Source organism: Pinus tabuliformis, chromosome 8, assembly GCF_031772625.1.
Source record: "Pinus tabuliformis cultivar Carrire ecotype Pingquan chromosome 8, CPIR1, whole genome shotgun sequence".
NCBI lineage: Eukaryota > Viridiplantae > Streptophyta > Pinopsida > Pinales > Pinaceae > Pinus > Pinus tabuliformis.
This window is the reverse complement of record NC_142294.1, coordinates 1,610,873,050-1,610,945,138: the sequence shown is the minus strand read 5'-3', so window position 1 is coordinate 1,610,945,138 and position 72,089 is coordinate 1,610,873,050. Positions and strand designations below refer to the sequence as shown.

Here is a 72,089-nt window from a genome sequence, read left to right as displayed (position 1 = left end):
ATGTTTCACAGAGGATGGACTGGGAGTATCCGTGGCCGTGCTTCATGTCTCACCACCCCAATAAACCCTGCACTGCGGGAGGGAGTTAAAATCTTAGGTCTGTGCTGGGATAAATCAATTGTATTACCATTTGATATCTATTTATAAACAGTTTGGCAACTGATATGTACGTACCTCAAGAGGCAAAAACTGCGGTTAGAACGCTGGATGACAAAAGGATTTGAAAGGTAGCAGCCTCACTTCCAGTGCTTCTGTCTTCCAGTCTCTACTTCTCGGTAAACTCTGTGTATTTTATTTCCTTGCCTGTGATTATTCCCCTGCTAATCATTCCCCTTATCTATATTTTGTACTGTGCATGCGCCATATATTGATATATAATGAATTTGTCGCATCTCTTGACTCTGTTTTTATACTAGCCCAAACACCTGTTCGAGAAGGGTTTTTCCATAGAGAAAGGGGCACGATAGCCCAAACTCCAGAAAAATGACGAAGGGGCTTCCCTGGTTTCATTGCTACCGATTGCCAAGAGTCATAGCCTGGAGGACTTGCGTGGTTATTTAAAAGGAGGTCATTGCCGAGAGCTGGTGGCCATTGCTAGTTTTCTCTGCCAATTTCCAAGAGATCCAGATCCAGATCTGGCAAAGATCTAGATCCAAAGCCAGAACTCTTTTCATTAATATTTGTGACTATAAAAGCTAATCAAAACACGGTGCAACAATATTTTCGGATAATTTTGAACATTGTCACTATCAATACCAATCAAATGTAAATAAGGAAATAGTTTCGAGGTATTCAACAACAAGATAGAAAGAAAACATAGCCAAGTATACCAATTGAATAAATAACAAAGCAGCAACAACATGCTCTATCATCATCAAACTCCTCCCGCCTCTCCCGTAAACGTAAATGAGGGAGCAACAACAATCAACACCAAAGAAGAGGAACATTTTATGACTACACAATCAATGATATGAAGCAAACAAATAGGTTTATTTAATGATTCCATGACCATCAATCAATCAACCTACAACTGATGTTAATGGTTGGTAATGATCCATCGTTCAGCCTTTTACGTCATTTTTTGAATGAGTTGAATGCATAACTAGCATGTTTCTAAGAAGTTTGATTCCTAGGTAAATTCCTATCTTTTGTATGAGGATGTTGGTGTGGCTCAAATTTTTGTTTTTAGATCCAAATCTATGTACATTAGTAAGAAAGTAACTATGTACCTTAGCAACACTATAATCGGCCATCTCATTAGTCTTTGCAACATAATCGGGTTGCTCTTCTAAGAATGCTTCTAAACTCCACTTGCAACAAATGACAACTTCCTAGATTCAATAAGATCAAATGTAAGTAGTGAGTTAGTGGAGGAAATGTATATAAGGCCTTCTTTAGATGTTTACACTTTAGGGGAAAAGGGAATAGTATTTCCTTATCAGCTAACAACTCATAAAAGCTTCAAAAGCTTATCAATATGAGTTGGGAATATAAGAGTGCATATGTGCACTTCCAACTCACAAAATCTTAAAAAGATAGTTTTTTTAGTAATTTTAACACCCCCCATAAGTGAAACATAGGGAGAAAACAAAAAGTTAGTATTGGGTCCTAGCAACAAGTTCTGTTAAGGTACCCAAGTACAATAATAACCTCACATGAGCTAAGGAAAGGAGAAAACTTCATAGGAAAATATTCTCCCCAAAAGAAAGAAATATATATTTAAATGTGATGAAGGAAATCCAAAGCTACCGACTATGCAAATCTTAAAAGCTTGGGGCACCATTGGTGCCAATGGTCTTATGGACATCCACGACTTTCTTGAAATACCCGTAGGTCAAGTTTCCTATTGAGGATTCATAGAAGTAGTTGATGTCAGTGTGGTGGAACCATGAGTTACATATCACAAAAATGATATCATATATTACCAACGTCAAGGAACTATGAGAATCATCCCAATCCCCACTGAGGGCAAGATTTGAACATGCTTCATTACCATCTTAGTGAGATTTGTTCTAAAATTGAGAGCTACGAGGATTGCATGCATATATATCTAAGCAAGAGGAAATGGAAAAGCATGAGCTAGAGCAACATCTACATGGGCTTCTTCAATTTCCATTTTGTTTTCTTCTTCACAGGAGTGGAGCTGGGAATGTTGTGGCAAAGCCTTGGGATTTGAATACTTCAATGCCTTGTAGCGGGAGCCACAACTTGATAACTTGTTTCTTTGCACAAAGGGTCTTAGATGTGAGAGATATCATTTCTTAATAGCTCAATTATTTTATATTTCTCTACGCATACACAAAAATCCAAAGGCTTGGTTCATGATTTTCAAATCAATAGAGTTCTGAACGTTTAACAATTCCACAAATGCAACAATACCCTCTTTCGTGTGTAAAAATTTCAACAATAATCAATAAATGATGAGGACATGGGAAAAACTAGTAAATAACCACTTTGCAATGTATTAATGAAGGTGTAGCAACGATTTTAGGCCCTCCCTTGAGGGAGTTAATCCCATACCTACTCTAATACCATGTAGAAATAATTTGTTCTTATATTATTACAATGAAGTAATGTATTTATACAACTAATGAAGTTGGCTAGATCAGAGCATCACTTCAAAAGAGTTACGTGGATAAGAGCTAACAACCTTGTAACAACCTTGGTTAAAAATTCATGTAAAAATATATAAGGACACGTGATGAGACGCGTACTCCAAGATTAATGGTGGGCAAAACATCCTAGTAGGTGTTTATTTGGTTCTTATGGCTAAGGAAATTTACGAAGGCAATGGTAAAGGCTTTCAAAAAGCATGAGGCATTTATTGGCATTTTATTTATGAAAATAATGGAAATTAGGAGAAAATGAAGGCGAAAGGTCATAGGTTGCATGTGAGGAGTAAATTGAAGGAAAACAATGGAAAATGAAGAAAATAGAGGTCTCATTCATGGAAAATTTTAGGGGCTAATATTTGCAAGTGGGCTAATTTTCCATGATTTCTCAACAAAAAACATTTGCCAATTTCCATTTTTTATAAAAATGATTCGCCCAAATTTTACAATATAAAATTATTTTACCTTAAAAATTTCCAATATTATATAGAGAATATATATAAAATCATTATAAACTTGAATAATTTTAAGAATATATCAATAAACATTTTATAGTTTGCATATTAGGGACTAGTGTGATTCGCCAATGTTTTTAAACCTCAAGTTAGCTTTTTGTCCTTAAAATTTTCCCTGGCCTCATTCATAGAAGGGGTTCTGAGGATTAGCTGGTAATCTTTTGATAGGTTTTGGTGGAGCTCTTTTCTATTATATTCTCTCTCTCATACACTTGGACACTTAGAGTTTTACTTGGAGCACTCTTGGAGAGTGTGGCATACTTGGATTTTTGGAGCAAGAAGAAAGGAAGAGTAGGAAAGCACAAGAAGACATCGAGATCAACAACAACAATAGGTTTGTCTTGCAAGTACAGACATGTTTTCCTCACTAGTTTTCACATGCATGTGGTTTATTCGTCACGATCTGTCATTGGCATGGAGGATGGTCTAGATTGAAAGTGGATTTACCTAGCCTTGCCATTTCCTAGATAGCCATGGATATTGTGGGTTTATTTCCTTGTTTTGTTTTGATTGGTTCTCATGTTTCCTTAGCTTGGTTTGAGTTATTAGTCCTAGATTCTTGGTTGGACAAATAATCTGGAGCCCTGGAACAACTTAGGTTGAATTACTAGTCCCATAGGCTTGGTTCGAAAAATGCTCTAGATCCCTTGATGTGCTGAGTTACTAATCCTGTAACCTTCATTGGACAAACGCTATGGATCCCAGTAAAAGCTATGAGTTGAGTTACTAGTCCTAGAGCCTTGGTTGGAAAAATGTGTTGGAGCCCTAGAAATCTTGGATAAAGACTGATCTGATGATGGTTTTGTGATGTATAGCCATGAGGTGGAGTCATTGTTTTGTGGGTTGAGGTGGATGGCATTTAGAAGCCTTGGATGATTTTTGATTGATGTGTTTTATGAGATCCCGCATTCATGCTTGGAATATGGCATGGGGTGAATGACTGAAGAGAAATTTGGCTCAACCATTCAATGGTCGGGTGGAAACTAGAAGTCCCATCCTAGGTTTGGATTTTTCATCATCAATATGAGGTTACTTCTCCTCATATTTCTATCAGTGTTATTCTAGATTATATGTGGTTTATATGTTTGTGATTTCATTGGTATTTATGCCCCTATTATTCTGGTTATGTATATGTTTTATGACAACAACTATGTATCGCTTTCATCATTATTTTACTTGTATGTGAATGAACAATGTATATATGACCTAATGGATGAAATGGAAGCTAATTTGATAAGGAAACAATGCTTTGTGGCGAATCTCATATAAGTATGAGACCCCTAGGCTTAGATTTATTATTTACACATGTAGATTACATATTCATGATATGTTTGACAAAATGCTTGTCAGGGCTAGTAGGGGTCTAGTCAAGGTCTTATTCGAGTAATTTCATTACTACTATTATTTTCATGTTATATTATTGATCTGAAGGTGTCATTCAATTCTGGGTAGTCACCTAGGCTCTGGGCCTGAAAGAGTGGCTCAAATCCCAGGGACACTGGCACAAAACTGAGAAAAAGTGTCTCTGGACGTTGGCATGCAGGATTGTGAGAGTGTCTAGAGGTCCCTGGACACTGGCATGCAGGCCTGTGAGAGCATCTAGAGGTCCCTAGATGCTGGAATGCAGGCCTGTGTGAGTGTCTAGAGGTCCCTGGATGTTGGCATGTGCATAGCATGAGAGCGTCCAAAAGTTCAGTGGGACCCAAGGGCAAGTTGTTTGAAGTGTTGGATTGGTTTCTAAGGGCCCTGAGGCTGAGGTTGAATGTTTGTTTGGTGTTTTTCCATTGGTTCCACTACCTTACCATGACTTATGATGTCAAATCATATCATTGTGGCCTCTCGTCACATGTTTACCCCGGCAGGCCAGTTGCTTAGGTATATGTAGGAGGAGGGTATTACAGAGTGGTACCAGAGAATGGTTCGCCCCTCAGACTGGATGGGTGGTGTATGTTGGTCATGCATTCATGTCAGTTTCATGTGTGTTGATCATCCTTGTGGTCTATATGCTTGTTGTATATGCATGGGATCGGTCATGGTTGTAGTAATGTTTCCATGTGAAAGAGGATGTTGTTGTTGTGAAGTGTGTCACCGTGAGTGTATGATTGATTATGCATTCATTATGCATGTTAGTATTCACATGTTACAAGGTGTACTTGATTTGGTTGTTGTTTTCATGTGTGAGGTCATGGTTTGTTGATATGGTCATGCATTGGTGATTGGACTCTAGCTAGAATGATGTGTATATGGTTATGTACTCATGTATTATATGTCTATATGAAGTTGTTATGCATGCACGGTCTTGGTTATAGTTATGCATGTATAGTAGGACAAACATTCCTTGTGAAGTCATTGTATGAAATTTAGGCCATTATGATACTAATCTGTTGGTTAAGATAGAGAAAAATTAGATCATTAAAGTGAAGTTGCATCATTGGACCTTGACGCAAGAGCATGTCGTCATACATGAGTTGTAAATTGAACATGCAGGTATATAGGTTAATAGTTGTTATATGCATTATGGTTATGTTTATGCCTTTCACTCTATTGATGTTATGGTTACATACATGATAGATGCTAGTTGATTAGTGCAGTCATAGGCATAGGTGTCAAATAGTCATGAGTGGTAGCAACTTGTGGTTATATGCATTTCTTTGGCTACTTTATGTTAGATAACTTGATTATTACATTATAAGTTTTTTATGAGTATGTTATAGGTTAACTTGTTGTTTTTATACAGTTAGCTTGATTATTAGGGCTATTACATTAAGATCTTGATGTTATATGTATCGTACTAAGTTGGATTGCCCTATGTAGATGGCTATGGTTACGATATTCACGTATGAGCTGACATATTTGTAATATGGTGTTGTACTAATATAGATTCACTTTTCATATGTGTGAATGATAATTGTGCACGAGTTGTGATGAGAACATGTTAGTGAGTGACTATTTTGGATATCATGATCTTATGTATGTTTGAGTTGATATCTTGTGAAGTATATCATGCTAACTAGACTGATTATGTAGAAACAATAGCCTCCCTTGAGATACATTAAGGTATGAGCTTGCTTATGCCATCACCTGTGTGCTTGAATGTTTGATTATGTCGTTTATTTGGTGTTTGAGTGTTTGGTGCCTATTGTGCCCTCTAGTTGATTTATTTAACATGGTATGTTTGCAATTTGGTTGAATGTTTAATGAATTGCAAATGGTCTTGTTTAAGATGGTTGTTTAGGCAACAACCTTGGGATTTCTTCTAAAGACACATCTCTAAATTCCCTAAGATGAAAAATTCTTCAAGACTAGGTTTTCCATTTTATGTTGTTGTATCAATCAGCTATACAACATAAATTATGGAATATTTCATAGTGCACTTCTTCATATATATGGAAGAAATTTGTTTTAAATATGGGCCTGGGTGTTGCTTTGATTATTCTTGCATTCCCTTTGTCATCCATGCAATCAAAGGTCTTATCTAAATAATTCAGAATTACCATACGTTTCTCTAGACAATACATGTGCATCAACACATTTTATGATCCCAATGGTAGGACATTCAAAATCACAATAGTATGTAATCCATTCATTTCTAAGGCATAATCTATGACTAATTCTATGACCTTCCCTTTTGTCTTGGTGGCCAATTGCACTAACCATACTTTTTTATGTTTTGTTTTGCTTAATTGACAACTTTCTACTACCTTAAGTCACACATAACACTAAGTAGAACTTGGGTCTATAAGGACTCTAACAGGTTTAGTATTCATATTTCTCCCTATTTCAACCATTGAGGATTGATGTGCTTCCTAACACTCATCTAAGCTCACATTGATTGTTGTAATGTCTCAGGCAACATCATTGACCGTGTATGCATCTTGGATAGGTGAATCGTTGATCCATCATCCAATTTTGTGAGGCTAGTTTTGGGCCAAATGGGGTTCTCCACACTCTAGACATTTTAGGGGTTCCCTAATAAAATTTACCTTCCCATTTTTGAATCCTTTTGATCGTGTGGAATTTCAAACATGTTTGTATGGGGTACCAAAATTTCTACCGTAATTATTACCTTGAAAAAACTTGGTCCTGGTGTAAAATTTTAGGGATTTGAAGCACTTTACCCTAAAGTTTTATCCCTCATTTTTCTTGGTAGACCATGGTTTGTATTTTTCTTCCTTCTGACTAAATTATTTATGGCACCGTTTTTCTTTTCTTTTGACTTCGTCCATTTTTCTTGGGTTGTTGAATTCAATTCAATTCTAATATGATGAGGGCAAGCAACTCAGGTATCTATGTATTTTTCCTTTTCTCCCTGATGGTAGCATATGTATCTCAGTAGCCTTAAGAACTTTATGGTGAATTCATTGATGTTCATACTTCCCAATTTCAAATCATGAAACTCCTTGGCTCAGTCATTGAAGTATATTTCAGGTAAATATTGATTCTTAAACATTTCCTTAAATTGTTTCCATGTCATCTTCTCTTCCTTGATTCGATTAGAAATTTTGGTATTCTCCCACCAAATATTGGATTCACCATTTAATTGGTATGTAGTAAACCTAGCTTTTGGGTTGTTAGAATACTAATAAACTTGGAAATATTTCCTCATATTCATCAACTATGCTTTTTATTTTTCTTCATAATCTCCTTTAAAAACTTGGGGCCGTAGTTTCTTAAATTCTCCTTATAGGTCATCCACCTTGCTCCCTTTTTTCCGAAATTGTTTGTTCATTTTGTTCACTATTGTCTAATGATTTAGTGCCAATATTAATTCTACCAGTTTCATTTGATGATTCATTTCCTAGATCAAGTGGTTCGTTTCATTTTAAATCTTCTTTGTGTTGATATGGACTTCTTCTATTAATATTATAGTTCTACCCACTCTTTTTCAAATATGTTTTTATCATTAAATATTTTTAACAATGTTGAATTTATCCTTTATTATTATTCCTGCATTTTTTGTTGCTCTACTTGCATCCTCAGTAGGAGCTCATTACTAGTTCTGTATTTTTCAATTTCGATTTGCATCCTTTTCATAGTCGCTAACAAGACTGACTACATATCTGGGATATCTTGATTCCTAGAATTTGGTATTTCAACATATATCCCTTCCCCTGATTATTTACCCTAATGATTTTCACTCCCTTTGTGGCTTCCCCATGGAGTCTCTCTTTCTCCCACCTCAACCATTTAGCCTATAAGAGAGTTAGTCAAAATTAATATTTATTCTCATTTCTATTTTCTTTCCTCAGTTTATGACCATGTAGGTCTAAGCATTGTAAGGTTGGATCTAATACCATTTTGTAACACCTATCTAATAACTTTATAACACTCATCTATAAATACCCCTTCACTTTTGTTGTTTTAAATATAAATATCCTTTCTCTTTATACTGTTTCATCCATTACTATCTAAGTATGACATATATCCACAATCATGGACTCATGCGCCATTCAAGTATTCAAGTCAAAGTCTCGAAACCACCATAAGAATGTTCTTTTTGTTTTGATTATAAGTTATACTTAGTGTGTGTTCTTATCTAAGTCATTAATAACTGTGGTTGACTCTCATCCCTTTGTGGCAATGGACAAACCATGTAGTCATTCGAGTCAACGGGTGACTCATCGAGCCACATCGAGGAAGGGTTGTGTATTTACCTCACTACAAATGGGTTTTCCTTGTCTCGCATGATTCAGTTTTTATATCATGGCATTTGGGTTTCAAACACTCCTTACCTCATGCCCAATCACATTCTTAGGTGTCCATGGATCATTGGATGTGAAAATCAACAGTGATCTCCCTTTCTCCGAACCCGACATTTGTTGTGGGTGTAATGGCAACCTTTCGTCAAGCTTACCTAAGTTGAGCCAAGGCTTGGGCAAGGATAATAGATAGTGGATGGTGGATTTTTTTGCTTGGAGATGCATCCAGATTTAGTGTTTGGACATATCCCTTTTAGAGTTATGGTTTATTGTTACCATCTTAGTTTTCTTTTGGATATGTGTATTTCGCTCTTGGACCGACTTTCTGAAATCTTTTCCTTTGTTTCTTATTTTTTTTCCTCTCCCTCCTCTTACTACAATTTGTATCTCTAAGTGTCATCATCATAGGTTACCCATATTACTTTGTTTTAACTATGTGAAATGTATTTTTTCTTAACAATAATTAACCTACGTTACGTAAAGAGTTCGAGGGATATTGGTAATAATATAGGTAATCTCTACTACCATTTTTTTTATCTATTGAGTTGCTTTTCATTTTATTTCTTCTTTTCGAGGTCACTAACTTCCACCTAGTGTGGTTGGACAATAGGGGTACCCTTCATAGGTATTAGAAATAATGGAGAATATCTTAGAATAGTGAGTTGGTTCACGAGACCTTAGGATATGAATTAGTTTCTATTTCTTAGGTTATGGTTCTAACTTCCCTAAATCTACGATTACTATATAATGTGTGATGTACACGAATAATGTATAGAATTTTGCAAAGCCAGACTCTCCTGGTTCAAACTCTCTTTCGTTGAGTTGACCAGTGGGTTCCTTTTTATTAATTCCAACATCACTTTTTAACATGGTATCAGAGCTGCAGGGCAGAGGAACCTATACACTGAGTGGAGGATTTAGAAGGCATGCCTAAGGCGAAACTGTCACATCGTTTGGAGGTCTAATGGCGTTGATCCCACTGTAACACTTACGCATGTTTTTATTTTGTCAATTGTCGCAGATATGGAGTGTACAGTAACGAAGACCTTTGCGAGTCCATGGTGCTAACTCGCGCCAACTGTGCAAACAAGAGAGGGGATACGTGGAGGCCAAGGGAAGGCTGCATCTTGGTGGTGGTTGCCGAGATAAGGTTGCATGGAAGCCGAGGAGGCCGTGGTAGAGGCCATGAAGGAAGCCATGCTAGTTTCCGTACGCGCTGTGGAATCAAACAGTATTGGAGATCAGTAATTTATGTCGTTGACACAGATCTATGGTAAATCTAACATATTTTTTTCCCTGTCAGATTTATTCTAATCACCAAGATGAATAATGAAATGTTTGAAGCATGCTTGAATGAGCATAACAAGCTCGATGGCTCCAATTATGTGAATTGGAAATTCAAGATGTGGACTCTGTTAGAAGTGGAGAGTGTTTGGATGATTGCAAATGGGGATGAGCAGAAGCCAACATCTGGATCAACTTTAGTCCTAAACTGGGAGAAGTGAGAAGGTATAGCAACGACGCTGCTAAAGATGTCAGTGAAAGACTGCATCATACCACGTATCAGAGAATGTAAATCAATAAGTGAAATTTGGGGAATATTGAAGGATTTGTATGAGATTAGGAATACAGATCATCTTTTGTTTCTGAAGAGCAAGATCTTATCCTTGAAGATGGAGGAAAATGAAATAGTTGTTGCCTTCATAGCAAGGATCAAAGATCTAAAGAACAAATTGGCAGACATTGGTGATACAGTTGCAGATACAGATCTAGTAACCATTACCATGAATGGTGTGACCGATGACTACCAAATGTTTACCACTGGGATAACTCCGAGGGAGAAGATACCAAAGTTTGAAGAGCTGATAGGAATATTAATGCAAGAAGAAGAAGGAAGATTGACTTTGAAGCCCCAGAGTGTCGATCTTTCATTGATGGCAAAAAAGAACTTCTTCAAAGGAAAAGGAAATCCGCAACAGCAAAACAAAGGAAACTCACAGAAAAGACCAAATCAGACTCAAGGTATGCATCCGAATAGAAGCAAATCTGAAATTAAATGTTTTTATTTTGGAAAACTTGGTCATATAGCTAGGGAGTGCAAGAAGAAGAAATATCATGAGGAACAACAGAAGCAGAAAAGACATGCAGGTCATCTCGCAAATGATAATCATGAGCAGAACTTTAGATTGCTCATGGCAGACTTTGATGAGAATGTTGATGCAGACATCTCGTATGTAGATTCGGGAGCATCGACACATATGACAGGGAACAGGCAATGGTTCAAAGATTTTGAAGAAATCAATGACAAAGCACAAATCTACCTAGGTGATGATAGAAGTCATCAAATCAAAGGATGTGGAAAAATTTCTGTCACTTTACCTAATGGTACTGTAAGATAAATTCATAATGTCATGTATGTGCCCGGTGTAACAAAGAGCTTGATTTATGTATCCATGATTACAGATCAAGATCTTAAAGTTGAATTTTTTAAATCTAACTGTTATATTAAATATCTATTAGATGGCATGAAGACTATTTCTACAGGAATACGTACAGGAGGTCTGTATAAATTGGATGTAAGATGTTATGCTCTTAACCCGCACAACGATACCCAAATATAGAATATGCGAAGAGAAGATACCCAGAACACAGAACAGTAATGATTTTATTATTCATAGAGTAATGTTCACTTGCCTCTTCGAGGGGGCAACCTCTGATAGATCAGAGCTCAATTACAAAATAAGACACGATGCTCCTCGCAGGGAGACTCTATCATTTATATATGACTCATACATGCAATACCACGGATCAATACTGTGGGTTTTACTAATACCATCTATCTAATACTACGGCCCATTTGAAACTAACTGTGGTCCCGTCATTAATTGCGGGTTAACCACTTAAAATTATTAATATGGGCTTTATTGACTCTTGACTATGACGTGATCCCATTACATAAATAAGGGGGTTAGGGTGGGACCATAACATGCCCTCCCCCTTAAGACTAGCCTTGTCCTCAAGGCTCAAGCTACGGAAACTGCTGAAGAATAGTGGCTGGTTCCCAAGTTGCATCTTCCGGAGAGGTGTCTTTCCATTTGACGAGGACTTCCTTAATCATGAGGCCGCGCAGTTGCTTGTCTCGTGTGTCTAGGACCTATTCAGGTTGAAGCCAGATGGACCCTTCTTCGTCCAATTCAGGTAGACTGGTCTGAATTCTGCAATTGTTCCCAATCACTTTCTTGAGGCATGAGACATGGAAAACTGGATGGATTTTTGTAGTACGTGGCAAGGCCAACTTGTAAGCCACTTCTCCAATGCGCTGAAGTACTTGATATGGTCCGTAGAATTTGGGATATAGTTTCTGACACCCCTTGTCTTTGAGTGATGTTTGCTTATATGGTTGTAGCCGTAAAAAGACCTGATCACCTTCTTGAAATTGGTGCTCTGAGTGATGCTGGTCTACCTGTTACTTCATGCGGTTCTGAGCTTGATGAAGATTCTCTCTAAGATGGGCGAGCAAGGTTGCGCGGTGTTGTAGGAGTTGATCCACTGCTTGTACTTTTGAGCACCCCTTGAGATACGAAGTAAGTGAAGGCGGAAGTTGACCATATACTGCTTCATAGGGAGTCATTTTGGTGGTGGCATGATAGTTGGATTATACCACCATTTAGCCAGAGGTAACCACTGTACCCAAAGGTGTTGCTTTTCTGAAGTGAAACACCTAAGGTAGGTTTCTAGACATTTGTTGACAACTTCAGTTTGACCATCCATTTGCGGATGATAGGAAGTACTGAGTTTTAGTTGAGTGCCTTGTATTCTGAAGAGTTCCTGCCAAAAATTACTGGTGAAGATTGGGTCACGGTCGGACACAATAGAAGTGGGCATGCCATGCAATTTGAAGATCTGATCCATGAAAGATTGAGTGACCAAAGTTGGTGTAAACGGGTGGGGTAGGGTGTAGAAATGAGCATACTTCGACAATCAGTCCACAACCACCATGATGACTGACTTGTTCCCTGACTTTGGAAGACCAGTAATGAAATCCATAGAAACCTCCATCCAAATTGATGTTGGAATGGGAAATGGTTGTAATGTCCCTGGTGTGTTGACGGTTTCCCCTTTGTGGCGTTGACAGACATCGCATTCTGATACGAAAGTAAGGATGTCCTTTCTCATGCCTGTCCAAACAAATGATCTTCTGGTGAGAGCATACGTCTTCTGAAAGCCCGAATGTCCTGCAATGGGAGATGAGTGCAATTCTGCCAAAATGCGACTTTTGAGGGTGGATGTTGGTGATATTATGACTTTGTCCCTGTAGCGAAGAATATCATCCTGCCACGAGTAGCCCTTGGTGGAATTTGGATCTACCTGCAATTGAGAAATGAGTTGGGAGAGCCCCAGGTGTGAAAACCATTCCCTGCGAGCCTCTTCAATCCATTCTGGAATGGGGAGGGAAATTGCTAGCAGAGTACTTTCCTCCTCAAATTGGCGAGATAATGCATCTGCTACACTATTGTCTTTCCCTTTCTTGTAAATGATCTCATAATCATATCCCAGCATTTTGGCGAGCCATTTATTTTGTTGTGGGGAGGATAGGCGTTGCTCCAAAAAATATTTAAGACTGTGATGATCTGTGCGGATTTGGAAATGTCGCCCCAATAAGTAAGGTCGCCAGGTCTCGAATGCATGTAAGATGGCCATCATTTCCTTCTCGTAGGTAGATTGGCCCAGATTCCTCCCACTTGGTTGCTGGCTTGTGAAGGCCAAAGGTCGCCCTTCCTGCATTAAGACCGCCCCAATACCTGTACCCGAAGCATCACATTCAATGACAAAAGATTTGGTGAAGTCACGTAGCGCTAAGACTGGAGTGGAACACATGGCAAATTGTTTAGAGCTATAAAGGCCTGTTGTGCTTCCTCATTCCAGAAGAATGAATTTTTCTTTAGGAGTTGGGTGAGGGGCTTCTCTATGCAACCATAGTTGTGGAAAAATTGACGATAATAGCCTGTGAGACCTAAAAATCCTCTCAAGCTCTTCAAGGTCTTAGGTTGAGGCCATTCCTGCATTGCCTAGATCTTTTTGGGGTCCACCTTGACACCTTCATGCCCCACAATGTGGCCCAAATACTCAACTTTTTCCATGCCAAACGAACACTTGGACATCTTGACAAATAATTTATGCTTGCAAATCAGTTGCAAGAGTAGATCTACATGCTGAAGATGTGCGGCCCAAGTGCAACTATAGATGAGGATGTCATCGAAGAAGACAAGGACAAATTTCCTCAGATATGGTTTGAGAATGTGGTTCATAAGTCTCTGAAAGGTAGAGGGGGCATTACAAAGACCAAATGGCATGACCAGGAACTCATAATGGCCTTCATGAGTTCTGAAAGTAGTCTTGGGAATGTCGACTTCCTTCATGCGAATTTGGTGGTAGCCTGAGCGAAGATCCAGCTTAGTGAAGAATTGAGCCCCATTTAGTTCATCCAGCAAATCGTCAACCACCGGGATGGGAAATTTATCTTTGACTGTCAACTTATTGAGGGCCCTGAAGTCGGGACACATCCGCCACTCCCCATCTTTCTTGAGCACCATGACCACTGGGGATGAATAAGGACTAATGCTGGGACGAATGACACTTGCTTCCAAAAGTTCCTTGATTATTTTTTCTATTTCATTCTTTTGGGTGAACGGATATCTGTATGGGCGCACATTTGGGGGTTGGGCCCCTGGAACCAAGATGATGCTATGATCATGTTCCCCTCACGAGGGTGGAAGCTCATGAGGCTTGTCAAAGACAGGCAGATAGTTATTTAAAATCTGTTGCATCTCAGGATGAATTGGCAGAGGCTTGGTCTCGACTGCTTGGATGGCATTAAATTGAGCTACAACTCCATGATTGCCCTTTTTTAACAAATTTTCCATCCTATGCGAGCTGATGATAGAGGGGGCTCCCGCTTGGAGTTCACGGAGGGTATGTGTGTAGTTGTTCTGCTTAAAACTCATATATAACTCCTGGAAATCCATTGTGATTAGCCCAAGAGTGCGGAGCCATTCAGCGCTGAAGACAATGTCGCAACCCCCCATGTGTATGGAAAACATGTGGGTTTTCAACTGATAATCCCCCATTTGAAGTTTGACATTTTCACAGCGGTCTTCACATTTCATTGTGCCTCCATCCGCAATTTGGACTTGGAAGTTAGAAACTGCTCGTACGAAACAATGCACTGCTTCTGCGACTTTTTGATGGATGAAATTATGTGTACTTCCACTATCAATCAAGACTACTACTGGGCGATGTTTAATAAAACCTATGATTTTGAGAGTTTGAGGGGAAGAAATCCCTACCAAAGCATGCAACGAAATAACCGGTTCGTCAGAGACATTGTCCTTTTGGTTGTCTTCTTCTAGCAGCTCATGTTCCTCAAGTGGTGGAACTTCCTCTGTTGAGCTGTAGTCAGTGGCATCAATTTGAAAAAAATTGGACTCCTTGCATTTATGACCTGGGGAGTATTTTTCATCACAGTAGTAACATAGGCCTTGCTTTCTTCTTTCGGCCATTTCCATAGGTGACACCTTTTGGACCTTAAGTGTTTGAGTCGTGTTATGAGCCTGTGGGGGGTGACCTTTAGCGGAGAAATTTGGGTGACTGTATTGGGTTGCTAATGCATGTTCCACGTTACGAGCTACCTTGCAAGCCTCCATCCATGTGGGAGGGTGGTGCAGTAGGACTTGGGCTTTAATAGATTCTTTAAGGCCGTTGATAAAACATTCCGTGTAGAACACATCTGAAAGACCCCAAGTGTGGAAGGCTAAGGCTTCAAAAGCTGTAATATATTCATCCACTGTACCAGTCTGTTGGAGCTTAGTAAGACGACCCAAAAAAGAAAATTCCTGGTCAAAGCAGTCTTGAAGAGCTTTTGTGAATTTGGTCCAAGTCCTAAAAGGTCCATTGCAACGTTGATGCCATTCCCACCATTGCCACCTTTCATTGTCCAAGTACATGTTCCCCACCATAAGCTGAGTCTCATCATCTAAGATGTGATTCAGATTGAAATACTGCTCCATTTGGGCTATCCATGCCGACAGGTGAGAACCGTCAAATTTATGCATATCCAACTTGGGAGGTCGCTGACGGGGTTGTTGGTGGGTGTGCCAGAAGTGAGGAGAGTGGCTAGACTCACCCTCATTGTGTCCATTGCCATTATACACCTCCTCGTTGGCTTGCTCCTTGCCCTTCTCGATCATGCCCTCGACCAGGCTACTTAGTCGGTTAAGCTGAACGTGGACGGTTTGCATGGATTCTTCAATTTTGTCCATCCTTTCATTGGCCATTGCTTGAGCTCTAGTTTCTACCATACACCAACCTAATTTTCTTTTAATGTTGGGACGACCTAAAAAATTTTCACTAAGAATTGAATGGTACCACTGTGCTCAGCTCGTCGTCCTGATTCTAATGAGCTAGATCACCAATAAGCACCCCGGAAGATCTCAGACTTTTTTTTTTGTTTGAAAACTCCTAATGGAGTTTTACTCCTTCCTTATAAATACTGCAGTTGCCAATTCCTCAAAATGTCAATGCGGCCAAAAGTCCTGCGGAAATTATACCCCTGTATAGGAACCCTTCACAACGATTCCGATCTGGTGGATCTGAGATATCTGAATGGCTAATCTGTGAACTCGAGACTATGGGACTGATGTCTGCTGCTGCTGCACCCCTTTGCACAAGTGGATCTGGAAGAGATGATGTGTGATCCCCTGATAGAAAAGGGAACTATGGTCTTGAGGAGTGTCAGGTGCTACAAATTGCAATATACATAAGGGTCTGGCAGTAGTACTCGGCCCAATGTTTTAGGGCTCTAACTAAGGAGGATCGACCGTACCCTTAGCCGTACAACCCGACAGGGGTTACAAGGGAGTCCAACAGTTGTGACCACCTCTTGTATTCCCTGCGTGCATGCCTCCCCAAATCCGCAGGTTTATGCACTCAACGACAGATCTCGTGGTTTAAAGACGCTGGAACACATCTCTAGCCAAAAAAAAATTTGCTAAGAAATGGAGATCCCACCGGCCCTGGAAAGTGCTCTGATACCACTTGTTATGCTCTTAACCTACAAAACGATACCCAAATATAGAATATGCGAAGAGAAGATACCAAGAACATAGAACAACAATGATTTTATTATTCAGAGAGTAATGTTCACTTGCCTCTTTGAGGGGGAAACCTCCGATAGAGCAGAGCTCGATTACAAAATAAGACACGATGCTCCTCACAGGGAGTCTCTATCCTTTATATATGACTCATATATGTAATACCATGGATCAATACCGTGGGTTTTACTAATACCATCTATCTAATACTACGTCCCATTTGGAACTAATTGTGGTCCCGTCATTAATTGCGGGTTAACCACTTACAATTATTAATATGGGCTTTATTGACTCTTGACTATGATGTGATCCCATTACATAAATAAGGGGGTTAGGGTGGGACCCTAACATAAGACCAGCACTAGTTAGAGCTTTGACAACAGCGAGTTTGACTATAGAAGAGTTGTGGCATCAGATATTTGGTCATATCAACTACAATGATTTGATGTTACTTCAGAAAAAAGAAATGATAAGAGATCTTACTATGTTAAAACAAGTGCATAATGATTGTGATGCTTGTACATTAGGAAAGGTTCATAGAGAAGAATTCTCCGTTCCAATAGAGAAGAAACAAAGAGACGTACTTGAATTAGTGCACACAGATCTTTGTGGACCCATGCAAACAAAGTCATTAAGAGTTGCACAGTATTTTTTTACTGTTGATTGATGCCTTCACAAAGTTCTCTTGGGTATATCTTTTGAGTAAGAAGAGTCACACATTTGAATACTTTAAGTAATTTAGAAACATGATTGAAAAGAAAATATTGAAGCATATAAAAATTCTCCGCTCCGATCAAGGGAGAGAATACAAGAAGGATGAAATTATTAAGTATTGTAAAGACCATGGGATATTACAGCAATGCAAAGTACCCTATACTCCTCAGCAGAATGTTGTAACAGAAAGAAAGAACAAAACATTGGTGGAATGTGCTAGGAGCATGTTGAAAGGTAAGGATCTTTCAAATGGTTTTTGGGCTGAAGCATTGAATATTGTAGTTTATTTGAAAAATGGGAGTTCTGCAAAGAGTCTTGAGTTTAAAACTCCTTATGAAGCATTATATGGATTTAAGGATGCAGTAAAACATTTAAGGGTGTTTGGGTCTAAAGAATTTTCCTATATTCCAAAGGAAGACAGATGAAAACCAGATTCAAAATCCATCCAATGTACCTTTATAGGGTATTGTTCACAATATCAAGCTTATATATCATTTAATCCCTCTACTCACAAGATTTTTGTTAGTAGAGATGTCATATTCCATGAGCAGGATCATGAAGAATCTAACAAGAATAATGAGGAATGGGATATTTCATTCTTGGTGGAAGAAGAAAGCAAAGAAATAGGAAACAATTAGGATCAACAGACAATGGTAGAAGATGAGCAACAACAGCAACAACAACAACAACAACGACAACAATAGCAAAAGAAGTAGGAAGGAAAAGAAGATGATGTAGCTATCAAGCGAAGTCCAGAAAATAATGATCAGACAACGTTTGAAGTTACCGCACAACTCAGGAGATTAGGTAGGAAAGCTCAATTTCCTGCAAGGTTCAGTAAAAATGATTTATAACTAGTATGATGAATGTTTTTGAACCTTCTAGTTATGAGGAAGCAAATGAATGTAGTGAATGGAAAACATCTATGGAACAAGAATATGAATCTATAATCAAGAACAACACTTGGGAACTGGTTGAACTTCCTAGAGGGAAACAGACCATAGGTTGTAAATGGTTGTATAAACCAAAGATTAATGCAGATGGAACCATAGATAAATTAAAAGATAGATTGGTAGCAAAGGGGTATTCACGAAAAGAAGGCATTGACTGTGAAGAAACCTTTGCCCCTGTAGCTAAACAAAATACCATCGGAATGTTGATTGCTTTAGCTACTAAGAAACATTCGATGATTCACCAACTAGATGTAAAGCCTGCATTTTTACATGCAGAATTGAAAGAGGAGGTTTATTTAGAGCAACTTGAAGGGTTTGTCCAGAAAGGGAAATAACTTAAATTTAACAATAGGCAGGAGTTTGAGGATGCTACACTATAGGCTAAGAGGAGGCAAGCCGTATTATGGACCCACTTCTTGATTTATTTTGGGCACAATGATGAGAGGACATCTACTCCCTTCCCGTGCTAGTTTACGCATGCATATCCTTGCATGATTTTAGCTCACATTTGTTGCATACAGTTTCATTTTTTTTTCACTCATTTATATTTGTCAATATTTCATTGTTATAATATTTTGGAGAGGATTAACACCTTAGGACCTTGTTCATGGTATTTGTAAATTTAATTGACGATTCCCCTTTGGGTTAATGGAGATACAATATTTATTTAGCTCTTTTCCCTGGTTATTTACCAATGGATTCTTCTCTTTGCCAATCCTTTCAATCAAATAGGGTAAGGGAATTATCCCATAACCTTCTGATTTCGTTGTGATGTATTATTGACACTAGTTACTATGCTCTAAATGTATGGAACTCCTAATATGAAATGTATGTAATATTTATTGGTATTCGTGCTTTTAAATTTTGATTTTCTGATAAGGTATTCGGTTTTTTCCTCCCACCAGAGATTGATAACAACAAAATGCATAGGTTGGTATTAAAAGACTCTTCACTGTATTTTTTCTCTCCATAATTTTTTTTTTTGTCATCGCTAGAATACTTGGTGTACACCTTACATATTTTTTGTTTATTTGGGGAAATTAGTTACATTCCAAATTTACCCTCCCCACCTTTTCTTCTTGATAATTAGTGCAACATACCTCCAGCCAATTTGCCTTACCAGGAAAGTTCTAGTTTCGTGGTTGTGACCTGTGCATTACTAAGTTCACTCAAAGATTATTAGTGTCTTGGATCCTGTAAGTGATCAAATTTTCTTTATCTATGATTATTTCCCTTGTTTCTGGTATTCAAGTTATAATGGTAAGTCTACATTGTCCTATGTTTTTGACATATACTCCCATCCATACTTGTTTATTGATTTGTTACCTCACATATGTGTTGGGTTTACTTATATCTCCTTTAGTCAGAGTGATTTATTTATTCGTGGTAGGTAGGAGTATCCCCTTTGTATTTCTTATTATTTTAGAGGAGAATTTGGAAAAAAGGGGCTTTGTTAGGATATCGAAGCCCCTTTGTTCCAGTAGAGAAGAAACAAAGAGACATACTTGAATTAGGATATCCTCGAACCCTTATTGTTCCCTCAAGCCGAAGGCTTCCACTAAAATTATTACCAGTCTACGAATCCTTTCATGAAGTGTTGGAAAAGAGCACTATAAAGCATTCTCTTATCTTTTCCCCTAACAGAATGTTCTAAGCCTAGGATATTATTTCATGACAAGTAGAGAAGGGAAAAGTTTTAGGGATAAAAAGTTCGTATAGACCCTTCCCATTTACCAATTCAATAAAATTTCTCTAATGAATAGTGATTTAGCAGTTTGACATTATATTAGTGAACTTTTAACACTTATTATTACTATCAACCATGGGGACCATAATAGTAATATTGATATGAAATTCTTATATAATCCCTATCTATAATAATTATGCTAATGAAGCCTGCAAGTTGTTAAGTTTTATCGTAAGAAAATAATATTCTCAACAATATATTCTATCTATCTTAAATGAAACATCGATGATAATGAATGAACACTACTCATAAGTACATAATTCTACATATTTTTACATGAAGCATTAAGAATAACAAATTAACACCACTGCTAAACAATTTCATTAAGGATTCAATGAATCTGGGACCAAATGGGTGATACAGGTTGATGAGGGATGTTCCACCCATCTGTAATCGATTGATATGCCAAACCTCTTTATTAAAACACCCCCAAGCTTGGGTTGTGATTTTATAGAAGCAATACTTCTTTCTTGTTTGTTATTAGTTTTGTCGATTACACCTTCAAGTAATAGATGGTAGAAATAAAAAGTACAACCTCTACCTAACACATCTACTTATGCTTTTGTAGCTTTTGAGTCCTTCCTTTTCTCAGGTCTTTTTGCACTCAACCTTGACCCCTCCCAACCTCATTGCATGCAAAAAACCTCCTACTAACAATTATTTATTGCTTAGGATTTGTTCCACCAAGGGATCGTATCTCCTCTACGCTAGGTGGCCCTTAAAATATGTTGTTTGTCCCCATCCAACTTGCCTTTTAGGGAATCCAAGTTCGTGTACTTTGGCATTTGTCTTTCACATCTTGTCATCATTCAAGTGAAATCCCTTCTATAAAATCGCAATCCATACTAATTAATGTCACTCCTCAACTTGCATTTTTTATTTAATAGTGCTGAAGTTAATTTTTCTGTGCTATTTATTACAATGTCTTCCACTTGATTAGGTGCCTTAATTTAAAATCATAGTTCACAATAATTTTAAAAATAAAAGTTTTAAGACATTACAATTTCTAATAATAAGTAATGATAATAGGGAATCATACCTACAATGAATAAATTTTGATCCTAGTTCTTATTATCGTGTGTTCATAAAATGAGCTTAAAAACATGCAAATAATGTTCATAGAAGAAGACAAGTTGAGTAAGTAGTAAATGCAAAGAAGTTGAGTAGGAAGTAAATACAAGCAAGTGGAGTAGCAACTAAGACGATCTTTGGGTGAAGCCATGGAGGATTGGTATAAGTAACATTTGTAATCCAAGGAGAAAGATGATTGGGCACTATTTCAAATTGGAATTGATTCCCCTCTATGAGTAGTAGTAAAATGATTTACTACAACTAAAACATTTTATTTCAATGCCCACTACTAAGATGTAATTTCAATAAGTAATACACACGTATGAACTGCACAGCAATAATATTTTATTATACAAAAATGATAGCATTTTTTTTATATATAAAAAATTCCCTAACCTTTCAATTAAAAAATAAAAAACAATTTTCATTTCAAATTTGACCCAAAAAATCATTTTAATATCTATATATATATATATATATATATATATATATATATATATATATATATATATATATAATAATTAGTTAAAATGTTCTTAAAGCACAATAACCGCTCAATTCAAACTCTCGTAGGTGAGAGTTCAAAATTATTTTTATTAAAAATTTTAAATTGAAAAAAAATATTAACCACTTTTGAGATTAATATTAAATTTCCATGTATGAATAAATATCTGCCATTTACTTAATTTAATTAAATAATTAAATTAAAATCCTATAAAATCTATTGTAAAATAATCACATCAACCAATTTTAATCATAAAATTCATTTCTTAAAACATTTTTAAACCAAAAAAAAAAACATTTAATCTACGAGTAACAAATCTTACCATTCGCAGCTTTAATAGGAACATGGTTAGGGTTTATCTCTTTCCAAAGAACATCAACCAAATATAACTATAAAATTTATTTTTAAAACATTTTTAAACCGGAAACATTGAATGTATGAGTAACAAATCTTAAATTTATAGCTTTAATAGGAACATGGCTAGGGTTTATGTAAGAAGGAAATATAAAAAATCTTTGCATTTATTTTCAGCATAGAACTTGAAAGCTATTATACACATGGAATGAACACAACGAACATAAGAGCCACTAAACTCATGGATATCTATTTTTTATTATTAAAAGTTGTAAACGTAATACATAACCGACGTTCCCCGGATCGATGTTGAAGTCCAAAAGAAAAGCCATGGCCCACTGGAGACTATGCAGCAAAGATATGAAAGACAATCTCTTGTACATTATCCAAAACACATATTGGACTGAAACCCTACAATCATATTTGAAGACTGTTGACCTATATTTCTATCGGTGGAGGCGGCAGAACTGGCCTCACGTAGGGTTTATTAGTGCCTCCCACCGGAGATCTCGGTACAATTGGTGGCCGCCGCGTGGCTGTTATGGCTCTCTTTTCTTGGCAAGAGCTAACCAGCCATACATTGGGTATTAAATGCCCCTATGTAGGCTAGCAAGAGCTAACCAGCCATACATTGGGTATTAAATGCTCCTACGTAGGCTGGCCAGCTATGTATGCAATGGGCGGGCATCATGTAACTCCGGCAAGTACGTTTCCCTTTCCGGCAGCCGATGCGGGACCCACCAAAACCAAAACGCAGCTGACTCCAAAACCAAAATGAGAGCGCGCCAAAACGCATTCGTTTCCCGTTCGAAACTCTGCAAAGCGCCTTCAGGAAGCTCTGCAACCCGCCTGGAGGAAGCTCTGCAACCCGTCTGGACAGTTTTCCCAGATCATTCCTCGGCCCTATCTTCGTCACAATATTTTCGTCAATAGCCGCCAGGTACAGGTCGCTCTCGGCAGCTGTAATATTGCAATTGCTGTTAGCATTTATGTTATTTCTCTTGCGTATGGCGGTCAGGTTTTTAATTTTATCCTTCAAATTCCCGTCCACGAAATGATCATAAAACTGCATGTATGCCTTTACATGTTGCTTTTATCTTCTAATGCTCCATGGAATTATTTGAATCTCCTGGGTGTTAATTGGCACAAACTGTTCTAATGTCATGTGTTCACTGTTTTTTATCTCTTGCCTGCAGACTACCTTCACATCTAAGAAAGACTATGGTAAAGAGGAGCGTGAAGCACAATGGGCTCATGCTCAGCGTACATTACACGGTCTTCATCCACCTGAAACACATTTATTCAATGAGAAGAGCAGCTACCGAGAGTTGTCAGAAATTGCTGAACAAGCAAAGAGGTGTGCTGAAGTTGCCAAGTCAATATTTTCATATTTTGTTTAGATGAATTTCCTCAGTTGCATTTTTTTTCACATTGGTTCTCATGATTTGCCTTTTCTGGTGACAGGCTTAGGGAGTTGAATACATTGAAGGGGCATGTGGAGTCTGTGGTCAAGCTGAAGGGTCTTGATATGAATAATATCCAACAGTCATACACTGTGTGATTTTAATGTAAAGTTTTAGATATATTATTTCACTTGGTCAAATGTAAAGCGATATTCATTTTAAACTTTGAAGTTTTAAGAGAGCTTCGAACTCATTGTAACGTTTCTTTGTAAAAGACTCTGCTTTACTTACTAGTTTGGATGTGAAAGATGCATGTACATGAGGGTAACGGAATGCTGTAAAGGTTACCTAAATTGCCATTGAGCAGGTAGTGGTGTACAAGTACTTGAGCTCTGAACAGTTTAGGGTTGTTGCTAGTTTTGGGTTGTTACAAGTGGGAACATTGTTTAGTTTTGGCATGCTATTGAAGGGTTCTTGCCATATTGTGTGGATATTGAATGGAGCATTGTTCTAAATGTTTGATAACCTACTTTGTTCCATCAGGATTCTTGTAGTTGCTGTGTATATGTTAATAAGCATGGTATTTTGTTACATCTTTCTTCGTTACAGTTTGATGAATAACTATGGTGATGATGTACTTCCCTGTTATGGTTTATGGCATGCTTTTTATGGTCGCACATCACCGTTGATTCTGGTGTAAAGTCAATAGTGAGTGTTTTATACCATAACAATAATAGTTTTCTGATTTGTAGGAAAGCAAGTAACCATTAATGGTCAAATCACATGTTGGTCATATTCAAATCCATAGTAGAGGCATATGGAACAGTTGGAACAATTCCAGGGCCTTTAGGCTGAAGCTAACAACAATAAGTGATTGCATAGTTACTTGCTACATCTAGTTATGTGAAATAAAGCTGATATTATCTCAGTGCAAATCAATTGTTTTGGATCATATAATTTGTCCAACATCACAAACAAACTGAGAAAACTACTGGTAAGAAATACAAACAAAAAGAAATAAGAAACATAACAGATGTACTGGGTCAAAATAACGGTCAGTTGTTTTGAACCAGTACATAAGGGAGTAAACAAAATTTTTATTGTTAAATCATGTATGTGAGATTTGCATCTTCACAATTTGGAATGATAGTCTGAGGTGAGACCATTGTTGAGAGGAATTTCATTTGGGAAATAGGACGAATCATAGTCTGAGCTGGGAGTTGAATGGAAGTTTATAATAAAAGGAAAGGAATTGCATTATAAATATAGATTGATTTTTATTTCTATTCCACTTAATGTATTGTAAGGTGCATTTTGTTGGTCTGTGTATAATGAGTAATGTCAAACAATAAGGACAATTAACCATAAGAAACCTGGCATTCCTATAGGGATAAGAAGGAACCATAATCTGAGTAAAAGCATTGCTAAAACAAGTTTCCTTTCGGAGGAGGTGGAAGAGTCTATATAATATGGCATAACTTTTCTTTTTTATATAGCAAATATAAAATCTAATATAAATAATATATAAAGAACATATAAGAAATGAAAGAAAAAAGAGGGACAAATTTCTTTAATGATTTTATTTTTACATTGACATTTGAAAAAAATCTACCTATCACAAACGGTACAATCATCTCATTTTTCTTCTTATATATACTAATACATAACCATGAGTTAAGAAATGTATTAGTTTTAGAAGAAATGCATTCATAGACTCATCAAATTATAACAGAAATTATCCCTATACTTTTAAGGTTATGATACTGTAATGGAAGTAATTCCTACCATGGTAAAAACCTTCTCACTGAATAGTAAAAATGTGTTTTATTAAGTAAATTTATATAAGTAGCATTATATGCATCTTTCTTTCCATCTATGGGTTGGTTAAACTACTTTAAACAGAAGCTAGCAATTGACTAATTAAATACTGATTGGGTTTTAATTCAAAAGAAAAGCATTTTTTAATTTAATTTGGCAGTCTTGAACTTAAATTGAACTTAAATTGATTGCTAATTCCTGAAATATTCTGGAAATCCTCAATCAAATTAAAGATACCATCTGGCAATTGGGCTAGGGAATTTGTAAGATTTGGTTCTATTTTAAACAAAACCTCTTAAAAACACAATTTAGCAATTGGCTAAGGAAATCAAATACTAATCATTGGGTTCTATTCTATTTCTTAAAAAAGCCACTTATGAACCCAATCTCACAATTGGCTAGGGCTAGGGAATTTGTACATGTACCTGCTACCTGGCATCCATAGAAACCGAAATGACTGCATCATTAATTCTTCCAACTTGATCAGATCTTCAAACAGTTCTTTTCCCAGTTTGCCATCACTCATTCCAAACTCGGCCCTCAAAATAACGTTGGCAATCAGTTTGTCCATATATTTAGTGATCTCAATTTCACAAGGGCCCCCTCTTGCACTTGTTGTAATGTCACCCCATTCATCTACCAATTCTTTTGTACATTTAGCCATGATCTCAACAGATGCCTGTAGAGGTTTAAAATATAAAAACATTCACTGAAATTATTAAGTAGTATTTTGTTATAAGGGCATCCATGTTTATGGTAGTGCTAGGATTCATCTAATAAAATAAGGGGAAACTAAAAAATGTGAATATAAGATCATTCTCGTGAGTCTGCGATATACAAAAGCAGGATTATATATTGAGATTATACAAAGGGTAACATAGAAAAGCAATGCTCAGACCATTACATTTCTTAAATACTTTTTGAAATACTGGTTGTTAAATGCTCAGAGTGTTTGGCTAGTTAAATACTTGTTGTTTCTTCTATAATAACATAAATCTGTTAAAGCGAGAGGTTATGTTTCTTATTTCTTTTTGTTTGTATTTCTTACCAGTAGTTTTCTCAGTTTGTTTGTGATGTTGGACAAATTATATGATCCAAAACAATTGATTTGCACTGAGATAATATCAGCTTTATTTCACATAACTAGATGTAGCAAGTAACTATGCAATCACTTATTGTTGTTAGCTTCAGCCTAAAGGCCCTGGAATTGTTCCAACTGCTCCATATGCCTCTACTATGGATTTGAATATGACCAACATGTGATTTGACCATTAATGGTTACTTGCTTTCCTACACATCAGAAAACTATTATTGTTATGGTATAAAACACTCACTATTGACTTTACACCAGAATCAACGGTGATGTGCGACCATAAAAGGCATGCCATAAACCATAACAGGGAAGTACATCATCACCATAGTTATTCATCAAAGTGTACCGAAGAAAGATGTAACAAAATACCATGCTTATTAACATATACACAGCAACTACAAGAATCCTGATGGAACAGAGTAGGTTATCAAACATTTAGAACAATGCTCCATTCAATATCCACACAATATGGCGAGAACCCTTCAATAGCATGCCAAAACTAAACAATGTTCCCACTTGTAACAACCCAAAACTAGCAACAACCCTAAACTGTTCAGAGCTCAAGTACTTGTACACCACTACCTGCTCAATGGCAATTTAGGTAACCTTTACAGCATTCCGTTACCCTCATGTACATGCATCTTTCACATCCAAACTAGTAAGTAAAGCAGAGTCTTTTACAAAGAAACGTTACAATGAGTTCGAAGCTCTCTTAAAACTTCAAAGTTTAAAATGAATATCGCTTTACATTTGACCAAGTGAAATAATATATCTAAAACTTTACATTAAAATCACACAGTGTATGACTGTTGGATAGTATTTATATCAAGACCCTTCAGCTTGACCACAGACTCCACATGCCCCTTCAATGTATTCAACTCCCTAAACCTGTCATCAGAAAAGGCAAATCATGAGAACCAATGTGAAAAAAAATGCAACTGAGGAAATTCATCTAAACAAAATATGAAAATATTGACCTGGCAACTTCAGCACGCCTCTTTGCTTGTTCAGCAATTTCTGACAACTCTCGGTAGCTGCTCTTCTCATTGAATAAATGTGTTTCAGGTGGATGAAGAGCGTGTAATGTACGCTGAGCATGAGCCCATTGTGCTTCACGCTCCTCTTTACCATAGTCTTTCTTAGATGTGAAGGTAGTCTGCACGCAAGAGATAAAAAACAGTGAACACATGACATTAGAACAGTTTGTGCTAATTAACACCCAGGAGATTCAAATAATTCCATGGAGCATTAGAAGATAAAAGCAACATGTAAAGGCATACATGCAGTTTTATGATCATTTCGTGGACGGGAATTTGAAGGATGAAATTAAAAACCTGACCGCCATACGCAAGAGAAATAACATAAATGCTAACAGCAATTGCAATATTACAGCTACCGAGAGCGGCCTGTACCTGGCGGCTATTGACGAAAATATTGTGACGAAGATAGGGCCGAGGAATGATCTGGGAAAACTGTCCAGACGGGTTGCAGAGCTTCGTCCAGGCGGGTTGCAGAGCTTCCTGAAGGCGCTTTGTAGAGTTTCGAACGGGAAACGAATGTGATTTGGCGCGCTCTCGTTTTGGTTTTGGAGTCAGCTGCGTTTTGGTTTTGGTGGGTTCCGCATCGGCTGCAAGAAAGGGAAACGTACTCGCCGGAGTTACATGATGCCCGCCCATGACATACATAGCTGGCGGGCATCATGTAACTCCAGCGAGTACGTTTCCCTTTCCTTCAGCCGATGCGGAACCCACCAAAACCAAAACGCAGCTGACTCCAAAACCAAAATGCAGCTGACTCCAAAACCAAAATGAGAGCGCGCCAAATCGCATTCGTTTCCCGTTCGAAACTCTGCAAAGCGCCTTCAGGAAGCTCTGCAACCCGCCTGGACGAAGCTCTGCAACCCGTCTGGACAGTTTTCCCAGAGCATTCCTTGGCCCTATCTTCATCACAATATTTTCGTCAATAGCCGCCAGGTACAGGTCGCTCTCGGCAGCTGTAATATTGCAATTGCTGTTAGCATTTATGTTATTTCTCTTGCGTATGGCGGTCAGGTTTCTAATTTCATCCTTCAAATTCCCGTCCACGAAATGATCATAAAACTGCATGTGTGCCTTTACATGTTGCTTTTATCTTCTAATGCTCCATGGAATTATTTGAATCTCCTGGGTGTTAATTGGCACAAACTGTTCTAATGTCATGTGTTCACTGTTTTTTATCTCTTGCCTGCAGACTGCCTTCACATCTAAGAAAGACTATGGTAAAGAGGAGCGTGAAGCACAATGGGCTCATGCTCAGCGTACATTACACGCTCTTCATCCACCTGAAACACATTTATTCAATGAGAAGAGCAGCTACCAAGAGTTGTCAGAAATTGCTGAACAAGCAAAGAGGCGTGCTGAAGTTGCCAGGTCAATATTTTCATATTTTGTTTAGATGAATTTCCTCAGTTGCATTTTTTTTCACATTGGTTCTCATGATTTGCCTTTTCTGATGACAGGCTTAGGGAGTTGAATACATTGAAGGGGCATGTGGAGTCTGTGGTCAAGCTGAAGGGTCTTGATATAAATACTATCCAACAGTCATACACTCTGTGATTTTAATGTAAAGTTTTAGATATATTATTTCACTTGGTCAAATGTAAAGCGATATTCATTTTAAACTTTGAAGTTTTAAGAGAGCTTCGAACTCATTGTAACGTTTCTTTGTAAAAGACTCTGCTTTACTTACTAGTTTGGATGTGAAAGATGCATGTACATGAGGGTAACAGAATGCTGTAAAGGTTACCTAAATTGCCATTGAGCAGGTAGTGGTGTACAAGTACTTGAGCTCTGAACAGTTTAGGGTTGTTGCTAGTTTTTGGTTGTTACAAGTGGGAACATTGTTTAGTTTTGGCATGCTATTGAAGGGTTCTCGCCATATTGTGTGGATATTGAATGGAGCATTGTTCTAAATGTTTGATAACCTACTCTGTTCCATCAGGATTCTTGTAGTTGCTGTGTATATGTTAATAAGCATGGTATTTTGTTACATCTTTCTTCGTTACACTTTGATGAATAACTATGGTGATGATGTACTTCCCTGTTATGGTTTATGGCATGCCTTTTATGGTCGCACATCACCGTTGATTCTGGTGTAAAGTCAATAGTGAGTGTTTTATACCATAACAATAATAGTTTTCTGATGTGTAGGAAAGCAAGTAACCATTAATGGTCAAATCACATGTTGGTCATATTCAAATCCATAGTAGAGGCATATGGAGCAGTTGGAACAATTCCAGGGCCTTTAGGCTGAAGCTAACAACAATAAGTGATTGCATAGTTACTTGCTACATCTAGTTATGTGAAATAAAGCTGATATTATCTCAGTGCAAATCAATTGTTTTGGATCATATAATTTGTCCAACATCACAAACAAACTGAGAAAACTACTGGTAAGAAATACAAACAAAAAGAAATAAGAAACATAACCTCTCGCTTTAACAGATTTATGTTATTACAGAAGAAACAGCAAGTATTTAACTAGCCAAACACTCTGAGCATTTAACAACCAGTATTTCAAAAAGTATTTAAGAAATGTAATGGTCTGAGCATTGCTTTTCTATGTTACCCTTTGTATAATCTCAATATATAATCCTTCTTTTGTATATCGCAGACTCATGAGAATGATCTTCTATTCACATTTTTTAGTTTCCCCTTATTTTATTAGATGAATCCTAGCACTACCATAAACATGGATGCCCTTATAACAAAATACTACTTAATAATTTCAGTGAATGTTTTTATATTTTAAACCTCTACAGGCATCTGTTGAGATCATGGCTAAATGTACAAAAGAATTGGTAGATGAATGGGGTGACATTACAACAAGTGCAAGAGGGGGCCCTTGTGAAATTGAGATCACTAAATATATGGACAAACTGACTGCCAACGTTATTTTGAGGGCCGAGTTTGGAATGAGTGATGGCAAACTGGGAAAAGAACTGTTTGAAGATCTGATCAAGTTGGAAGAATTAATGATGCAGTCATTTCGGTTTCTATGGATGCTAGGTAGCAGGTACATGTACAAATTCCCTAGCCCTAGCCAATTGTGAGATTGGGTTCATAAGTGGCATTTTTAAGAAATAGAATAGAACCCAATGATCAGTATTTGATTTCCTTAGCCAATTGCTAAATTGTGTTTTTAAGAGGTTTTGTTTAAAATAGAACCAAATCTTACAAATTCCCTAGCCCAATTGCCAGATGGTATCTTTAATTTGATTGAGGATTTCCAGAATATTTCAGGAATTAGCAATCAATTTAAGTTCAATTTAAGTTCAAGACTACCAAATTAAATTAAAAAATGCTTTTCTTTTGAATTAAAACCCAATCAGTATTTAATTAGTCAATTGCTAGCTTCTGTTTAAAGTAGTTTAACCAACCCATAGATGGAAAGAAAGATGCATATAATGCTACTTATATAAATTTACTTAATAAAACACATTTTTACTATTCAGTGAGAAGGTTTTTACCATGGTAGGAATTACTTCCATTACAGTATCATAACCTTAAAAGTATAGGGATAATTTCTGTTATAATTTGATGAGTCTATGAATGCATTTCTCCTAAAACTAATACATTTCTTAACTCATGGTTATGTATTAGTATATATAAGAAAAAAAATGAGATGATTGTACCGTTTGTGATGGGTAGATTTTTTTCAAATGTCAATGTAAAAATAAAATCATTAAAGAAATTTGTCCCTCTTTTTTCTTTCATTTCTTATATGTTCTTTATATATTATTTATATTAGATTTTATATTTGCTATATAAAAAAGAAAAGTTATGCCATATTATATAGACTCTTCCACCTCCTCCGAAAGGAAACTTGTTTTAGCAATGCTTTTACTCAAATTATGGTTCCTTCTTATCCCTATAAGAATGCCAGGTTTCTTATGGTTAATTGTCCTTATTGTTTGACATTACTCATTATACACAGACCAACAAAATGCACCTTACACTACATTAAGTGGAATAGAAATAAAAATCAATCTATATTTATAATGCAATTCCTTTCCTTTTATTATAAACTTCCATTCAACTCCCAGCTCAGACTATGATTCGTCCTATTTCCCAAATGAAATTCCTTTCAACAATGGTCTCACCTCAGACTATCATTCCAAATTGTGAAGATGCAAATCTCACATACATGATTTAACAATAAAAATTTTGTTTACTCCCTTATGTACTGGGTCAAAACAACTGACTGCCAACGTTATTTTGATCCAGTACATCTGTTATGTTTCTTATTTCTTTTTGTTTGTATTTCTTACCAGTAGTTTTCTCAGTTTGTTTGTGATGTTGGACAAATTATATGATCCAAAACAATTGATTTGCACTGAGATAATATCAGCTTTATTTCACATAACTAGATGTAGCAAGTAACTATGTAATCACTTATTGTTGTTAGCTTCAGCCTAAAGGCCCTGGAATTGTTCCAATTGCTCCATATGCCTCTACTATGGATTTGAATATGACCAACATGTGATTTGACCATTAATGGTTACTTGCTTTCCTACGAATCAGAAAACTATTATTGTTATGGTATAAAACACTCACTATTGACTTTACACCAGAATCAACGGTGATGTGCGACCATAAAAAGCATGCCATAAACCATAACAGGGAAGTACATCATCACCATAGTTATTCATCAAAGTGTAACGAAGAAAGATGTAACAAAATACCATGCTTATTAACATATACACAGCAACTACAAGAATCCTGATGGAACAGAGTAGGTTATCAAACATTTAGAACAATGCTCCATTCAATATCCACACAATATGGCAAGAACCCTTCAATAGCATGCCAAAACTAAACAATGTTCCCACTTGTAACAACCCAAAACTAGCAACAACCCTAAACTGTTCAGAGCTCAAGTACTTGTACACCACTACCTGCTCAATGGCAATTTAGGTAACCTTTACAGCATTCCGTTACCCTCATGTACATGCATCTTTCACATCCAAACTAGTAAGTAAAGCAGAGTCTTTTACAAAGAAACGTTACAATGAGTTCGAAGCTCTCTTAAAACTTCAAAGTTTAAAATGAATATCGCTTTACATTTGACCAAGTGAAATAATATATCTAAAACTTTACATTAAAATCACACAGTGTATGACTGTTGGATAGTATTCATATCAAGACCCTTCAGCTTGACCACAGACTCCACATGCCCCTTCAATGTATTCAACTCCCTAAGCCTGTCACCAGAAAAGGCAAATCATGAGAACCAATGTGAAAAAAAATGCAACTGAGGAAATTCATCTAAACAAAATATGAAAATATTGACCTGGCAACTTCAGCACGCCTCTTTGCTTGTTCAGCAATTTCTGACAACTCTCGGTAGCTACTCTTCTCATTGAATACATGTGTTTCAGGTGGATGAAGACCGTGTAATGTACGCTGAGCATGAGCCCATTGTGCTTCACGCTTCTCTTTACCATAGTCTTTCTTAGATGTGAAGGCAGTCTGCAGGCAAGAGATAAAAAACAGTGAACAAATGACATTAGAACAGTTTGTGCCAATTAACACCCAGGAGATTCAAATAATTCCATGGAGCATTAGAAGATAAAAGCAACATGTAAAGGCATACATGCAGTTTTATGATCATTTCGTGGACGGGAATTTGAAGGATGAAATTAAAAACCTAAAACCTGACCGCCATACGCAAGAGAAATAACATAAATGCTAACAGCAATTGCAATATTACAGCTGCCGAGAGCGACCTGTACCTGGCGGCTATTGACGAAAATATTGTGACAAAGATAGGGCCGAGGAATGATCTGGGAAAACTGTCCAGACGGGTTGCAGAGCTTCGTCCAGGCGCTTTGCAGAGTTTCGAACGGGAAACGAATGCGTTTTGGCGCGCTCTCGTTTTGGTTTTGGAGTCAGCGGCGTTTTGGTTTTGGTGGGTCCCGCATCGGCTGCCGGAAAGGGAAACGTACTCGCCGGAGTTACATGATGCCCGCCCATGACATACATAGCTGGCCAGCCTACATAGGAGCATTTAATACCCAATGTATGGCTGGTTAGCTCTTGTCTTCTTCCAACTCCCCTTGTCTTCTTCCAACTCCCCCTGATCCCTCTTCTGCAATTAAACAAGTCATATCAAAAATCATTACGGGAGATATAGAAATGACATTATTAGAAGATGCAAGAAAAGTAATATGATTTCTCATTGGAACTGAATCTCATCAAACCTCTGGGTGGTGGAATATAAGGATCACCACCAATAATATCCGGCGAAGAAGAGAAGACCACATGCGTTCGAGCTTCTGTTGTGACGGACAAAACCAGTAATGAGAGAACAATTAAAGATAAGAAGTAAGGCTATTACAGTACTGCACCCCACCATTATTTTCTTTGTTCTATCTGCTGCTGCTGCTCGCCTAATAATTCCAATACCTATATGTCTATATATTGGCAGAACACAAGGAGAAACGCAGTAATAGAAGGCTCCCGTTTTGTATATGAATTCAACGCGGAAGTAAAACGCGTTGCAAGTACGGCGGCTATTGACTGGCATAGCATTATTTAGAGAAGGAACTGACGTGGAAATCACGCCTCACCAAAAAGTCAAATTCGGTGATATTCTTTAACTCGGACTCCACTTAGATTTGAAAAGAGCTATTGGCAATTGATTGCGTCACCATCGCACTAGTGTTGGAAAAGTATTTTCACCCTACAGAACATTGCGCAACGGTCAAGCCTCGGAATCGGACAGCCATTTGTATGAAAAGAAAAACTTAACCTATTTATATATTTTTTTATGAAAATAAAGTTTGGTTTTGAATTATTTATTTATTTTTAATTTCCGGTAATTTTATAGCAGACTAAATATCAAATTTATAAAAAAAATTATTAGAAGTCATGACATAATTTCAATTGGGGAGGGCAATTTATTTTTTCTATATGTTAGTGTGACAAATCATTTTAAAATAAAAATAAAAAAGAAAATTTATGTGAGTGGTCATTTCGTCAACTGAGTGATCTAACATTATTATACCTAAAATTGCTATTGCTCTGCCATTATTATACCTAAAATTGCTATTGCTATGCCCAGTGATGACATAACTGATAAGTTTGCACGTCAGCCGCTAATTGTTACTACTTTGTTGTGTGGAGAAAGGAGATGCGAGAAGTGCAGGAGAAAAAGTGTGCGAAGAAATTGCAAGAGAGTTTGTTAAAGAGAATGGACTATTTAGAGTGAAACTTTCTTGCTTCACAGTGTCCATAAAACTAATTTAATATGCAAGTCGAGGCATGGATGAAAAAGGCTAATTTTGTGAGTGGTGATTACTATTTCTCTACCCAATGATGGTTTATGGTTTTAATCTTATCTTATGTTTTTCATTCTTTATGTTATCTTATATTCATTATCTTTTTAATATGCAGAAGTAGCTTTGAAATATTAATTGAGACTACTATGATTTTGTTGTGCAGAGAAATTGTTTGCCAAGAATTTGTGTGCGGGAAACTTTGTTAAAGAGTGGGGACTATATTCAGTGAATATTTCTCGTTCCTCACTTCGCATAAGGTTAATTTAATATGCAGAATTGAGGCAACGAAAAAAATGCTGATTCTTTCTAATGATGCCAAAGTTGAGTGTGAAGATGCGGACGAAACTTTTAGAGAACTAACATTGGTATTGACATTATCATAGCTACTACTAGTTCATTTCTTGCTTAGTTCATTTTAAGCCTTTTCTCCATCTTAAACTTTTACAGAATTAGTTCTACAAAAGAACAGGTGCATAGTGTCGTGAATTTGTGTGGAACGAATGACTGTGAGGAGGTAAATATGTGAGAACATGAACTTTTGTAACTTTAATCAGTTGTCTGTTTTGTTCGATATATGCAAAGTGGTTGGATATAGCAGATCCGAAGGAGATGGAGCAAGCTCTAGAGTGGCAAGGCTTTTTCAGTTTTCAGGAAACATGTAACACTTATGAGCCAATATGCATAATTAATTAATACTAACAGCGTGCTTGAAAGAGAGTGAGAAAGTTGTGGAGTGGAAAGACTTTCAAATGAGGAATTAAATTTGGAGAATTATTCAAGAGACGCTGATGTTGGAGTCCATTTCTGAATGACAGTTTTTCAAGGCTATTGAAAACTTTGCATTTGCTATTGCTTGTCAAGAGTGGAACGATGGTTCTTTTATTCACAATTTTAAGCAATATTAAGTAAAGTGTCGTTTTTTTTTTTTGGTAGAATAACGGTTGTGCGAAGCAGGGATTAAAAACATTGTTCCGCAATGTTTCATATATCTACATACATTTCCATATACCTTCCTCTATTCAACATTGCATAAATATAGTAAAAAAATTGTTAGGAAAAATATCGAGAGACGGGGGGTGTATCAATACTTTTAGTTCATTTAAATTTTCAATTTCAGATTCATAATTTTGTACACCAATATTAATGATGAAAGTTAGGATCACTATATCAATCACTGAATCATTGAATTATTGAGTCACAAAAAGAGATAATCGTGTATATATCAATAAGGGCTCACTAAATACCCAATCATAATGCAACATTATCACTAATCAATATACCAAGCCACAACCAAATCAATCAAATCAACACCACCAGACACATACAATCTTGATCAAGACATCATCAACAAACAATAATAAATTAGAATAAACATCATCAACTGTCATCACCAAGAAACAATTGCAAACCCTAGTACATATATTTGACTTCCATAAAACAAATCTGCGTATGTATGCATTTACTACATCTAACACCCGTGTACAAATTTCAATGTACTAAAAAACATATCTTAGAATATATGCATGGCTAATATGAAAAACAAATTGTGTATCCATGCGACTATCTAGAAGAAAACTTGTGTACATATCTTAAATAATTGAATCAAATCATCTTCGCATACATAACATAGATTATTCATACTTCACCATCAAAATCACAGATCTCTGTAAACACATTCAGATCATATCCGTACTATAACCACAGATTTAGAAATTCAAACATTTTGCAACAAGAAAATAAATCAAGCATATATTCAATGCATCTTTAGATAATTCAGATATGATCCTTCTCTTTGCTCCTTTCTGCACATCGGTTCTAAATCAGATCACACATGCATAATCCATAATTCGTACAGTCAACTCCTTGATATCCATATCTTTATATATTTTTTCCTTTGCCAATATTGTAGGAAACTCCTTTGGTAATATTGTTGGGATTCATTGACAGGATCAAATAGATGTTGCCGACTCAATACTATGTATAATTAGCATAGTTATGGTTCCTGGATAGGATTTATGTACATGAAATTTGTTTATAAAACCTACGTATGTACGTGACTCTTCTTCAAATGGGTCATGTATAATTTTTAAACTTCACAATTACCTCTCTCTCAAGTAAAATCTATAACAAGACTGCTAACACATTTCCTCATTTCTGAAATACATATGCCAATATTCCTGTCATCTACATTAGTCATATTATAACCAAGTTGACATCAAGGACATATTTTTCAATAAGGTTTCCATCAAGATCACATTAGCCATAATCCCAACAAAAGAAACACATAACTATATAATGTAATCATAATAATCAAACAAAAATAAATTGAACAAAAAATACCTCTTAGCAAAGTCATCATTGTCTTTAATTGTATATGTTATACTTGTGTTTGTTTTCCCTACTCGAATAATATGAGTTAGATCAAATATATAGAAATAAAAGGAAAAAAGGTTTTAATTTGGTAGGACAAAAACAATTTAGACATAACAATTATATGACAGTAACATATATTGTATAAACATTTTTGGGAATGCAACCTATATTGTATAAATGCTCCAAGTATTTTCATATAGAAGAAATAATGCACTATTTCTGAAAAAATGATTTTGCATCCCAATATCAAATAGGATGCATTGATGTTGAAATGGAAACCTTACGTGAATGTTTGTGTCTACTAAATACTTTATTTTTTATTGTTTCAAAATAAGACATTTTGTGCATTTTTTGTTGTTGTAAATCAACCATTTCTATTAAGTCTTGATAAGATTACATCGTGTAGTGCTAATCTTCAAATATGCAAAGCCCTCACTCCAACCAAATTTTTTGGCCATCAAGTACAAATGAAAAGACACTGATAATAATAACATAAAACTATGAGACCACATATCAATGGCCCACATGGCCCAAAATTGAGCAGAAAACAATGTATAACACACTCGTATCATTACCCATTCTCATTGTTAGGATTTTGAGCATCATTTCCACCCTCACTGGGGTAGTATAATGCATCGTGAACATGTGATTCCATGTGTGCCATGCATCCCTCAAAGTTATCCATCTAATCCTGGAGCCTCTTTTCCCCTCTACGAAGGGAGTCTTATTGAATAAGGATGTGTCATTGGTTATGTTGAATGCTATTTAAAAGATTGATGACATTGTTGTTGTCATTGTGTCTATCACATTCCAGTTGATATACCATCACATGCACTTGAAGGATTTGAACTTCCAGGGAATCAAATGGGGGTGGAAAATCTACCTACCCAGGGGAAACACCATTTGGTTGCTCCAATTATCCCTCTTCATAAAGCTAAGAAATTTGAGGGTTGACAACATACCCCTTAAGGTCCCCATTATTTTGAGGCTTACCTATTTTTCACTGCATATGTAGGTCATTAAAATATCCTCACAGCCCCCAATAATTCTACTAGACAATAGCTACATTGGCCACTCTCCAGTCATGCTCACAGACCCATGCACAGAGTGGAAGAATTATTGCCACCCCACATAGACACTAAAAGGAAGTTAAATAACCACAATTAACCCCTCACCCGATCCCAAAATTGACATATGATATTCCACTTGTTAATATAAATTACCAAAGCCAAGAAGACCCAATTACCACCCCTAAAAGTGATCTAAATGGAAAATGGCATCTACCCATGGTATTCATCCACCCATGGAATTTACCCATTGTATTCATCACCAATGGATTTTGCCCATGGTATTGTAAGTGGCACCCACCGTCAGTATTCATTCACCCATGGTATTTTCCAATGGTATCGTATGTGACATCAACCCATGGTATTTACCTAGCCATGGTATTTACTTGTGGTATTGTAACAAAAAATGGCTATAAGTAACAAGTCATATTTTGTAAAAAGATAGATTGTCCATCAGAACATAGCCTTTACAGTTATTATCTGTTTTAATAAAAAAAATCATTGTGGTTTTGTTATTGTGTTTTCTCCTATTCTCCTCTCTCATTTCAATTTTTCAGATCTTGGGGGCCTCCCCCCAAGATCCATTTCAATTTTTTTACATATTGAGGGCCTCCCCCCTGTTGAAAATAATACTGAGGGGGGGGTGAATCAATATTATTAAGTCAAATTCTTTTTCATTTTGTACAAAGATTTGTACACGGTACTTCAGTTAATGGAAACAGCGTGTATACACAACTCTGACTAATGAAACTCACGTATAACTTCTAGACTTATAATTTAATTTATTCTTCAGATGTTGATCATTAATCTGTCTGTCAGAACCATATAACAGTAAGCAGGAACATAAAAGTAGAGCAGATAGTCACACGAAAGAACACAAGATATAAGGTGGAAACCCAATGTGGGTGAAAACCACCTGCTACAATATGTCTCTATTTTCTTTCAATTTAGAAACTTATTTTTTTACAATGATTCTGTAGTTGTGCAGTCTTATACCAGTATGTAGGCTTCAACCTGCAGAAGGCTACAACCTTCTCTTGTTCTCCAGCTTCTCCTGGAAGGGAGCTACAACCCCCTTAGCTCATGTACTAGCTGAGGTACTAGTATGTAGGTGCTGACCTACAGAAGGCTTCAACCTTCTCTTTTCTTCCAAGGACCACGTTTCATAAATTTTCAGACTGGATCCATGAATATCAATCAAACATCAAGTAGGTCTGCAACAACCAATCTCCTTTGTGCAAATACTAAATCAACCAATAACTTCTCAGAATGTTGTAACCAGAAAACAGTATCAGTAACTAGACACCAATTGTGAACCTAGAACACTACAGCAATAAACAGAAGTAGCTAAAACATATTTCAAGAGACATATGCTACTTCACCAATAGAAACCTGCGTACATACGCAACTATGCCAAATCCAACCAGTGTATACGTAGTCTTCACTTGCTTAACCTGCGTGTATACGTGCCTCCGCTGTGTTGAACCTACATAAAGATCTATAAAAGATAATTTATCCTTTACTTAATCAGACATCAGTTATACCCAGATTATTAGATTTATAGATCTAATCATGCGCCAAATATAATAGATCCAAACCACACAATGATACTACTATTCAAGCCTTGAGATCTCGACCGATCAATAAATCTTAACCATCGTGTAATGCTCGGGTTCCTCCTTGATTCAGATCCAGCTGTAACTCACCAACCAATCACCAGTATTCTAGATCTTGCTCCTCTCAAGATATTGAACATATAAGTCGATGCACTTGCCAAATGATCTCCTTCCCTTTTTATAGTCTTAGGCCTTACTCAAACCATGGTCCAAAACCATTGAGAACTAATACTAGGGACCCAATGCTTGGGTTCAACACTTTAAATGCAATACCAAGGACCAAAACCATAGGTTCCAATATGTCAGACTAAATACCATGGACCAACCATAAGTTTTCCCACATGTACGCGCTTTTCTTTGCATGAAAGTGCATGCATACATATACGTGCCTTCTGATCGGTACACCCACCTGTATATGCGACTTTGTTATGAGAAACCTACATATAGCTCATTTTATTTCATTTTAAGAGCCTGAACTGTGATCTGCCATTTGAGGGAGTTGCCACCAAGGACAACACTTATGTCATAGAGCCAAACCTGTGTCATAATGCCAACAATCTCACCCTTTGGACTTGATGGCAACCCAAAGTCACTCAAAGTCATTCTCCCCCTTTCACATGAATGGCAAAGGGTTATGCTCCCCCTAAGTCCATGCTGAGATCTCTGCTCTGTTGTGCTATCCAAGCTCCCCCTGACTTGTAGGAAAGGTCTGCAAGAAGATGTTCTATAAAAGAAACATGACTTTATACATCATAAATGACCTTCCTATCACCAAAGACTCATACATACATCCATCTCCCATCCAAATGGGAATATACCAGTATTGACTCATCCACCCAACCAAGTGGGGATACATGATAAAATTCATCCCACGAATAGTGGGGAAACCAAAATAGGCCGTTACATGACCTTGATAAAAGAAATATAAGACATAGAAGCAAAATATCTACAGCAAGACTCTGACAGTTATCAACAACAAACATCAACAACTTTTGTCAATCATTATTCAGAAAGGCACCCATGTTCTCCTTCTGCACCTGTTCCACCTAAAATCAAACCAACTGTGAATTTGAACCAAGATCTTCTAAGATAATTCCAACAATGCATTATTAGAAGAATATATGCTCCCCTTGAACCTATGCCAGATGGTCTCTGTCAGACCCATATTAGACTCTTTTCATCCTGAGCCTGGCCCCATTGCTTTTCTTCAAACCAACATATACGCGATTGTACCTTAATAAACTGACGTATGTATGCGGATCCTCCTCATTCAACTCGTGTACAACCACTTTTCTCTGAAACAGACAAGATTCAACAGCAAGATGATGCATCAACTAACCCCAGCTTCTGTCTGAGGTATTCAAATTTCTCCCTGGGCAGTGGTTTGATGAGAGCTTGTTCCTTAGAGGGAACATACTCCAATTTGACCTTTTGTTCAAGCACTTGTTCCCTGAGAAAATGATACTTGATCTGTATGTGCTTAGTCTTTGAATGCATGACAGGATTCTTTGAAATACTGATTGCACTTGTATTATCACAAAACATGGACATAGGTGGAGTACAATTGATTTGAAGGTCTTGCAATGTTTGCATCATCCAAAGGAGTTGTGTGCAGCAAGATGCAGCAAATACATATTCTTCTTCAGTTGTAGATAATGCAATAGAACTTTGTTTCTTGCTGAACCAAGATACTAATCTAGGACCCATGAAGAATGCACCACCACTAGTGCTTTTTCTATCATCCATACTTCCTACCCAATCTGCATCTGTATATGCATGAAGTGTGATATTTGTACCTCTAGGATACCATAAGCCATAGTTTTGAGTTCCTTAAAGATACTTGAAAATTCTCTTAACTGTCTGAAGATGAGTTTCCTTTGGATTTGCCTGAAACCTTCCAACTATTCCCACTGCATGCATAATGTCTGGTCGAGTACCTGTTATATAGAGCAGACTACCAATCATGGATCTATAGGTTGGTTGATGTACTACTGCCGATTAATCATTTGCGCTGAGGCTACATCCTGTTACCATAGGGGTACATACTGGTTTCAAATCCTCCATCCCATATTTCTTCAAGGTCTACTTGAGATACTTCATTTGTGATAGAAAAATGTCGTCTTTGTTTTGTTGGACTTGTAAACCAAGAAAATATGTGAGATCACCAAGCATGGACATTTCAAACTCTTTCTGCATCACCAAGGAAAAATTTTGACTCATGTCTTCTTCATTTCTACCAAAGATGATATCATCAACATACACAACAAGTATTAGCAACTTATCATTGTCAATTTTTATATATAGATTGCTATCAGTTGATCCTTTTATAAAACCTTGTTGATGGAGGTACTTATCCAAAAAATAATACCAAGCCCTTGGAGCTTGTTTAAGGCCATAGAGAGCATTTTCGAGTCTACATACAAGTTTTGGATCATTTCCAAAAATAAACCCATCTGGTTGTTCAATATATACTTCTTCATCCAAGTCTCCATTTAGGAAGGCAGACTTCACATCCATTTGAAATACTTTGAACTTCTGAAAGCTAGAAAGAGCAAGGAACATTCTTATGGCCTCAAGTCTAGTAACTGGTGCAAAAGTTTCTTCAAAGTCTATCCCTTCTTGTTGAGCATACCCTTTTCAAACAAGTCTGGCCTTGTTTCTAATCACATCTCCATTTTCATTCAGCTTATTTTTGAATATCCATTTTGTTCCTATGACATTCTTATCTTTTGGTCTAGGAACCAGCTCCCAAGTGTTATTCTTTTCAATCTGCTCAATTTCTTCCCCCATGGCCATGACCCAGCATTCATCCTTGCATGCCTCTCTTACATTTTCTAGTTCAGTGGAGGAGAGAAATGCTAGATAGCTTGAAGCTTCTGAAATGGTTCTTCTTGTCCGTACACCTGCCTCTTTCCACCCCAAAATTTTATATTCTGGATGATTCTTCTGAACGTACCTGAATGGAGTCTTTTCTTCTATCCTTATCTGTTTTTTTGATGCCTCATGGGTTTCTTCTTCATCATGAATCTGATTTGATGTTGATGGATAGTCCTCATCATCTTTGAAATCTTTAGATTTTACCTGCCTAGGAGTGTTTCCTTCTTCATCAACCACTACATCAATACTTTCAACAATTTTTCCAAGTCTTTTATTGTAACACTTGTATGCTTTGCTATGGGGAGAGTAACCAAGGAGAATGCCTTCATCTGCTCTAGGTTCAAACTTGCCAAGATTTTCATCAGTCTTCTTGATGTAGCATTTGCTTCCAAAAATTTTGAAGTATTTTACTGTGGGAGTCTTACCATACCAAAGTTCATGAGGAGTCTGAGTGTTGTTTACTCGGATATTTGTCTTGTTGAGAATAGTAACTGCAGCAAATGTGGCTTCACCCCAGAAGGTTGTGGGAGTTCTAGACTCATCAAGCATAGCACGAGCCATTTGTTGAACTGTTCTGTTCATCCTTTCCACTACTCCATTTTGCTGAGGAGTCCTTGCAGTAGAGAATTCCCTTCTTATTCCATGTTCTTCACAAAAATTGAAAAATTAATTCGAGGTAAATTCTCCTACTCAACTAGACCTGAGACATTTGATTCTGTGATCTGATTTGTTCTCCACCAAGGTTTTGAATAATTTGAATTTTCGAAAGCTCCATCTTTTAGCTTCATAAGTCCTATCCAACACATCCTGGAAAAGTTGTCAATAAACAATATAAAGTATTCTTCTCCTCGAGGTGACCTTTTCCTAGATGGACCACATACATTAGTATGGACAAGTTCAAGTGGCATGCTAGCTGATCCTTCCTTCTCAGGGAAATTAGTTCTGGTTTTCTTACCAAATTGACATGATTTGCATATTGTATTTTCTAGAGCTCTGATGTCAGGTAGATCATGAATCGCCTGATATTTGCATGCTTTCCTTATCTGTGAGAAGCATAGATGCCCAAATCTTCTATGCCATAGCCAGTGTTCATAATTCTTGTTTAGATAGCATTTTTGTTGTCCTCCCTTGTGTATATATAAATTATTTGGAGTTCTTATGCTTTTGATCACTATTTCTCGTGTTGCTCACGAACAATGCATCCATTTGATTGAAATATTACTTCATTTCCTTGATCACACATTTGATTGACACTTAATAAATTATGTTTTAAGCCATCAACATACATAACATTTCCAGCCTTGACCTTTTCTTTCAAAAGAACAGAACCTTTACCTTTTATTAGTGCAGGGGTGTCACTTCTAAATGAGACGTTCTTTTCCTTTTCTAAGGCACTATATGACTGAAGTTTATGAGTGCAGGGGTGTCACTTCTAAATGAGATGTTCTTTTCCTTTTCTAAGGCACTATATGACTGAAGTTTATCTTTATCACCTGTCATATGTTTTGAGCATCCACTATCGATGTACCACTGATTTTCCTGTCCTTCTACATATAAGGCTATCCCACATCTTTTTGGTTGCGATTCTTTCTTTTTCCATGTTTTGGGACTCAATGAAACTTGCTCCTTCTGAGTTGTTTGCAGAAACCCACCCCTGCATTCAGAATCTTCATGACCGAGGTTGTTACAAATAGAACATTCTACTTCATTCTTAAGAGCAGAAAAGTTATTGTAGGTCCTTTTCATGATCCCAGTCATACTCCCTTGTTTTTGAGCTTCTCTAGTCATGAGTGTCTTGTAGGCAACACGTTGAGCTTCTTTCTGACAAAAATTATGACAAGAGAAAAATTGGCCATTGAAGAAGCTCTTGCGATTATCAAATCTACCAAGCAAATGATTGTATTTTCTATTGACATCCATTCTTGAGGCAAATTGAAAATGATTTACTTGTGGTTGGTTGTAGCTTCTGTTCATCCTTGAAGTAGATTGCCCCCAATTTACCTGGTAGTCTTTGTTCATTCTTGAGGTAAATTGTCCCTGACCTACGTGGTGATCTGCATTATGCTTTTGTTGTGGATTTTCAACCTGTTCACTTCTCCTTGTTGCATCAAGATAACTTTTGGAGGCGGATGGATTTTGTGCTTGCTTCTGTGCTTGAGATGCTTCTTCAGTATATCCAAGACCTATCTTGATTAGAGGAGAACGCTGCACTTTGATAATCTCATCTAAAGTTTTAGATCCTTTAGCAAATTTAAGATTAAGAGCTTTTGTTTCCTCAATATCTTTTCTAAGTCCCACAATTTCACATTATAACTTTTCATTGTGTTTTTCTCTTTCAGCAAGTTGGAATGTCAGAGTATCTATAATCATATTCCTTTCCTCTAAACAAATTTTGAGTTTATAAATTTCTTCATAGAGACCTTCTTCATCTATAGCATCCAAGAAATCATCATCTTCAAAATCCATCAAAAGTCTATAATCATTAGGTTGTTCATATTCATCACTAATTGAATATCCATCACTGTCTTCATGTGTATAATAGCTCTTCTTACTTACATTTTGTTTTATGTTCCATCTAACTGGTTCCTTGCCTTTGTCAAGTTTATCTTTATGAGGACATTTGGCAGCATAATGACCTACTCTCCCACAAGCAAAGCATTTGAAAGGCAGCTTACCTCTGAATCTTCCAGTTCCCCATTGAAGGTTCTTGACAAAATTAGATTCTTCCTCTTCTTTTGACATATGTTCTGACTCAGTGTAATCTCCTTTTTCTCAGGCTTTGAATGCAGCTTCTCTCTTATTTGATGGTCCACCTTTTCTCATTTCGTAAGCAGTTAAGATTCTGTGCAGCTGTGACATGGTAAGGCTCTATAGATTCTGGTTTTCTTCTATGGCAGAAACTTTTGAATCAAACTTAGGGGACAAAGATCTTAGAACCTTTTCAACCAAAACAACTTCTTTTATTTCTTCACCCAAGTTTTTCATACAATTAACAATCTCATCTATACGAAGGAAATAGTTAGCCACGCTTTCATCATTGTACATTCTGAGATTTTCATACTGAATTCTGAGAGTTTGAAGTTTTGCTCGTTTTACTTGATCATCTCCTTCATAGCTCAGAACGATCTTGTCCCACATTTCTTTTGCAGTTTTGAGCGGCATAACCTTGACGAATTTTGATTGAGATAGACTCCCTAAAAGGGCATTGATAGCCTTTGCATTTGTTTCATATTGCTTCTTATGAGCCGTATCTGTAGGAATTGTTGAAGGAAATGTGTATCCTGTTTCCACAATATCCCAAACTTCTGTACCGTGATATTGAAGTAGGCAGTGATTCATACCTTCCAATAGACGAAGTTGCTCCCATCAAAAATTGGTGGCCTAATTGGTGCTTCCTTTTTGTAGTTGCTCATGATGATAGATCTTCCTTCAAGCGATCAAGCTTCTCCTGAAGGACCCACTCTGACACCAATTGTTGAAAATAATACTGAGAGGGGGCGTGAATCAGTATTATTAAGTCAAATTCTTTTTCAATTTATACAAAGATTTGTATACGCTACTTCAGTTAATGGAAATAGCGTGTATACGCAATTCTAACTAATGAAACTCGCGTATAACTTCCAGACTTATAATTTAATTTATTATTCAGATGTTGATCATTAATCTATGTGTCAGAACCATATAACAGTAAGCAGGAACAGAAAAGTAGAGCAGACATTCACACAAAAGAACAAAAGATATATGGTGGAAACCCAATGTGGGTGAAAACCACCTGCTACAATATGTCTCTATCTTCTTTCAATTTAGAAACTTCCTTTTATACAATGATTTTGTACTGGTGCAGTCTTATATGAGTACACAGGCTTCAACCTGCAGAAGGCTACAACCTTCTCTTATTCTCCAGCTTCTCCTAGAAGGGAGCTACAACCCCTTAGCTCTTGTATTAGCTGAGGTACTAATACGTAGGTGCTGACCTACAGAAGGCTTCAACCTTCTCTTTTCTTCCAGGGACCAAGTTTCATAAATTTTCAGACTAGATCCATGAATATCAATCAAACATCAAGTAGATCTGCAACAAACAATCTCGTTTGTACAAATACTGAATCAACCAATAACTTCTCAGAATGGTGTAACCAAAAAACATTACGAGTAACCAGACACCAATTCTGAACCCAGAACACTGGAGTAATAAACAGAAGCAGCTAAAACATATTTCAAGAGATGTATGCTACTTCACTAATAGAAACCTGCGTACATACACAACTACGCCAAATCCAACCAGCGCATACGTAGTCTTCACTTGCTTAACCTACGTGTATATGTGCCTCTGCTGTGTCGAACCTGCGTACAGATCTATAAAAGATAATTTATCCTTTTACTTAATCAGACATTAGTTATACCTAGATTATCAGATTTATAGATCTAATCATGCACCGAATATAATAGATCAAAATCACACAATGATACTACAATTCAAGCCTCGAGATCTCGACCCATCAATAGATCTTAACCATCATGTAATGCTCAGGTTCCTCCTTGATTCAGATCCAACTGTAACTCACCAACCAATCACCAGTATTCCAGATCTTGCTCCTCTCAAGATATTCAACATATAAGTCAATGCACTTGCCAAATGATCTCCTTCCCTTTTTATAGTCTTAGACCTTACTCAAACCATGGTCCAAAACCATTGAGAACTAATACTAGGGACCCAATACTTGGGTTCAACACTTTAAATGCAATACCAAGGACCAAAACCATAGGTTCCAATATGTCATACTAAATACCATGGACCAACCATAAGTTTTCCCACATGTCTGTGCTTTTCTTTGAATGAAAGTGCGTGCATACATATACGTGCCTTGTGATCGGTACTCCTGTGTGTATACATGACTTTGTTACGAGAAACCTGCGTATAGCTCATTTTCTTTCATTCTAAGAGCTTGAACTATGATCTGCCATTTGAGTGAGTTGCCATCAAGGACAACACTTATGTCATAGAGCCAAACCTGTGTCATAATGCCAACACCCCCATGATCTGAATTAGTGGTATCAGATTTAGATTATGACACCATGGGAATGAGGTTTTAATTCATTTTACAGTTTAAAAATTTTGTATAAATCTTCAACAATATTTATGCACATGCTACGACCTCCATAGAGCACTTTCTTGGCCAAAGCGGGAAGACATTTTTTTTCTTAATTTTTTTGAAGGATTTTTTTGGGTGGAGAGTTTGAAAATTAGATATAAAAATATTAGTGAAAAAATTAGAAAAAAATTAACGTATTTGAATTCTTTCCGAAAAAAAAACCAAATTAAAAAAAAAAAATCGGTCGAATCGAAGAACAGATGAGGGAGATATTGTTGATTTAAAATTAGTTGTGTTGTAGCAATTTTTCTAAAGGCAATTCATGGATGGGGCTCTCCTATCCTTTTTTGTAGATTTTGTGCGGAATTTCAAAAAATTGATTACATATTTGATCTCCTCTTGAAAAATCGCCCAATTTCAAAACAAAAATTGGTCGAATCAGAGTTTAGATGAGGGAGATATCATTGATTTCAAATTGTTTATGTTCTTATATTTTCTATGACGATGAACAGTTGTGGCGTGAATTTGAGTTTCCAAAGTGTCCAAATAGCGATTTCAAACACATTGGAAGATGTAGAATGGTAATTATGTTTCCAAAATAGGTTATAATAAGGATTATGAGTTATATTGATCGAGTCATGTCCATTTTAAATCTGGAGCAGCATTCAGAGAAGGTTCCCTTTGGAGACATGCCCTCCCACCTCACTTTCCTAGGCACCTACTTCAGATTCATTAGTTTCAACATAGAAGCATCCAACTTGAGTTATTTTGAGATGTGCCCTCCCACCTCAAGCTATGTAGGCATCTGCTACTTCATTAACAATCAGCATCATGGTTATGGGTCAATCGCACAAAATTCTTGTCATCGAAGTCCATTTGTTATCCCACACACTGTTAGTATCACAGTTTGTCACAAGAATTATAGGGTATCTCTATCTTCATATCTTCATTTGTCATGGTTATGGGTCATCCAAAAATCCACACTTCATCGAAGTCCATTTGTAGGCCGCACATTGTAAGTATCACAATTGGTCACAAGCATTATAGGGTATCTTTATCCTCAGATCTTCGTTTGTCATGGTTATGGGTCATCCACAAACCCACACTTCATTGAACATTTTCTAGGTCGCACACTATCAGTATTACAGTTGGTCACAAGCATTACAGGGTATCTATATCCTCAGATCTTCATTCATCACGGTTATGGGTTAACCACACAAAACCATTCTCTTTAGTGGCTCTTAATATTCAACATAGGAATCTTAGGGCGGAAATTCACGCAACGGGGACCATTTCTTCTTAAGGAGGGAGGAATGATCTGAATGGAAAATGGCATCTACCCATGGTATTCATCCACCCATGGAATTTACCCATGGTATCGTAAGTGGCATCCACCCTTGATATTGTATGTTACATCTATCCATGGTATTCATTCACCCATAGCATTTACCCACCCATGGAATTTACTTGTGGTATTGTAACCAAAATTTGCTACAATTAACAAGTCACATTTTCTGAAAGAACACATTGTCCACCACAATGTAGCCTTTACAGTTATTATCTGTTTTAATAAAAAAAAAGGTCTTTGTGGTTTTTTTATTTTGTGTTTTTCTATTTTCTTCTTCTATTTTGTGTTATGCTATTTCGATTTTTCAGTTCTTGGGGGCCTCTCCCCAAGATCCATTTCAGTTTTTTTAGATCTTGGGGACCTCCCCCCAAGATTCGGATCAAAAAGAATACACCACATCACAAACCAATAAACCCAATTTAAGAGATCCATAGAGTTATGGCACCACACGTCGAAGAAGATGAGCTTCTGGAGTTGGCCTATGATCCTCTTACTTTCTCTCCTCTTACCACTGGAAGCCTAGAAGGTCACCAGTTGTCGACTCTCCATTGGGCCATATATATTATGGGCCTTCCAACCAAAAATACATGAGCAGAGGAGTGGAGATGACCGCTAGGACCACCAACAAAAGACAAATGGCCCCTTCTTTTAGTTCTCTCTCTCATAATTTAACTAATCAAATAGAGTAGCACATAGGTCTAACACAACAGAATATAAATGTAATGGAATTACCTAGAAAGAGACACAAGCAGAAGCTCCATATTCCACTCTAGAGAGCAAACCAATGCCAAAAAGGGGCCTCTCACTAATTATTGCTACTCGAAAAACCAATATCATTATGAATAATGATACCAGAAGTCCTTGCGAGCCTATATCCCAGATTACATTTTGCATTAGCATTAGAGTCCACACTTTGCCATGCTTCTTCTCTCCAACCTTTAGCAAGCACAACCACTGGTCAAGGAACAAGATTAACTCTCCGATAAGGTCTCCCCTAACATATTAAGCAGGAAATTCACCCTACATACCAAATCCTCATTTCCCAATTCTGGAAAATGCAAACAAGCACCATTACCACCTTTGTTATAATCCACATCACCTCGAGAATGTTCACTTGAATAGCGCCAATCTCTATTTGTCCAACATGCTTTTTTGTAATGGATATTGTGTGGAGGATATTTTAATGGTCGTGTTCTCGGTATTAGTGTGAGTGTTTTCCACCCCCAACAGGAAATATATTTTGTGGAGTGAAACTATGGAAATAATTCAATTTGGTTGTTGGCATAAACTTGTAATTTAATTTATTATTATTATTATTATTATTATTAATAGTCCCTGTGTCTCCACAGACTATGGAATTCTCCTCATGGTTAAATGTCGTTGACTATTAATTATTATTATTATTATTATTTCTTAATATATAAAACATATCATGAAATTTTAAAACCTAATATGATGATTCTAAGTACTAATTATTATAATTATTATTATTACCCTTTCCTCGCTACGAACTATATCACTTGTCTCGCCATTAAATTTCGTTGTTATTATTAATATTCTTATTATTATTAGTCCTTGCGTCTCCATGGACTATGGAATTCTCCTCATGGTCAAATGTCGTTGACTATTAATTATTATTATTATTATTTCTTAATATATAAAACATATCATGAAATTTTAAAACCTAATATGATGATTCTAATTACTAATTATTATAATAATTATTATTATCCTTTCCTCACTAGGGACTATATCACTTGTCTCGCCATTAAAGTTCGTTGATTATCTATTACTCGTTTAATGGTCAAATCTTGTTGACTCTCCACCTTTTTGGCAATGTGCATTGGTCAAAGATCCTTGACTATTTTTATTTTGCTGAATTTTTGCAATTTTAACCATAATCTCCGGAAAATGTTGAATATTTCTATTTTCCTGTAAATTCAAAAATCACTTCTTAATTTTCGGAAATCTTATTTCTAATTTTACATTCGCTGAGTGAGACTTGTCTTTACTTGCTATCTAATACGTATGTTGAAATTTAAAAGGTAATATGACAATTGTAACCACTAATTCTAGTTATGATATTTGTAGGAGCATTTTGCAGGTGTTTATCATGCACTTCTTTAGTATACACATTGTGAATACATGTATGGTTACTTTTCGGGGGAGCTGGTTATAAATAGATTTCTTATCTAAGTTGTATGGTGGTCATTTTGGTAATTGCATGGCGTGAGGGATTTTCTTTACAATCTCATTTCGAATGAAGGTGCAAAATGTGTAGCATTTTTGTCAGGTAAAAATTGCATGCTTTCTTATATATATGAATACTTAGAGCGTTTATACAATATATGTTACAACCATGTAGCAATGAGGTGCAGATTTCAAAAAGTGGACAATATGAAAGTTTCAAACACATTTATACAATATACGTTATGTTGTGTAGATATTACATCTAAATTTCTTTTCTGCTATGAAATTACAACCTTTTTTTTCTCTTATCTCTATAAATTTGATCTAATTCATGTCATCGGAGTAGGGAGAACGAAGACAAGTAAAATATATAGAGTTAAAGACCATAATAACTTTGCTAAGTGGTGTGTTTATGTTATATTTATTGTAATCTGATTATTATTACATTATACAACTCTGCTTTTTTCTATATTTTTTATGTACTCTAACTAAAAACAAGATTGCTTCATTTTTTAGGAAACATGTAACACTTAGAGATTCAGATCCAGGACAAGAATTACAAGGAATAAGGTACTTCGAATATTTATATTAAAAATTGCACTTGTATATTTATTAATTTTCCAGTTTAATATATGTAACAAGTAACTATAAATTAGAGTTTGTAGAAACTAAAACTTATTTAGTATTTTACTTATATGCATAGAAAGAATATTCCATCTAGTAACTATGAACTTGATATTAGAATATACATTATCAATGATTTTACACGTTTTGTCTTCATCAGTGAATTCTTACTTAATATCAATTATAATGCCCTTTTAAGCAATTATTTGAATGCATTTCTTGTGAACAAGAAAAAAATATTGGATTCCAATGATGTGGCAATATACATGGACGAAGAAGTAGGGATAGCGATGGATAGTGTTACAAAAGAATATATCGCAGAATACAAATTGAATTAAATTGAAAACAAAGAAGAAACAAAGGCAGAAAGGTAGTTTCGTCCAACTTTACTTAATTGTATATCAATTTTTTTTTTGTTTTCTTGAATTAATTTCAATTTGACACTCAAGATTAGGAAAAAGTAGTTTGATTATATGCCATTATTGATCCAAGATATCAGTAATAACATAACATGAAGCATTTTCCATGGAATTATTTTAGTTACATGTCGACCTTTTTTGGAGAAATCACATAAGACAGAAACAATACACTAGGGTATTTTTGAGGACTAAAATGGGCTTCCTAAGGAAATTATAAAATAATAGTGGAAATAATAAAATAATATTAGATTACATCATCAAATTTTAGAGGGAAAAAATAAAAAACTATTTTTCAACTCGTATTTTCAACTTATCTCCCTGTGGGTTTACTCAAATTTCGAGTGGAAACACTCGTTCGATGAAAAATTTGATTTCTCATGCAACAAGTACCCATTTTGCATTCTTTCAATGGATATTTCTACATGAAAAATGAGAAATACTTGAGAACGTGATTGCAATAATGTTTTTCCATGTATTTCTCATTTTTCATGTAGCAGGGTCCATCGAAAGTATGCAACATGGGTACTCCTTGGATGAGGAATTAAGTTTTGCATCCAATGAGTACTCTTGCTCGAAATGTAAGTAAAAATTTGGGAAGATAAGTTGAAAATATGAGTTGAAAAAGTAGTTTTATTATTTTATTATTTTTTAATATTTTTTACCTTTTTACTCCAAAAATGGTGATGCAGGAGCATCCAGACACCTCAGTGGAAAAAAATTAGAGAAAGAAGACACATGGACAACCAGACCAACCTTGAACAAGATTCGGTTAATGAACTAATTTTAGTTAAAAATTAAGTTAAAACTGAATGTGTGTATAATAAGATATTGAGAATTCATTAGTGAATCAAGAGAGGGGAGGAGAAAACCCTGTGCGTGTGAGAGAGGGAAAAATGTAATTGCTGGAGAAATCTTGATTAAGGCTGAGATGCCTTACATTGTAACCAAGTTTTTAAATAATGAAAAATGCGTCTTTGTGAATTTATAAGGAAATGCGTCTTTGTGTATTTTTTTTTTGAATTGTTTCACCAGCATTTGGTAGACAAACTAGACCTATCTGTGTCTACGCTCAAATACATGATGAATGAATATACAGATATTGAAGAGAATTTATCTAATGAGCAGAGAGTCTAGGTAGCACATACAGATCCATCTTTGAGGGTTGGCGAATTTAGTTGAAGCTGAATTCATTAGAACGCAATCTTCTACTCGCTATGCGTCTTCTCATGCCTTCATGAATTACAGAGGAGGTACAGCTGTGGTGAGCAAGGGTCAGTCCAAGAGGTTTTATATCTACATTCCTTATGGTGGCAAGGCCCCTCCCCTTGAAAAGGAAGAGAAAATGCGTGCAACAATTGGAATATGAAAAAGTACCGGAACCGGAGTGAGAGAGAACCGGCTCCAGAGCCAGAACCTAAACACAATGATGTGTCGAGGAAGAAGGGAAAACAGGCTTTTGAATTCGTTGCCAAGGTAGAGGAGGAGGTGATGGAAACAATGGGTGATGATTTAGAGCACCTGGAGAGGGCCGATGATGGCGAGCAGATGGAATCTTTCCAAGCTACCCACGGCACAGATGATCTTGATGAGATTATGTTAGATTTTTCAGGTAAGACTGAAACCAATGATGGCACAGCGTGTTGCATGAATGATGCATTTGAAAATGAAAGTAGAGGTGCCATGATAGAAGAGTCAGGAAAGGGAGAACAAATAAGATCAATGCTAGATTGAGAAGGCTGATATCTGATGGATAAGAGAGGCAGCAAGAATCTACAATTGAAGCAACATCATAAATTCTGAAAGCACGAGAACAAGAAGTTCTAGCAACAGTAGTAAATAGCCTTGAGAAGAAAGTTCGTGTGTGGATGAAGAATGATGGGAAGTTTCTGAAAAGCTTCATGGGCCCATAACCCACAGGCCTCAAGAGAAATTTAATTGGGGAATTGGGATTTTGGTTTTCCCCAGAATCTGATCCTCATCAAGTGGTATCAAAGTGGGAAAAGGTTTCCTGCGTAAAGGATCTTTCCCATTGCATGCGAAAGAAGAAGAGGTACAATTTTGCTTAAGATTTGTAAGCTTGAGTTTTTTTTTTTTTTTTTTTTTTGTTTGTGAACCAGAGAGATGGTGAAAGACTAAGCTCATGAGAGAAGCTTGGTAAGGCATCTGGTAGCAGGGAGGACTTGCTATTGCAGAGGTTTTGTCATAAATCACAAAAGACCATGAAGGCAGTTCCACTGAAGAAGTGAAACAATGGGTAGAATTGCTAAGGAAATGCACATGACCAGGAGGTCATAATTTTTTTGTACCTCGGGAGCATATGACCAGGAGGTCATAATTTTTGTACCTTGGGAGTCTGATGCAGGAGCATCCAGACACCTCAGTGGAAAAAAATTAGAGAGAGAAGACACATGGACAACCAGGCCAACCTTGAACAAGATTCGGTTAATGAACTAATTTCAATTAAAAATTCAGTTAAAACTGAATGTATGTATAATAAGATATTGAGAATTCATTAGTGAATCAAGAGAGAGGAGGAGAAAACCCTGTGCATGTGAGAGAGGGAAAATGTAGCTGCTGGAGAAATCTTGATTAAGGCTGAGATGCCTTAAATTGTAACCAAGTTTGAAAATAGTGAAAAATGCGTCTTTGTGAATTTATAAGGAAATGCGTCTTTATGTATTTTGTTTTTTTTTTTTTAAGTTTCACTAGTATTTGGCAGACAAGCTAGACCTGTCTATGTCTGCACTCAAATACATGATGAATGAATATATAGGTATTGAAGAGAATTTATCTGATGAGCAGAGAGTTTGGGTAACGCATACAGATCCATCTCTGAGGGTTGGAAAATTTAGCCGAAGTAGAATTGGTCTCAGGGTTTCATCGTTGGTTGTGGCTTAGTGGGGTTTCAGTCCTCCCACACGAATACTCTCTAGGTAAAACTAACTTAATAACTGTGCATTCAGTTCTCTCCTTCTTGGGTCACTTCTTGTCTTTACTCTGCTTGCATATGGCTAACATCACTCCATTGGCTTTCTTGTGTAGGTGGGAGTTCGTTCACCGACGTGGTCGATGAAATTGCTATGAGCTTTGCTATGGTAGGATCGTTCTTTGCTATTGTCGTCAATTTGTTTTTGTTACGTGGCCTCTGTAGTTTACTGGGCAGAGTCTTAGTTCTCCTCCATTCGATTTTCCTTGTTTCTATGTGACCCGTTCAATCTTGTATAAGAACCCTCATTTGTATCCTAGGCAATTTGTAATTATGAACCTCTTTTATGTTTGCTGCTAGACTCCATTCTGGGAATACTCATTTAATTTCTCTGTTCACTCTCTGTTCTATAGAAAGGAAAAAAAATGTAATAGGTAGGAATGCACAATATTTGCTTAGTTTGCTTACTCAATGACTAAGGGAAAAAGTAAGTAAATGGTACAACAAACTGTTACAGATGGACTCAGATATTTCAGAAGAAAGAAATTACTCTTTGTATTATATTTCTCTTCTCATGTATTGAAACCCTCCAAAATGTATTACATTGGTTTTTATGTTGTATTTAAACAGTTACTCAAACTGTTCTCGATTACCATATAGTTACTCTTTGTAGTTACACAATCGATAATCATGCTGGGTTTTTTTGTGTTGTAGGGTTTACAATATTATACTTTTGTTTATGAATAGACATCTGTAAGATGGACTAAGAAAATGAAAAAACCATGTAACTACAGCTTACCTTAACAGAACTGTGAAGCTAAGGAGGCCACCGTGACTGTGTCTTGTAGAACGCAGAACAGGCATCCATTAATCAAAGCTAATAATCAGAATAACTATAACGAAAGGGAAATAGTGGAGCATGGGAAAGTATAGTAACCGAGCAGACATAAACAGAAATATCCCTCTTATACAGATGAGGAGAACATCCATACCGAGCCCAAGTAACTGGGAAACCAAATCACAACAACCAGTGAATGTGTCATGCCAACAAACAACATAAACCATAGGTGGGCACATGCAGACCCTGCTGCAAAACCCCATATAGTCGCAGCACAAGATGATTTCGACGAGATTGTGTCGGATTTATCAGGTAATACTGAAACCAATGATGGCACAATAGATGGAATATTTCCAAGCTTCCCATGGCACAAATGATCTCGATGAGATTGTGTCAGATTTATCAGGTAAGGCTGAAACCAATGATGGCACAGCGTGTTGCATGAATGATGCATTTGAAAACGAAAGTAGAGGTGTCGAGATAGAAGAGTCAGGAAAGGGAGAAAAACTAAGATCAATGCTAGATTGAGAAGGTTGATATCTGATGGATAAGAGCAACAACAAGAATCTACAACTGAATTTGTTGAGAAACAATAGTCCCTGGTTGGACTATAATTTGCAGGAGAAGTTAGTGTCTAGAGGGGGATAGTTATGTATACCCGATTTCTTAAAGAGAGATAATATCATTCAAGAGAAGCAAAGTGGAGGTCTAGCCAAACATTTCGGCATAGACAAAACATTATAGCAGCTCAACCATTTTTAACGATTGTGTAACTACAAAGAGTAACTGTATGGTAACCGAGAACAGTTTGAGTAACTGTTTAAACACAACATAAAAACCAATGTAATACGTTCTGGGGGGGTTCAGTATATGAGAAGAGAAATACAATACAAAGAGTAATTTCATTCATCTGAAATATTTGAGTCCATCAGTAATAGTTTGTTGTAACATTTATTTGCTCTTTTCCCTTAGTCATTGAGTAAGAAAACTAAGCAAATATTGTGCGTTCCTACCTATTACATTTTGTTTCCTTTCTATAGAATAGAGAGGGAACAGAGAAATTAAATGAGCATTCCTAGCACAGAGTTTGGCAGAAAACAAAAAGGAGTTCCACGAACAAAAGCCAACCACAGTACGGGCAGTTTGAAAAGGAACGAGAATGCAAATGCTGAGCAATGACCCCATGACAAAGGTAAACGAAATATAAAAAAAATTTCCTATTAATTATTTTTCATTACAAAAAAATATTTGTATACATTCAACAGTCCTGAGATACCCATTAAAATGGTGGAAACAATATTACAAAACAGCAAAACTCTAAGGGTGAGGGTTTGGTCGGCCACCATCCAAAAGGTTGTTCATAATTACAAATTTCCCATGATATAAACGAGGGTTCTTATACAAGATTCAACTGGGTCGCATAACAATAAGGAAAATCGAATGGGGGAGAACTGGATAGGATTGTTCTGGATATTTGTTGGATGGCATTTATGTCAGACTTTAATGATGTTGTGTTGGCTGTATTCGCCTCGGTTACTATTTTCCCGCTCTTGGTTAATGCCAAAAACCTGAGTTCTTTATCATTTCCTCATTTTTCACTTGTGTTTTCACTGTGCCGAGGGGTTGGACTAGTAGTGAGGGTTTGCGCTGCAACTATATGGGGTTTGTCAGTAGCATCTGCATGCGCCCAGCTATGGTTTCACTGTATGGAGGTTCTCCTCATGCATTAAAGAGGCATACTACTATTTCTGTCATCTCAGTTACTATATTTTCCCCTACTCCATTGTTTTCCTTTCGTTATAGTTCTTCTAGTTATTATCTTTGATTAATGGATGCCTGTTCTGTGTTCTATAGGTCATGATCACGGTGGCCTCCTCAGCTTTGCAGTTCTGTTAAGTTAAGTTGTTCCTCCATGATTTTCTTACCCTCTCCGTTTTCCTCTGGCTCTAACAATGTCCGCTCCTTCGTCTCAGGGTTTCACCATTGGCTGTGGCTATGTGGGGTTTCAGTCCTCCCATGTGAATACTTTCTAGGTAAAACTAATTTAATAACTGCACGTTTAGTTCTCTCCTTCTTAGGTCACTTCTTGTCTTTACTCTGCTTTCATATGGCTAAAAACACTCAATTGGCTTGCTTGTGTAGGTGGGAGTTTGTTCACTGGCGTAGTCAATGAAACTGCTACGAGCTTTGCTTCGGTACACTCGTTCTCTGCTACTGTTGTCAATTTGTTTTTTTTAGGTGGCCTCTGTCAGTTTACTGGGCAGAGTCCCACTGCTACCCCGCTCAGGCAGTCCATCATGTCGTCCATCTGTGGTAGTGGAAATCTATACCTGATGGTAATATTATTAATGGCCCTCGAATTTGTGCACATTCGCCATTCTCCTCCTTTCTTGGGAGTGAGAACCTTTGGAACTGTGCAGGGGCTCAAACGCTCCCTTATCAACCCTTTATCTAGTAATTCCTGCACATGTTTTCTGATCTCCCAATTGTCTTTGGGGCTCATCCGATACGCTGCCTTAATCGGTAGACTTGCTCCGGGTATAAAGTCAATATGATGACTTATACTTCTCTTGGGAGGTAATTGGAAATCTTTTCCTGCTTTAATACCAATTGATGAGGACGAGATTCTGGGGTGAACCAAAATCCCTACTCTCCAATAAAATTTCTCTTGAGGCCTCTCGATTATGGGCCCATGAAGCTTTTTAGAAACTTCCCGTCGTTCTTCCTCCACATACGAACTTTCTTCTCAAGGCTATTTGCTACTGTTGCTAAAATTTCTTGTTCTCGTGCTTCTAAAATTTACGATGTTGCTTCAGCTGCAAATTCTTGCTGCCACTCTTATCCATTAGATATCGACCTTCTCAATCTAGCATTGATCTTAGTTGTGCTCCCTTTCCTAACTCTTCTATCGTGGCACCTATACTTTCACTTTCAAATGCATCATTCATGCAGCACGCTGTGCCATCATTGGTTTCAGTCTTACCTGATAAATTTGACACAATCTCATCGAGATCATCTGTGCCATGGGTAGCTTGGAAAGATTCCATCTTCTCTCCATCATCGGCCCTCTACAAGTGCTCTAAATCATCACACGTTGTTTCTATCACCTCCTCCTCTACCTTGGAAATGAATTCAAAAGCCTGTTTTCCCTACTTCCTCGACAAATCATCATGTTTAGGTTCTGTCTCTGGAGCTAGTTCTTGCTCTCGCTCCTGTTCCGGTACTTTTTCATATTCCAATTGTTGCACGCGTTTAATCTTCCTTTTTAGGGGGGACCTTGCCGCCATAAGGAATGCAGATATAAAATCTCTTGGATTGAACCTTGCTCATGATCAACCGTACCTCCTCTGTAATTCATGAAGGCATGAGAAGACGTTTAGCAAGTAGAAGATTGCATTCTCATGAATTCGGCTTTGGCTAAATTCACCAACCCTAAAAGATGGATCTGTATGTGTTACCAAAATTCTCTGCTCATTAGATAAATTGTCTTCAATACCTGTATATTCATTCATCATGTATTTGAGCGCAAACACAGGTAGGTCTAGTTTGTCTACCAAATGCTGGTGAAACAATTCTAACAAAAGAAAAAATCAAAATACACAAAGACGCATTAGGAAGCAGAGGCACCCCCCCAGGAAGCAAAAAATGTGCCGGAAACAGGGGAAACCTTAGTTTTGAACAAGGTGTTGGTGAAACCAACCAAAGAAGCAGCTGAACAAACTCAAAGGAAAGCATTGTTCCAAATAGTTTGTAAGTCACACGAAAAATGTTGTAACCTGATTATCGATAGTGGGAGCACAAATAATCTGGTTGCAACGAAGATGGTAGAGAACTTAGGGTTGAAGCAATTGAAGCATCCCACTCCTTACAATGTATCATGCCTGCAAAAAGGCCATCAACTGTTGGTGGATGAACAGTGCGAAGTTGAGTTCCATATTGGCAGATACAAGGATAAGGTTATTTGTGATATAATGCCAATGGATGTATGTCATATACTGCTAGGAAGGCCATGGCAATATGACAAGTAATTTCTTTCATCCGAAATATCTAGGTCCATCTGTAATAGTTTGTTGTAACATTTATTTACTTTTTTCCCTTAGTCATTGAGTAAGAAAGCTAAGCAAATACTGTGTGTTCCTACCTATTACATTTTGTTTCCTTTCTATAAAATAAAGAGTGAACAGAGAAATTAAACGGGTATTCCCAGCACAGAGTCTGGCAACAAACATAAAGGAGTTCCAAAAACAAAAGCCAACCACGGTACAGACAGTTTGAAAGGGAACGAGAATGAAAACGCTGAGCAACGACCCCAAGACAGAGGTAAACGAAATATAAACAAAATTTCTTATTAATTCTTTTTCATTACAAAAAAAATATTTATATACAATCAAAAGTCCTGAGATATGCATTACGAATACTCTCCAGGTAAAACTAATTTAATAATTGTGCATTCAGTTCTCCCCTTCTTAGGTCACTTCTTGTCTTTACTCTACTTGCATATGGCTAACAATTCTCCATTGTCTTACTTGTCCAGGTGGGAGTTCGTTCACTGGTGCGCTCGAAGAAACTGCTACACGCTTTGCTCCGGTAGGCTCGTTCTCTACTACTGTTGTCAATTTGTTTTTGTTTGGTGACCTCTGTCAGTTTACTGGGCAGAGTCCTAGTTCTCCTCCATTCGATTTCCCTTGTTGTTATGTGACTCGGTTCAATCTTCTATAAGAACCCTCATTTGTATCTCGGGAAATTTGTAAATATGAACCACCTTTTGGATGGTGGCTGACAATCCCTCACCCTAGTGACCTAAGAAGGAGAGAACTGAATGCACATTTATTAAATTAGTTTTACCTGGAGAGTATTCGCGTGGGAGGACTGAAACCCCACTGAGCCACAGCCAACGGTGAAACCCTAAGACCAAGGATCAGACATTATTAGAGGCAGAGGAAAACGAAGAGGGTAAGAAAATCATGGAGGAATAGCATACCTTAATAGAACTGCGAAGCTGAGGAGGCCACTATGACCATGACCTGTAGAATGCAGAACAGGAATCCATTAATCAAAGCTAATAACTAGAACAACTATAACGAAAGGAAAACAATGGAGCAGGGAAAATTTTAGTAACCGAGCAGACAGAAATAGCAGTATCCCTCTTATACCGATGACGAGAACCTCCATACCATGCCCAAGTAACCAGGCAACGAAATCACAAGAACCAGTGAAGGTGTCACGCCAACAAACAACAGAAACCATAGTTGGGCACATGCAGACCCTGCTACCAAACCCCATGCAGTCGCAGCACAAACCCTCACTACTAGTCCAAATCCTCTGCGCAGCGAAAACACAAGTGAAAAATGAAGAAATGATAAAGAACTCAGGTTTTTGGCATTAACCAAGAGCAAGAAAACAGTAACTGAGGCAAGTATAGCATACACAACATCATTAAAGTCCGACATAAATGCCATCCAACAAATATCCAGAACAATCCTATGATTAGCACCTAATTACATGTATTAAACCCGAGATCATTTACTATTCATTCAATTGCTAATTAGGATTGCGGGAGGAAATCAGGATCCTTACTGCCCATTTGGAGGAAGTTGAAGCAGGAAGGAGAAGGGATCCAGAGGTAGGAGATGATAGCGAAGAAGAAGCTATAATGACAACAGATGGATCGGATGAAGAAGGGCCGGAAATGAGATTGTTGAGTTCGATCCTATTGGCGAGTAGCAAGCCTAAGCCAGAAATTCCAAATTATGACGGCAACTTGTCCACAGAAGTTCTATTGGACTGGATCAACGAATTGGAAAAATATTTTGAGTGTGAAGAGGTCGGTGAAGATCAGAGAGTTAAGTTCGCTGCAACAAAGCTGAAGGGACATGCAACCTTATGGTGGGATAGTGTCCAAGCAGAGAGAAGAAGGATGAACAAGTTTCCAATAAAGAAATGGCCCAGGATGGTGGCCAAGTTGAAAGGTAGATTTCTGCCCAAGTATTACCAGATTACACTGCATCAGCAAGGGCAGAATTTGAAACAGAAAGGGATGACAGTAAGAGAGTACACGGAAGAATTCTACCAGGTAAATTTAAGAGTTGGTTATATAGAGGACACCCTAGAGAAAACAGAAAGGTATGTAAATGGTTTGACATTAGAAATATTAGATGAAATCAACATTCTTTCACCAAAAAATATAGAAGAAGCATACCAGAGTGCTATGAAGGTAGGGAGAAGTTCACCAGAAAAAAAAAATGCTAGGAGAGGACGGGGAACCGGCAGAGGAAGAGGACAGTCTTATGGCAGAAGGCGAACTACTAGCAATAGTGAAGAAGGCGGCACTTTCAAAACTTCTGGGATAGCAGAAAAGGGTGACAGCACTAGAGGTGGCAAGCCATATCAGTAAGGGAGAGGAAATGGTCAAGGCAGAGGAGCTAACTATCAGTGCTACAGGTGCCACAAGTGGGGGCACAGATCTTTTGAGTGTTCTGAAGCAGAACAAGCTGGACAAAGAGGTGTGTATGTTGCATAGCCAAAGGATGCAGAGGCAACCCCCCCCCATGGCAGAAAAAAATGTGCCGGAAACAGGGGAAGCCTTAGTTTTGGACAAATTGTTGCCGAAACCAGCCAATGAAACAACTGAACAAACTCAAAGGAAAGCATTGTTCCGGACAGTTTGTAAGTCACACGGAAAATGCTGTAAGCTGATTATCGATAGTGGGAGCATAGCTAATCTGGTTGCCACGGAGATGGTAGAGAAGTTGGGGTTGAAGTGATTGAAGCACCCCACTCCTTACAAGGTATCATGGCCACAGAAAGGCCATCAGCTGTTGGTGGATGAACAGTGCGAAGTTGAGTTCCATATTGGCAGATATAAGCATAAGGTTATTTGTGATATAATGTTGATGGGTGTATGTCATATACTGCTAGGAAGGCCATGGCAGTATGACAGGAAGGTAGTACATGACAGGAAGACAAATTGTTATAAGTTTGTCAAAGATGGGATCAAGCACACATGTGTGCCCATTAAGGAAGAAGAGACAGCGGAAACAAGCGAGATGAGAGTGTTACTAATGGGTGGAAAACAATTTTTGAAGTAGATTGAAGATAGTGAAGTGGACTATGATGTTGTGAGAAGAGAAAATACGGTGTTGTTACGCACAGAGCTATCATATTTGCCTACGGAAATTTAGCAGATGATGTAGGAATTAAGCGATATAGTAGTGAATAACTTACCTGATAAATTACCTCCCAAGAGAAGCATAAGTTATCATATTGAATTTATGCCTGGAGCAAGTCTACTGAATAAGGCAGTGTATCGGATGAGCCCCAAAGACAATGAGGAGATCAGAAAACAGTGCAAGAATTGCTAGATAAAGGGCTGATAAGAGAGAGTTTGAGCCCTTGCACAGTTCCAACAGTTCTCGCTCCCAAGAAAGGAGGATAATGGTGAATGTGTACAGATTCGAGGGCCATCAATAAGATCACCATTAGGTACATATTTCCACTACCACAGATGGACGACCTGATGGACTACCTGAGCAGGGCAGCATATTTTTCAAAGATAGATTTAAAGAGTGGGTATCATCAGATTCGAATTAGGGAAGGGGATGAGTGGAAGACAACCTTCAAGACCAATGAAGGACTGTATGAGTGGCTGGTAATGCCATTCAGACTAAGCAATGCAACCAATACCTTTATGTGACTGATGAACGAAATGCTAGAAGAATTCATTGGAAAGTTTGTAATAGTGTACCTGGATGATATATTAATTTTCAGCAAGACGAGGGAGGAACACTTTCGACATATTCGAAGTGTGCTGGAAGAATTGCAGTAGAATAAGCTGCTGATAAATATGAAAAATGCACTTTTCTGCAAAAATAATTAGTTTATCTGGGCTTCATGATTGTAGAAAATGAGTTGAAGATGGACCCAGAGAAGATTGCAACAATTGTCAACTGGCCATCCCCAAAAAGTCTATTTGAGGTACGTAGTTTTCATGGGCTGGCAAGTTTTTACCGTAAATTTATAAGAAATTTTAGCGAAATCTGAGCACCTATGTTAGACACTCTAAAGAAGGCAAGTCAACCTTTTCATTGGACCGAGGCAGCAGAGAGGAGTTTTCAGCTACTAAAGAAGAAGATCACAGAAAGATCGATCCTGAGATTTCCATACTTTAAAAAGCTTTTTCATGTTCGCTGTGATGGAAGCGGTACGGCCATTGGAGCTATAGTTAGCGAAGAAGACAAACCTGTTGCGTTTTTCAGTGAGAAGTTGAATGAGAGCAGGTAGAAGTATTCATCCTACGACAAAGAATTATATGTTGTCATCCAAGCACTGAAGCATTGGAGACACTATTTGCTGGGGAATGAATTTGTTTTATTCTCGCATAATTCTGCACTGCAATATGTGATGCAATAGCACAAGTTAAATCACAAGCATGCTAAGTGGGTTGAATATTTGTAGAGTTTCACCTTTGCGTTGAAACACATTAGCGGGCAGGCCAACACGTTAACAGATGCATTGAGCAGAAGAGCTTTGCTCCTGCAGGAGAGTACGATACAAGTGTTGGGCTTTGAGCATTTGAAAGACTTGTATCAGACCAACATGGATTTCAAAGAGGCTTATGAAGCCTGTCAGAATCCTTTGCTGAGAAACAATAGTTCGTGGTTGGACTATAATTTGCAAGAGATGCTATTGTTTAGAGGGGGTCATTTATGTATTCCCGATTACTCAATGAGAGAGAATATCATTCGGGAGAAGCATAGTGGAGGTCTAGCCAGACATTTCGGCCTAGACAGAACGTTAGAGCAGCTCAGCCTTTTTTATTTTTGGCCAATAATGCGAAGGGATGTGCAGATATTTGCGACCAGATGTAAAGTATGTCAGTTGGCAAAAGGACACAGTCAAAATACGGGACTCTACACACCATTACCGATTCCAAGTAGACCTTGGGACTCAGACAGCTTGTACTTTGTCTTGGGTCTACCAAGGACCTAGCGGGGTTATGATTCGATGATGGTATTAGTAGACCGGCTTTCAAAAATGGCACATTTCATCCCTTGCAAAAAAACCAGCGATGCCACTCACGTGGCCTACTTGTTCTTTATAGAGATTGTCAGGCTACACGGTCTACCTAAGTCCATTCTCTTTGATAGGGATCTAAAGCTTACTTGGCAATTTTGGCGCAACTTGTGGAAGAAGATGTACACACAGATGAGTTTTAGCTCTGCTTATCACCCGCAAATCGATGGGAAAACAGAGGTGGTAAACAGGAGTCTGGGGCACCTACTACAAATTTAGATGGGTGAAAATTCACAAATGTGGGATCGAGTACTTGCCCAGGTGGATTTCGCTTATAATGATTCACCTAATCATGGCATGGGTTATAGTCCTTTCAAGATCTTATATGGCATGCATTCTTGTGGAGATCTAGGATAGTAGGAAAGACAGAGTGCTGATGGGGAAGATTTTGCTAAAGTGATGAATGATTTACAGGAGCATGTGAAAATAAAGTTGCAAGATAGCAGTAAAAAATATAAGCAACGAGCAGATTTGAAACGAAGAGAGGTCCAATTTAATGTGGGGGATGAAGTCCTCACGCATTTTTGCAAGGAGTGTTTTCCTAAAGGTGCATATAACAAGCTGAAGTACAAAAAGATAGGCCCCTGCAAAGTTTTCTAGAAATTTTCAGCAAATTCTTATGAATTGCAGCTGCCACCAGGAATAGGCATGTCGCCCATCTTTAATGTGGCACACCTATTTCCATACACTGCTGATCTAGAGGAAGACAATACCACACGGCCTACATGGGACACACAGGAAGGGAGTGATACTTGGATGAGACAAATGCCTTACACTCAGCCCCTCGAGATTGAGAGGATCCTCAACACTTAGGTGGCCAAGAAAACTTGGTGGAAAGAGTATCTGCAATATCTGGTCAAGTGGAAGAACCGTCCTATTTAGGATAGTTTGTGGCTTAACTTTAAACAGATAGAGCAGGCGGGTTATTCAGTCGAGAAGCTCATGGACCGGAGTCATGACTTTTTCCTACCTCGGAAGCCTGATGAAGGAGCATCTAGCTAAGGGCAACATGACCGGGTGTTGGTCTCAGCCAAGGAGGACATGTTTAATGTCTTTTAATTTCATTTATGTTTAATGAATAAAACAGTGTCTAGAAACTAGTTTTATTTTATTATTATTAGTTAAGGAATATTAGGAACAACAGTTAGGATAGTGTCATAGCAGTTACATGGTTTTTTCATTTTATTAGTCCATCTTACAGATGTTTGTTCATAAACAAAAGTATAATATTGTAAACTGTACAGCACAAGAAAACCTAGCATGATTATCGATTGTGTAACCACAAAGAGTAACTGTATGGTAACCGAGAACAGTTTGAGTAACTGTTTAAACACAACATAAAAACCAATGTAATACATTCTAGAGAGGTTTAGTACATGAGAAGAGAAATACAATACAAAGAGTAATTTCTTTCATTCGAAATATCTGAGTCCATCGGTAACAGTTTGTTGTAACATTTATTTACTTTTTTCCCTTAGTCATTGAGTAAGCAAACTAAGAAAATACTGTGCGTTCCTACCTATTACATTTTGTTTCCTTTCTATGGAACACAGAGTGAACAGAGAAATTACATGAGTATTCTGAGGATAGAGTCTGGTAGCAAACATAAAGGGGTTCCACAAACGAAACCCAACCATAGTACGGACAGTTTGAAAAGGAACGAGAATGAAAACGCTGAGCAACGACCCCAGGACAGAGGTAAACAAAATATAAACAAAATTTCCTGTTAATTATTTCTCATTACAAGAAAAAATATTTGTATACATTCAACAGTCCTAAGATACCCATTAAAACTATGGAAAGAATATCACAAAATAGTAGAACCCTAAGGGTGAGGGTTTGGTCGCCCACCGTGCAAAAGGAGGTTCATAATTACAAATTGCCTAGGATACAAACGAGGGTTCTTATACAAGATTGAACGGGGTCGCATAACAACAAGGAAAATCGAAGGGAGGAGAGCTTGGAATTTTCCCAGTAAACTCACATAGGCCACCTAACAAAAACAAATTGACAACAATAGTAGAGAACATGCCTACTGGAGCAAAGCTCGTAGCAGTTTCATTGACCATGTCGATGAACGAACTCCCACCTACACAAGCAAGCCAATGGAATGTTGTTATCCATATGCAAGCAGAGTAAATACAAGAAGTTACCTAAGAAGGAGAGAACTGAATGCACAATTATTAAATTAGTTTTACCTAGAGAGTATTCGCGTGGGAGGACTAAAACCCCACTGAGCCACAACGAATGGTGAAACCCTGAGACCAAGGAGCAAACATTGCTATAGTTAGAACAAAACGAACAGCGTAAGCAAATGATGGAGGAATAGGTTACCTTAACAGAACTATGAAGTTGAGGAGGCCATTGTGACCGTGACCTATAGAACGCAGAACAAGAATCCATTAACCAAATCTAATACCCAGAAGAACTAAAACGAAAGGAAAACAATGGAAAAGGGGAAGGTATAGTAACTAAGCAGACAGAAACAACAGTATCCCTCTTATACAAACAAGGTTAACCTCCATACCGTGCCCAAGTAACTGGGCAACGAAATCACAATAACCAGTGAAGGTGTCATGGCAACAAACAACAGAAACCATAGCTGGGCGTGTGCAGACCCTGCTGCCAAACCCCATACAGATTAATGGATGCCTCTTCTATGTTCTACAGATCATAGTCACGGTGGCCTCCTCAGCTTCGCAATTCTGTTAGGGTAAGTTGTTCCTCCATGATTTGCTTACCCTCTTCGTTTTCCTCTCGCTCTAACAATGTCTGCTCCTTGGTCTTAGGGTTTCACCATTGGCTGTGGCTCAGTGGGGTTTTAGTCCTCCCATGCAAATACTCTCTAGGTAAAACTAATTTAATAAATGTGTGTTCAGTTCTCTCCTTCTTAGGTCACTTCTGGTCTTTACTCTGCTTGCATATGGCTAACAACACTCCATTGGCTTGCTTGTGCAGGTGGGATTTCATTCACCAGCGTGGTCGATGAAACTGCTACAAGCTTTGCTCCGATAGGCTCACTCTCTACTACTGTTGTCAATTTGTTTTCGTTAGGTGGCCTTTGTCAATTTACTGGGCAGATTCCCAGTTCTCCTCCATTTGATTTTCCTTGTTGTTATGCGACCAGGTTCAATCTTGTGTAAGGGCCCTCGTTTGTATCCTGGGCAATTTGTAATTATGAACCACCTTTTGGACGGTGGCTGACCAAACCCTCATCCTTAGGGTTCTGCTATTTCGTAATATTCTTTCTGCCATTTTAATGGGTATCTTAGGACTATTGAATGCATACAAATATTATTTTTTGTAATGAAAAAAAATTAACAGGGAATTTTGTTTATATTTCGTTTACCTTTGTCTTGGGGTCATTGCTCAGAGTTTGCAATCTCGTTCCTTTTCGAACTGCCCGTCTTATGGTTGGATTTTGTTTGTGGAACTCATTTATGTTTGCTACCAGATTCTGTGCTGGGAATGCTTGTTTAATTTCTTTGTTCGCTCTCTGTTCTATAGAAAGGAAAGAAAATGTAAAAGGTAGGAACGCACAATATTTGCTTAGTTTTCTTACTCAATGACTAAGGGAAAAAATAAATAAATGTTACTACAAACTATTATAGATGGACTCAGATATTTCAGATGAAAGAAATTACTCTTTGTATTGTATTTCTCTTCTCATGTACTGAACCCATCTAGAATGTATTACATTGGTTTTTATGTTGTGTTTAAACAGTTACTCAAATTGTTCTTGGTTACCATACAGTTACTCTTTGTAGTTACACAATCGATAATCATGTTGGGTTTTCTTGTGATGTAGGGTTTACAATATTATATTTTTTTATGAACAGACATCTGTAATATGGACTAAGAAAATGACAAAACCATGTAATTGCTATGACACTATCCTCACTGTACTGTTCCTAATATTCGTTAACTAATAATAATAGAATAAAACTAGTTTCTAGACACTATTTTATTCATTAAACGAAAATGAAATTAAAAGGCATTGAACCTGTCCTCCTTGGCTGAGACCAAGACTCGGTCATGTTGCCCTTAGTTGGATGCTCCTGCATCAGGCTCCCGGGGTAAGAAAAATTCATGACTCTGGTCCATGAGCTTCTCGACTGAATAACCCGCCTGCTCTATCTGTTTAGCATTAAGCCATGAACTATCCTCAATAGGACAATTCTTCCACTTGAGCATATATTGTAGATACTCTTTCCACCGAGTTCGCTTGGCCACCTCAGTTTCAAGGATCCTCTCGATCTCGATGGGCTGAGCATAAGGCATTTGTCTAGTCCAAGTATCCCTCCCTTCCTGTGTGTCCCATGTAGGCCATGTGGTATTGTCTTCCTCTCGATCAACAGTGTATGGAAATAGGTCTGCCACATTAAAGATGGGTGAAATGCTTATCCCTGGTGGCAGCTGCAATTCATAAGCATTTTCTGAACTTTGCAGGGGCCTTTCTTTTTGTACTTCAGCTTGTTTTATGCGCCTTTAGGAAAATGCTCCTTGCACAAATGCGTGACGACTTCATCCCCCACATTAAACTGCACCTCTCTCTGTTTCAAATCTGCTCGCTGCTTATATTTTTTACTGTTGTCCTGCAACTTTATTTTCACCTGCTCGTGTAAATCATTCATCGCTTTAGCGGAATCTTCCCCATCAGCACTCTGTCTTTCCGGTTGTCCTAGATCTTGTAACTCATGCACTCCGTGAGGATGCATGCCATATAAGATCTAAAAATGACTATAACCCATGTTGCGATTGGGTGAGTCGTTATAAGCAAACTTCGCCTGGGCAAGTACTCGATCCCACATTTGCAAATTTTCACTGATCAAACTTCGTAGCAGGTTCCCTAGACTCCTATTTACCACCTTTGTTTTGTCGTCGGTCTGCGGGTGATAAGCAGAGCTGAAACTTAACTGCGTGTCCATCTTCTTCCACAAGGTGCACCAAAAGTGCCCTGTAAACTTCACATCCCTATTAGAGAGAATGGACTTAGGTAGCCTGACGATCTCTGTAAAGAACAAGTGGGCCACGTGAGTGGCATCGCTAGTTTTTCTGCAAGGGATGAAATATGCCATCTTTGAAAACTAGTCTAGTACTACCATCATCAAATCATAACCCCGCTGTGTCCTTGGTAGACCCAAGACAAAGTCCAAGCTAACTGAGTCCCACAGTCTACTTGGAATGGGCAATGGTGTGCAGAGTCCCGTATTTTGACTATGTCCTTTTACCAACTGACACACTTTACATCTGGTCACAAATCTCTGCACATCCCTTCACATTCTTGGCCAAAAATAAAAATGGCTGAGCTGCTCTAATGTTTTGTCTATATCGAAATGTCCGGCTAGACCTCCACTATGTTTCTCTCAAATGATATTCTCTCTCATTGAGCAATCGGGTATACATAACTGCCCCCTCTAAACAATAGCTTCTCCTGCAAATTATAGTCCAACCACGGTCTATTGTTTCTCAACAAAGGATTCTGATAGGCTTCATAAGCCTCTTTGAAATCCGTGTTAGTCTGATACAAGTCTTTCAAATGCTCAAAGCCTAGCACTTGCATTGTACTCTCCTACAGGAGCAAATCTCTTTTCCTCAACGCATCTACCACCTTGTTGGCCTGCCTGCTAATGTGTTTCAATGCAAAGGTGAAACCCTGCAAATATTCAACCGACTTGGGATGCTTGTGATTCAGCTTATGCTGTTGCATCACGTATTGTAGTGCAGAATTATCCGAAAATAAAATAAACGCATTCCCCAGCAGATAGTGTCTCCAATGCTTCAGTGCTTGGACGACAGCATAGAATTCTTTGTCATAGGATGAATACTTTTGCCTGCTCTCATTCAACTTCTCAGTGAAAAACGCAACATGTTTGTCTTCTTGGCTAAGTACAGCTCCAATGGTCGTACCGCTTGCATCATAGTGAACATGAAAAATATTTTTAAAGTCTGGAAATCTCAAGATCAGTCTTTCTATGATCTTCTTCTTCAGTAGCTGAAAACTCCTCTCTGCTGCCTCGATCCTATGAAAAGGCTAACTTGCCTTCTTTATAGTGCCCAACATAGGTGCACAGATTTCACTAAAATTTCTTATAAATTTACGATAAAAACTTGCCAGCCATGAAAACTACATACCTCAAAAAGACCTTTTGGGGATGGCCAGTTGACAATTGTTGCAATCTTCTGTAGGTCCATCTTCAACTTGTTTTCTGCAATCACGAAGCCCAGATAAACCAATTCTTCTTACAGAAAAGTGCATTTTTTCAGATTTATCAACAACTTATTATGCTGCAATTTTTCCAGCACACTTCGAACATGTCAAAAGTGTTCCTCCCTCATCTTGCTAAAAATTAATATATCATCCAGTTACACTATTACAAATATTCCAATGAATTCTTTCATCATTTCGTTCATCAGTCGCATAAAGGTACTAGGTGCATTACTCAGTCTGAATGGCATTACGAGCCACTCATACATTCCTTCACTTGTCTTGAAGGCTGTCTTCCACTCGTCCCCTTCCCTGATTCAAATCTGATGATACCCACTCTTTAAATCAATCTTTGAAAAATATACTGCCCCGCTCAGGGAGTCCATCATCTCGTCCATCTGTGGTAGTGGAAATCTGTACCTGATGGTGATTTTATTGATGGCCCTCGAATCTGTGCACATTCGCCATTCTCCTCCTTTTTTGGGAG

The 72,089-nt window shown here is 37.5% G+C and overlaps 1 protein-coding gene across 1 annotated transcript; it reads right to left on the bottom strand.

The window, feature by feature from the left end:
• Window positions 1-32,345: 32,345 nt before the first annotated feature.
• On the bottom strand, window positions 32,346-34,085 carry LOC149242207 (uncharacterized). Its single transcript, XM_089367648.1, has 4 exons — window positions 33,875-34,085; window positions 33,407-33,762; window positions 32,965-33,143; window positions 32,346-32,875 (listed from the first exon to the last, which is right to left on the bottom strand). Exons 2-4 carry the CDS (start codon window positions 33,679-33,681, stop codon window positions 32,862-32,864), a joined length of 468 nt encoding a protein of 155 aa, XP_089223774.1. The 5' UTR covers window positions 33,682-33,762; window positions 33,875-34,085; the 3' UTR covers window positions 32,346-32,861.
• Window positions 34,086-72,089: the final 38,004 nt, after the last annotated feature.

Bases quoted from the DNA above. Each gene is read 5' to 3' on its own strand.
- LOC149242207 (XM_089367648.1), bottom strand. From the start codon at position 33,681: ATGCTCCTATGTAGGCTGGCCAGCTATGTATGTCATGGGCGGGCATCA. The intron at 33,144-33,406 runs GTACAGGTCGCT...TCTTGCCTGCAG, and splicing joins TTTTCGTCAATAGCCGCCAG to ACTGCCTTCACATCTAAGAA.